Here is a 72,089-nt window from a genome sequence, read left to right as displayed (position 1 = left end):
ACCAGAGCACTGAGTTAACATTCTAAACTAATGGGGCTGGCACAAAGATTTCTTGATGCGTACTATATACCAATGCTTCCTTAGTTACAAGGTTACATACTTTCTAATAAACCTATCTTGAGTTGAAAATGTATTTTATTACACCTTTAGAACATCATCCTAGCCTAGCCTATTGAATTTCATACCAGAAAAGAAAAACAATGGCTGTATAGATACCCATTATTAATGTATACAGATGAAAGTGCACAGGGGTGAAGAATGTTTGAAGAATTAAAAATGACATTTTTTAGGTTATTTGTTTTTTCCTCACATAAAACCTGAGGTCTTTACATATGGCATTAACTTTCAACACAAGGTGGTTATTGGTAGAAGCTCTGCTATCCAGTGTACCACTTTACCTTTTGACCCAGGTAGCAGAATGAGGGGTGGCTAGAGGTAGGTCATTTATGTAAAGACCTCACGTTTGAATGTTTGGAAAAATACAATTTACTTTAAAAATTTGTCATTTGTTCCTAGTACACGTATAAAAACCCTCAGTCTTTACAAAAGGGACTTACTTCTAGGTGGGAGGATTCTAAGTAAATCTCTGAACTGACTGGTAGTTTGCATCACCTTGGGCCTCTCTTCCTGACCATGAAAGAGTAAAGGAAGGAGATCCATGCCTCTGATCTGTTGAACATGTGTGATGTTCAACTGCCAGACTTCTGGGCCTTTTGAATTATTGGGATGTAGCATCACTGATTCAAATAAAGGCTTGGATGAGATGAACCATATTGTCGGGGACAATAAAGCTGAAGAAAACCGGTGTTTGTTCACTGTCAGTCCCTCTCTTTCCTTACTAGAGGGAGAGTATGAATTGCATCTATTAATCTGAACTGAGTTATGTTATAGATAGGATACTCAATCATCTAGAATACCTGCAAAATGCCTATCCAGTACGTGATGACTTGCTAACCGTCCCTCTGCCCACTGAGAGAGGAACAGTATAAAGGTAGGGGGCCAGTCCCACATACATGACAAATTTTTCATCAATTTGTATTTTTCATAGCTAACAAACCTGAAGTCTTAATAACAGGATAATCTTGTGCCAGTTGGAAACCAGTTAAAAACAATCAAAGATTGTAAAGCAAGTAATCTGTGGCATCTGGCAACTGATACACATACGAGGTGGAAGCTGGTCACCTTTCCCCAACCCAGGAAAAGAGAGAGGGGCAGCTAGAGGTGGGCAGTAAACATTAAGACCTCAGGTTTGTTAGCTATGAAAAATACAAATTGATTAAAAATTTATTTGTTCATACAGAGAACAAACCTTCAGTCTAAACAATAAGATAGACTTATCTACTTGGAGGGAGGTACAAGTACCCTAAACCGGCTGGGAGTTTAACCCACCTGACCACCCTTCCTAGAAGGAGTTCTAAAGAAGGGGTCCAAGCCCATGAGAGAATAGCCAATCAGATATCTAAAAACTTGGCTGTCTGGTTTGAAACAATGATATATGACCAAATTCATTGAATTCCAGGAACAAAAGAAAACTGCCTGTTCAAGCAACAAACCATACAAGCCACAGGGGGTTGTCACAACTCCTCACTCACCTTGCTAGAGAGAGGAGCACTTGCTACTGAATAGCAAATTTTTCTATTGTATAGTAACAATACAAAACCACCACCCTACTCACCTGTATCAGACCAGTTCCAGCATATGACGTGTCTATTCTTTGATCGGCCCGTAGGAAGAAGAAAGGAAAAAAAAGAGAAAGAAAGAGGCCACCAACCATTCTATCTTCCAAACAGTCATCCTAGGTAAGATACAAACTGTCCTGCCAAGAGCACTGGATGAATTACAGAACACTGTTGTTCAGACACCACCGGATCCCAAGGAAAAAGTGTCCAAAGACCTGTGGGTAATGTCCTTTAGGTAAAAGGAAGTGAATGTAGATTGACATAGCCAAGAACCAGTGCTCAAACTTCTATGGACAGACAAGTTTTTCTAAAATGCCAGAGAGGAACTTATACCTCTGATGTCATGTGCTCTAGAATGCACAGACTCAGTGACACAACTAGCATGTGAGGAGTAAACCTGTTTAAATGTCTCACATACCCAGAATGAGATTGTGCTCTTGGACACTTCCCTTTTGGACTGGCCTGTGCTAACAAAACGTCTACAGCACCTAGGTCTTAGGTGACGAGTCATCTTTAAATAGAATTGCAGTGCTCTGATGGGGCAAAGGAAGAGCTCTTGCCATCCATTAGTTCAAAAAGTTCAGGAATCGCTCCTCCATTTGTATTATTTGCGTAAATCTGTCTCTTTCTGTTGGGTCCCTTCACATGTGGGGATTTGCGGAAATGAGATGGCAGATAGGGAAGCGAAAGCTGCTAGTGTCTCATTAGAAACAGCCTTTAGTAAAGTGCCTCATACAGATCTAAAAGGTCCTTTTAGGTCTTATATTTTAAGCAAATGGCAAGAAAAATGGACTTCTCATCTTGCCAATAATAGAAAGTATAGAAATATTAGAAATAATATATTGCCATGGCCTTCGCTTTCCAGTCTGATAGGTGAACAGAAATAGTTTTAAGCAGACTGAGGATTGGGCACACTTATTTGACCCATCAGTTTATTTTAGAAAGGGACAGCCTCCCAGAGTGTGCTTGCGGTGGCAAGATGCTAACAGTGGAGCACATTCTGGTTGCTAGCCCCAGATATTTTAACCAGAGAGAGAGATATCTTAGTGGTAAATCCCTTTGTGATATTTTGGGAGATGAAGCAGATATTTCTGCACTCATCTCCTTTTTTAAGTCTATATACATTTTTAATAACATTTAATTATTTTTTATCTATCACATCATAGATATATATATTTATTTATTAAGCATTTTCTTCATTCATTTCTTCACTAATTCATTCATTTGTCATATGGTAATTTATCTATAACCATTTTTTTCATACACTTATTAACTCATTTTTAATATAATTTATTTACTTTCCATTACGGCGCTGAATGGCTTCTTTGGCCCCAGTGCCTGGGCTTTTGCCCTAAAACTCATACATCCATCCATCCATCCAAGAGCTCTTGCAGATCATTATTCACAAGGTCATTCAATGAGCAAATGGAAAACAAGGCAAATCTTTCATTATGTACCAAGGGATTCTGGGTCTTAGTCACAAATTCGAAGGCCGCAGACCCCCAACCCCTAGTGTTTAGCATCATAACTTAGGCCAAGAAGCTCCCAACTCTTTTCGAAGAAGCCAAGGCCAACAGGTAAACTACCTTTAGAGTCAGATCCCTGTCTGATGACTGATGTAGGGGCTCGAATGGAGCTCAAGTGAGACTCCCCAGGTGAGAAAGATCCCACGCAGGAGGCTTGAGTTCTCTTGGAGAACAGGACAGTTCAAAACTCCTGAACAACAAGGAGATTTTCCAAGATGAAGAGATGTCCATGCCTTTCAGGTGCAAAACCAATCCTAAGACCGCTCTGTAGCCTCTGATAGCTGAAACAGAGACCTTTCTCAATCCTTGGGAAGATCAGAAAATCCATTATCTGCTGAACAGAGGCTCTGGCTGGAGAGAGATCCCGTCGATGACACTAATCACAGTGGACTGCCCATTTCCCTTAGTAAACTGTTGCTGAAGATTTCTTGAGATAGCCGGACATCTGGCTATCAGTCTTTCAAGAAAAACCTCTTGCTCAGAGGAGATACTTGATAGTCTCCAGCCATTGCGAGACAGGGACTCTACTGATTGGTGAAACCTTTCTACATGAGGTTGGCAAAGGAGCTGTTGTCATGGGGGAATTTCTCTTGGAACTTCTGACAGAAAAGACAGAAGTCCAGGAACCACTCTGCTTGAGGCCACAGAGGTGCCACCAAGGTCATCCTAAAATATCAAGAACTCGTTACTCTGTTCAGAACTTGACGGATCAGGCAAAACGGAGGGAAGGCGTACCCCTTGAGATTGTCACAAGGATGCTGCAAGGCGTCCTCTGCTAGAGCAAGAGGATCTGGGGCCACTGAACAGTAAACCTCCAGCTTCCTGTTGAAGCAAGTGGCGAAGGCAACTAACATAGGCCTTCCCCAAACGTGAAAAGGCCTGTCCACCATGTCCTGATGCAGAGACCATTCCTTACCCAGGATTTGGTTCCGATGACTCAGCTTGTCGGCCACACAAACGTGGTAGAGGGAAACGTTTTCTGAAGAGCGATTCATCCACTACAAAACCTTCACATGAACGCAGGGAAAAAACTCTCCTCAAAACTTCCCCGTGAGCATGGATGGGGGACCGGATCTAGACATGTCATGCCACAGCAACATTCCTGAGTGGGAATGTGCAGTGATGAAGAAACATCCACATAGTTGACACACTTGTCACTCACTTATACTAAAAACAATAGGCTCTAAGTCTGTCCATAAAGAGGGGAGAACGTAAGGAGATGAAATCAGCAAAAACAGAAGATAATTGTATCTCAGTTGTGCAACATTTGTAGAAGGAACACAGTCATACATCTACGCGGTCACGCTCATTCTTTCTTGGAGTGAATCTTTGGCTGAACATGATCCGCAAAGTGCAGCAAAGTCAAAATGTCATCGATATGCAACAGTGTGTCAAAGGCAAAGCTTCTTTTGCCTACCCAGGGCCTCTCTTTTTCCTCCTTGGTTGTACGTCATAAAGCAAAAACATGGGAGTGCAACATTACACAGCCATATATACTTCCTTCCTTGGAGAGCATGTCTTTAGTTTAGACATCCAGAAACTGCAGCAGCATTGCTGAAAATGACAATCAGGAACTGTTCTCAAAGGAAACTTGTAGGGAAGAGTAAACATAAGTATGCTAGGAACTCTTGTTCCGACACCAAAGATATGCTCGGCCGTGCCCAGAATGACAACGGAAGGAATGGGAAGAAGACAATTTGGGCAGGAGTGCACTAATGGCAGATAAACGGTTGGAGAAGAAAGCCTCGGGGAGATACGGCTGTAGCCTACTGCAAAAGGCAAAGAAAGGGAAAGGATCGACTTCTACAATTTCAACGTCAAATGCAGATGGGTGGAAGAAGTAACCCTTGAAACTATGACACTGCAACAAAGCAGATAAATTCAAACTGAAAGTGACCAGCTGAATATGACAATTTGTCGAAAATTGCATTTTTCCTAACTATACAAACCTGAGGTCCTTTAACAATAGGAAGTAGCTAGCGGCAGCTGGAACGGTCGTAAGCTTCGAACAAGGGGAGAACGGTAGTTAACTGCTGGTTCCGACAGTCGTAGCGGCCGGCTGCTGACTGGGAGGTAAACAAATCACTTTTGCTTTTGGCCCATGCAAAATACGCAGAGTGAGGGGTGGCATGAGGAGGGACTATATGTAAAGGACCTCAGGTTTGTATAGTTAGGAAAAATGCAATTTTCGACAAATTGTCATTTGTTCCGATACGTAATACAAACCATCGGTCCTTTAACAATAGGAAGACTCACTTCTTGGTGGGAGGAATCTGAGTCTTTTGATGAACAGACTGGTGTTCGTCCATCCCTGGAATGCCTCCCTGGTCGTAAGAGCGAGGAGGGATCCAAGGCCTCTGTCCGATTGATCGGGGTGTGCACCGCAGGATCAATGGTCAGACCTCTGGGCCGAGTACTAAGAGAGAGGCAAGCGCATCTCTTCGTACCAGCAAGCAAGAACTTGTTCCTGTTTGCAAGAGGCAACATAAAGTATGGGTTGTCTCAAGCTGGCATCCACTTCCTCCCCCTTGTTTGGAGGAAGTGGTGGATATACGCTCCCTATCCCTAGTGAAAGGGATAGGATGGGGCTCCTGTTGAGTAGCTCACCTGCATCTTGTCTTATCCAGCAGGGTGACGACCGTATCCCTCTAACCACAGGTAGAGGGGGAAGAAAAAGATGGGAAGAGGAGCCAGTCACACTCTCATTCACTCATCCATTCTTACGGTCACACCAGGACTCGATGCTGTTCAGCCTGCGAGGGTCTGGGTTCGCTACACAACGTGTTGAGCAGCCACCACGGGTCCCAAGGAAAAAGATCCAAGGACCTGTGGGCAATATCCCGAAAGGTAGAAGGAAGGGCATGTGGTCTGGTTGGACCAGACCCCTGCCTTCAGTAAACCTGCGCCACGGAGAAGTTCTTGCGGACAAGGCAGCATCTCCTTCGCATCGAAGGCGGGTGAAGTCCATTAGGGAGGGGATTGTGAACGACTCGAACCAATCGTCAGGGACCGAAGGGTTCTGAGTCTTCGCTACGAAGTTCGGTACGAAATCGAGCGTCACGGATCCCCATCCCCCTGGCTGGGGCTTGACTTCGCAGGAGAAGTCATGCAGTTCCTCAGAGGAAAAGAAGGAAATAGTCGCATGACCTATCCCTCTTCTCTACTTCGGTGATGTCCAGTACCCATACTGGTCTGTCCGTTTGCCACGAAGTCTCTCGCATCCTCTATCCCCATGCAGCGAAGTTCTCGGTAGTGGATAGGACACCGACACTCCATGGTGGGTGTCAATGGTATGGGTACTGTGACAAGCTATTAAAACGAAGTAATGATTGCTCTGTAACAACCGAACTAAGTCAACAGCGTAGTTCGTAACTGACTCGGGCGCTCTGACAGCTGCCGACTGACTGCGTTCGTAGGAGGCAAGTTGTCAAAGCATCCGAGTAAGTCACGTGACCTTCGCCTTTAAAGGGTTATGCCGAGAGACCAAACAAATAATGTATTTGTTTGTCACCAATGCGGACAGCGAGGTGATGATTCTCTTAAGGCATGTGCCCAACAGGCGAAAGTCAATTGCCTTCTAGAGACCGAGGTCCCTGAAGGTAAAACATCTCATGGTTGTTGAATCTCAGCTAAGGAGAAACAACACTATGTACCGTTGAAGACGAAGGTAGATATTGAATGCAACCTACGTCTTCACAGATGAATCGAGAGAAGGATTCTCAAGATTCATAACCTGTGCTTACAAATGACTGAAAACGCTAACCGCTATTTCATTTGCTGTCCGGTGAGAAGTCGTAGTTGCAATGAAAGCGGGGCGTTCTTCAGTAATGAAAACACAGGGGAAAGCCGCCTGAAGAACTGCTTCTCATGGGCTGAACATTTGGAAGTAGAGCTGTCAGGTCGGAGAGTAGGCGATGTCTTCTGACACATCTCGTAATTCGGGTTGAACAATGAACATTGTACACCTACGAATACGAGATATTTTGAAGACAAACTCAGATGTCTGCAAAATCATTCGCATTATCGCAGTGCGATGACGGCGGGAGACTTTAACAGACTTCTGTTACCGTGCGGTAAACAGAAAGATGAAAGAGTCAAGAGGTATCTCTGTTGAAAATTCTCGCAATGTCGAAGGCGATGGAATCTAGCGTCACAGCAGTAGATGGTCCTTCATTATTGCGAGAATCCCCATTAATCAGAGACCTAAGTCCATGATTGTTGGGCAGAGATATGGTTCGGTAGTCAATCAAACCAGGGAGAGAGAGACATAACTGACCGTGCATCTCGGAGGCCCAGCTGATACTAAGCTGCTGTCAGGCAGTTCAATACGCAGTAGTTGAGCCTGAAGCCTCTTCGCCGACGAACGTCGTTCATCCTGAGTTGCCATGTAATCCATTATTCCACGAAGGAATGCGTTCGGCTAGAACTACCGAGCATAAAAGATATGCTCGAGCAATTTATATTTAGGCGAAACGAATTTCGGTAAATATAAAAGTTGAAATGGTGTTGTCGTGACAAAACCATAAGTATATAAAATTGAAACTGAAAACTCCTGGGAGGTTGCAGGCAACCCCGAGTTGCAGTTCAATTAGAATACTTCTCTTCTAAGTCGCAATCCGTAGATAAACTAGGATATGCGCCTACCCCTCGGACAATTCAACTGCTTAGTATAATCATGTCGCGAGGTTAATATACGTAGTATATTTGTAGGATTCTGAACAACGATCTCCATCCTAAATTCTTTCCTTCAAGAAAACAAAATAAGGATTGGAGATCGACCACCTTCGATCTCTATCAAAGAGAGTGAAGGAGAAGTCTTCCTCGAAGGAAAGCTTCAATGGTGAAACAGAATACTAAGACGATAGTTCAAGCCAAACTGGATATTCCCGTCCGATCTTCTCTATTCCAGGTTGGTCGGCCACTGTGAGATAGTTTCTTTCAGCAGCAGTCTTCTTCCCAATGCTAGAAATTCCAGGAATTCGAGCATAGGCGAGGTTCCCGATTATCGTGTATATCGGGGATTCTCGTCTCGCTCACGTTGGACCGTGGTCTCGCGTAAGTGTTTGGAGATCGTAAAAAACTCGAACACTGAATGCGCTAGAAATTCCGTAGAATTCTAAGCAGTCTGCGAAACCCCCACCGAATTCGTCAAACGATATCTGCTGGTGGTCCTCTCGATTCCCGTAGAAATCGAGAATGGGGCAGGATTCCTCCTCAACGACCGGGGCTTACGTCAGGTAGGACCCGAAGGTCCCCCCGGTAGCGCAGTCCCGAACGTGGGATCCTACAGAGAAATCTCTGTAGGATCCCTCCCCTTTCCCTCGTAGCCGTAAGGAGAGAGGAATGGGGGAGGAATTGGATACTCGCTCGCCTTCCCAGTGGAACTAGCAGTAGGAGAAGGGTAGGAGCAGCCATCGCCTTGCGGCGATGGCCTCTCAGAGTCTGGGAAAACGTATCGTCAGGAGAAAACGTTTTCCCGCGGAGGGTTACGAACTCTCACTGTAGGTAAGGGTCTGCCGCCACTGTCGTCTGGGTGGGGCTGATCGACACCTGACAGGAGAGAGCCGATACCGTACTCCGACTCATTCCAGTCATCGTCGAGGGTCGAAACCTCTCAGGAGGACCAAGAGGAGTATTTAAATACGTGTCCGAAGACACGTAGAAACGCCGCTGTCGCAGTAGAGGAGGTGGAAGTTGCTTGATCGATCGGCCAGAACTGAGAGAGCCTTCTTGTCCGGAGACGAGAGACTCTGGTTCGAGACAGAATCGGCAAGCTCCGATCGCGGCAGACCCACCGTCGGTTTGGTTTCCCTCTCGGGCCCCAAAACGACTCGAGCAGAGACGTGGGCTCTGCTGGTGGGAGCGGCAATCCTTCCGCAAGGTCATTATACTGACGAATCAGCTTAATGACTTCTGCAAATTCCTCTGTATCTCGGGAGTAACCGCGTCTTGCGGAGTAGGACCGTCCAGTCCCTCCAACAAGAACAGATCCCGAGATACTCCTCCTTCAGAAGGAGGAACAGCGGCAGACCCCTGACGGTCGCCTCCAGCTACTTGCGCGTATGTCCTGGTCGGTTCCTAGAACCGTGCCTGGTCCATACGGCGTCATAGCGGGATCGCGCGAAACGGCGCACCTCTCGCGATCCCTCATAGGTACCTCGCTCCTCCCGGTGTAGCCCGAGGAGGTTGAAGGTACAGGAGAGGCAGACCCTGACGCTCCCCCCTAGCTCGCTGGCAGGACCAGCGTGCTTGGAGGGCTGCTGCTGATCGTCCACACGCGCTGGCGATCGAGCAGCAGGCCTAGCTTTGCCGCTCGCCTGGGGCGAGAGGCTCGGCTGAGAACGTCGACGCTGATCTCTAGCGTCAGGCGAGCAGTTGCTGGTTACCGTCTCCGCCCGGTCCCGATGGGAGCGGCGTCAGGTGACCTGCTAGGCTCGCTGTCGCGGAGAGACGGCGAGCGTCCCTCCTCGGCGCGTCGAGCGCTGGTACCAGCCGTGGCTGGTACCGACGGCCGCGGGGAACCCCTTCCTCGCCTCAACTCGTGGCTGGTCAGCGACCGTCAGTCAAACCCGAGCAGCCAGCTGGTCGCTGCGAGAGCGTCCACTGGCCTGGCCGAGAGTCGTCTGCACGACACTCGCCAGTCTTCTGCTCCGCGCTTCGGTCTTGACGGCGAGCGAGCTCAGTGTCAAGACTTTGGCTGGACGGTCTCCCGCGGGAGACCGTCCACTCGGTACTGCTCGCTAACGAGAAGCCGAGGCGGATCCTGGTTTAGCGGCAGAACCGCTAGAACCAGGCGAGGAAGTGCCAGCCGAAGCTGGTACTCCTCTGGTCCCCGTCTTCTTCTCCTTGGTAGAAGAAAAGACGGGCCCTGTTCCCGAGGGAGCAGGGGGACCAGCAGAAGAGCTCCCCGAATCGCCGGAGCGAGACGGGCCCTTAGAAGGTCCCGAAGGAGCCTTCTTAGGGGGGTGGGGAAAAACCCGGTTGCTTACCAGCTGGTCGCTGCAAGAGCGGCCGCTGGCCTGGCAAGAGTCACCTGAGCGTCTCTCACCAGCCTTCTGCTCCGTGCGCGTCTTGGCGCCGAGCGAACTCTGGCGCCGAAAACTTGGCTGCACGGTCTCCCGAGGGAGAATGTACACTCGGGATCTCTCGCGAACGAGAGACCGAGCCGGAACCTGACATAGCGGCATCGCCGCTAGCACCAGGCGAGGAAGTACCAGAGCTAACCGATACTCCTCTGGTCCCCGTCTATCTCTTCCTTACGGAAGGGGAGACGGGCCCCGCTCCCGAAGGAGCAGGAGGACCAGCAGAAGGACCCCCCGTCCCACCGGGGTGGGACGGGCCCTTAGAAGTTCCCGAAGGAGACTTCTTAGGGGGGGAAGGCAGCCTTCTTCTTCTTCGGCTTATGGGCCTTAGAAGTCGAAGGGAAGAGGCAGCAGCAGACGATGAAGACGAAGATGACAGCTTCCTCTTCTCCTCTTCCTCGTCAGCTCACGCAGGACAGTCGTCAGGTCCTCCATCCAGGCCGGAGCCGGGGCTATTGCCGAAGCAACACGGCCCGACTGCACCTGTCCGGAAGGACCTGGGACTGGGGAAGACACACCGTGGGCAGGACCAGCATGGACAGCTCAGGAACCAGGAGCGACAGGAACAGCAACCAGCTCAGGAGCGGCAGGAACAGCGGCAGCGGTAGACCCAGAAGGGACAGCCAAGCCAACAGCGGGAATCACATCAGCGGCAGGTACGGCAGGCCCAGCGATCGCCTCGTAGAATCATCGGCAGCCAGCGGAACCTGGGTCCTGGCGGCCGGTCCAGGGGCGAGCTGCTGGAACAGCGGAAGTCTGGGGCAGGCAACACGAAGAAAACAGGCGGCGGCGGCAACCCCACCTCGGTACGGCGGCGGCCCTAGTAGCGGCAGACGGCGTCATCGACACAGCATGGGGAGTGTAGACCAGGAGGGGGGGGAGCAGCATAAGCGGCCGTGGTAGTAGTGGAGACCGCCCCAGACCTCGCTAGACGCTGCAGCAGCCCGTGGATGCTAGGCACGCCCTGCCGCCGCGGTGGTCCATACCTGTCCAAGGTCGTCTCCCACGGATGTATCACCTGCGGTAACATAGATAGATTAGTAAGAGGGGTTCCCTCACGCACGGGGGAAGACATGCCCCATCCCGAACGCAAGGAAGACCCCAAATACAAAATACAACGAAGAAGCTGAGCGGGGGCAGGAAGGAAGACGAAGAATCGGATACCAAGGGAGTCGCGGGAGAATACTGCCCTTGCGATTCACTTCATAGAACTTAAAGGGGAAAAGATCAATTCCCGGGTAAGAACGGAAACTTGATCCAATAATATGATGCTATCATAAAATATATATGAAAATGAAACCGAATACTGCACTTGCGATTTCACTTTCACATAAAAAAATCGTAAGGATCAATTCCCGGGTAAGAACGAAAATTGATCCAAATTAAATTTCATGCAAATAAATAAATGAAAATGAAAAGAATTTTGCAATTGCGAATCCACTTTCATTGCATTCTATTATACAAAATTAAAAGGCTCGTGCCGAGCGCAATCACTTCTCGGTAACGAACGCCCACAGGGCAAAAATATAATGAAAAGAGTACTTACATTTTTCAATTACACACTTTCGCCCAAAATACATGACTCGGCGCAAGCGCGCCCGCCCTCGGCACCGAGACATAATTCAAGGGTTCAATTCATGAAAAGAGGAAATCGCCGCATCTACGGCGATAACTCCATGTTGGTTCATAATTAAGTAATGAAAATGAAAACAGTGTACTTACAGTTTCATTTTCAAGTCAAACAAACCATTAGTAGAAAACACAATATAAACAAAGCATACGACGATGAAGCGGGCAGAGAGCGATGACGACAGTCCTTCACACCCGCGGCCGAAGCAAAAGTGATTTGTTTACCTCCCAGTCGCGCGGCGCGCGACTGTCGGACAAGCAGTTAACTACCGTTCTCCCCTTGTTCGAAGCTTACGACCGTTCCAGCTGCCGCTAGCTACTTCCTATTGTTAAAGGACCGATGGTTTGTATTACGTATCGGAACAAGTGGCTTATTGGCCGATGTTAAGTCACCTTACAGTCACTGTGTATTCTTCCACCTAACATCTCTTGAAAGGAAAGAAGGAAGATGGAGAAATTGCAATAAAGTATACAGTGAAGAAGCATGCATAGGTGGCGATGAAAACCTACTCAAAGAAGCTTTGTTTATATGCGAACAAACCTTCGGTCTTAACAATAGGATAATTTCTAGCACCTAGCTGGATCCGGTTAAAAAGCAGATGAAAGCAAGGAATCTTGTGATATCTGGCAACGCATGCGTAGCTTGGGTGAGGAGTGGTCAAGGACCACACCGCTACACCAGTCTTTCTTTGACCGCCTGGGCGAGAGTTGTGTTAACCTACCTTGGCCTTTTCCCAGTTCATTGCCCGTTTCGCTAGTGTTTAGCGTGTGTGTGTGTTTGGCTGATATTATGGCTTCTGCTCCTTGGCGTCAACGTATGTGCCCCGGAGTTCCAGGTTTTCCATGTTCTCGTTTTTTGGCTTCGGCAGCGACTGACCCTCACATAACGTGCAGTAGGTGTCGTTCTAATTTTTGTACTATCACGAATCCTTGCACGGAATGCCGGGCATGGCCTAAAGAGCAGTGGAAGTCGTTTTAGGGCAAGAGAGAACATCGGAGGGTTTCGACTCTTCCTACTTGAGAGGGTTTTTCATCTCTTCCCGATGTTTCGTCTCCTGCTGTAGTCAACCCCCATAGTAGCATTATTCCTGTGTCTCCTTCCTTTTCTTCCATTGATTCGTCGCTGGAAGTATCGGGAGGCCACCAGGCTGATGTTTGTAATGTAGTCCCTTCTTCCTCGGGAGTTAATTTGATTCCCAAGAAGGGTGAGGCTTTTTCATCAATCTCTTTTATTTCAGAGTCGGAGGCGTCCAAAATGGCGGCGATTTGGAAGATGCTCGGGCTAGGGGGTCCCCCGTCCTTGGAGGGGTTGCTAGCGCATTTTGTGGAGGCTTGCAACCCCCCTCCCCAGACTGGCCAGGCCATCCCCCTCCTCCCAGACTCGTTTTTGTGGGTAGACAAGGTCGGCCATCTTGTATAGCTCCGCCAGTGTCTGCTGCTGCTTCTTCGATGACGTCTCCCCCAGTCATCTCCTCTGATCTGCCTCTCTCAGCCGTGACGTCATCCCTGGCACCCAGTTTGCTACATCTCCCTTCCTTGTCATCGGAGCCTTCTCTGGCACATCAGTCTAAGGTTATATGCCAGGCAGTGCTTCAGAGGACTCTGTTTTGGATGTCAAGTTGGCTGCCTTATCGGTTGGGAGGACTGGTGGGAAACGTGTTGCTTCGTCCCCGCCTCCTGAGAAGAGTTCACATAAGAAACCAGTGCTGTCTTCCTCTCCCTCTTCCCCCTCTACGCCCCGTTGGTGTATCAAGCGTTGGAAGGCTAAGGACTTTGCCCTTTCTTCACCTACGAGGGAGGAACAACGCGGACATGTTCCCGAGAGTGCTGGTGTTTCAGGCAGTGTTAGTGTTCCTTCCCATGTGCAATTTGCAGGGGATGCTTCATCCTCTGCTTCGAATCACTGGCGTGTTACACCCCTCACCCTCCCCGTCAGTGCACATCGCCAGCATGTTGCAACCTCCCCTGCCCATGCACATGATGTAAGTGCTCCTTCTTCTCCAAAGCCTATTCGTCGCCATAAGGATCTCAAGGCGCCTGTCAAGATGTCGAAGTTTGTGAGTGCGGAGTCAGTGCAGCAGGAGTGTTTGCCTGCCTCTCTCACTGGTCCTTCCAAGACTTTGACTCTAGGGGATTCTCCTTCGATTTTGAGTGTTTGGGTTTCCCCCCCATTTCATGTACGTATGTCCGCCACGCCTGTGACCCTTCATGGACATGTTAATGAGTCATCTGTTGAGTTAAGTGATGTTCCTAGTGTTATAGTGGGTTCGTCTCGGAAGCCGACGCACGGACCCAGCCCAGACAGGTCAGTTGGGGTTCGGGCTGTTTGGCTGCTAACCCTTCCATTAATTTTAGTGGGGAAGGTGCCTTAGAGGAGCCTGCACATCCTTCTCCTCGTCGGTCTCCATTGCCGGAGCAGGAGGAGGGAGACACGCAAGAGTTTTTGTCTTCCTTTTCAGAAGTTGTTGATCTCATTCATGGGTTTAACAATTTGGAAAGTAGGACTCAGGCTCGGTCATCTTACACTCCTTCTTACTTGGAAGCCTTGGTGGGAGCTACTCAGGACCCCAAATCATCTCCTCAGCTTCCTTTGTTAGGGCACGTTCAGTCAGTCTTGCAGAAGGTTAACGCCTCTGTTTCAGACCGGAACAGTTCGCTTCGCTCTAGGGGCTCTATCAAGCTACTACCCCTGCCTCTCACGAGACATAGGAGGTACTATGCTACGAGCTCTGCTTTTTTGTTGTCGCACCATCTTAACCCAGATGTCATTCGCCTGAAGCCTGGATTGACTTTGGAACAGGTGAGGTTGGTGGCTCTGTCCTTCTCTCTGCAAGATGCCTCGGCATTGGAATCTACGGCGGCCTCCATGTTGCAGACGGTTTCTTGGCTGGACTTCTGGTCTGTGGTTATTGCCAAGATAGCTTCCGACAGGTCCCCGGAAGGGTTGGTGAGTGCATCTTCGCTTGTCAGTCTGTTGCAGTCCAGTGGCAAGGAGTTTTCATATATGGCTCACCTCAGTGCTAATTTATGGGCTAACCTTCTTCTGATTAGAAGGGACGCGGCTTTGTCTAGGATGGAGAGATCGGTCGACACCGAGTCCTTGCTGGCATTGAGGAACGGAGATCGGTTGGAGTCCCAATTTTTGTTTCCTCGGACAGAGCTCGAGAATGTGATAGACCGGACTGGGCCGACACCAAAGACAGACTGGTGCACCAGGCCGTGTCTAAGTCGGAGTCTTGCCCTCTGAGACGTCTGGCTCCTCCTCCTCCTCCCCCTGTCCAGCAGCTGTCAAGGAGATCATCGCCTGGTAGGCCATCGAGGACCTCGAGTTCGGCAGGGCCTTCCTGTTCAACACAGCCTAAGTCAGAAGATCAACGCCCCTTTTACTCTTGTTCCTTTAAGCCAAGAAGGGGCCCAAGGGCAAGAGGTAAAGGGGGCCGTCAGTAGGTTAGGCGCCTCTCCCTCTCCTGCGCCACGGGTAGGGGGGGTGCCTGGCGGGCCATTGGGCCAAGTGGCAGAGTTATGGGGCAGAGAAGTGGGTGGTAGATGTCCTTCGGGTGGGATATCTACTGCCATTCAACCTCTCTCCTCCTCTGTCAGACAAGCCGCAGCTCAAGAAGGCATTTCCTCCAGGTTCTCTGAAGTTCTTGGCTCTTCGGGAGGAAATGCAGAAAAGGCTGGACGAGGATGCAATAGAGAAAGTGGTGCGTCCGTCCCCAGGGTTTACAGTCGTATCTTCTTGGAGCCCAAGGCGTCGGGAGGATGGAGGCCTGTGATCGACTTATCCACCTTGAATCACTTCATCAGGAAGACACAGTTCAAGATGGAGACCCCGGGCTCGGTGTTGGCAGCCGTGAGGGAAGGCGACTTCATGCTGTCGATAGACTTATGGAACGCATACTTCCAAATCCCTGTTCATCCCACGTCCAGGAAGTTCCTTTGCTTCTCTCTTGGGAACAAGGTCTTCGAGTTGAAAGTCTTGTGCTTCAGGTTGATGACAGCCCCTCAAGTGTTCACAAGGGTCTTCTCTCTCATGTCAAGTTGGGCCCATGCTCAGGGGATCTGTTTACCTAGGTACCTCAATGATTGATTAGTCTTGGCAGTTTCCCGGGAAAAGCTGCTGCAGGACAGGGATTGTCTACTTCGGTTCTGTCTGGAACTAGGCATATTAGTCAACCAGGAAAAGTCAAACCTCGTACCCAGTAAAAGGATTCTCTACCTGGGCATGGTCATCGATACAACAGTGGCAAAAGTTTTTTTGTCGGATCAGAGATTGGAGAAGTGGGTGGTGGCACGCAACTTCCTGTCAGAAAATCACATCAGTCAGCTCATCAGTAGCCGGTTCTTCTAGGAGTGTTGTCTTCCCTGGAGAAGCTGGTCCCTCATGGGCGTCTTCATCTTCGGTCTTTGCATTGGAGACTGGGAGAGTTCTGGTATCCGGTGGGGAACTCTCCCCTGTTAATGGTTCCTCTGTCTCTGGAAGTGAGAGAAGACCTTCGTTGGTGGTTGGAAGACCAGAATCTGTTGAAGGGTGTCCCTCTGCGTTCTCTTTCATCGGACTTCCTTCTGTTCTCGGATGCCTCCCTCGCAGGATGGGGGCCTCATTTAGGCGGCCTCATCGCTTCAGGCGTTTGGAGTTTGGAGGACAAGCAGCAACATATCAATGTCTTTGAGTTGAAGGCAGCCTTCCTGGGTCTGAAGGAGTTTTGGAGGAAGGTAGAAGGTCATTCTGTCGTTCTCATGTCGGAAAAAACCACGGTGGTAGCCTATGTGAACAAACAGGGAGGCATGGTTTCATGTCAACTTCACGCCTTGACCGTCGAGCTTCACCAGTGGGCGGTCAGCAATTCGGTAGAGCTCTCAGCCAGGTATATCCCATGAAAACGGAACGTGGTCGTTGACAAACTCAGTCGCCGGGATCAGATCCTAGGCACAGAGTAGTCCCTTCATCAAGTGGTGGCAGACAAGCTTTTCCAGATTTTGGGGAGACTCATGCTGGACCTTTTAGCAACTTGCTTCAACAGGAAGCTGGAGATGTTCTGTTCAGTGGTTCCAGATCCTTTAGCATTGGCAGAGGACGCATTCCAGCATCCCTGGGACAACCTGGGGGTGTATGCCTTCCCTCCGTTTTGTTTGATCCGTCAGGTTCTGAACAGGCTAATGAGTTCACAGGGTCTCAGGATGACTTTAGTAGCCCCTCTGTGGCCTCAGGCGGAATGGTTCCCAGATCTGCTGTTGTTGTTGTCAGAGGTTCCGAGGGAGATTCCCCCTTGGCGAGATCTGTGTTAGCCCCATGCAGAAAGGTTCCACCAGTCAGTAGAGTCACTGTCTCTTCACGGTTGGAGGCTATCAAGTACGTATCTCCTCCGAGCGAGAGGCTTTTCTCAGAGAACAGCTGGGCATATGTTCAGCAGTCTTAGAAAGTCGACCTCCGTGGTTTACCAAGGCAAATGGGCGATCTACTGTGATTAGTGTCGTAAACGGGGTTTTTCTCCACTCGTGACCTCTATTCAGCAAATAGCAGACTTTTTAACCTTCCTCAGAGACGAGAAACGTTTGTTCGTTTCTGCCATTAGAGTCTACAGGGCGGCCCTGAGTTTGGTGTTACGCCTTAAGGGTTTTGACATCTCCTCTTCCTGGGAACTTTCCCTGATAGTTAAGGGGTGTGAGCAGTTGAGTTCTCCTAAGAGCTCAAGCCTCTGACGTGGGATGTTTCCTTGGTTCTTAAGAGCTTCATTACGAGTCCATATGAGCCCTTGTGTCGCTCATCTGACAGGAACCTGACGCTCAAGACAGTTTTCCTTCTGGCTTTGGCATCTTCCAAGAGGGTAGGAGAGCTCCACAGTCTGAGCTATGACGTGAAGCACACCAGGGGTTGGGGGTCGATGTCCTTCGAATTTGTCCCGGAATTCGTGGCCAAGACCCAAAATCCCTCCGTGCATGATGACAGGTTCACTTCGTTTTCCATTCCATCACTTAATGACTTTGTGGGTGGTGATGCTCAAAAGCTTTTGTTGTGCCCTGTCTGGGCCCTGCGTTGCTATCTTAAAAGGACTCGGCGCCTTAGACCAGGCTACCACAGACTTTGTTAGCACAGGCCGTACAAAGAAAGAGGTGTCTAAGAATACTATATCTTTTTGGATACAGGAAGCCATCAGACAGGTTACTTGACTCTTGATGATTCCACCACCATATCTGTGCAGGCTAGAGCGCATGACATTAGAGGTATTGGTCCCTCTCTGGCTTTCAAAAAGAACTTGGCTGTACATAGAGTGCTGAGCGCTGGTACTTGGTTACGTCAGTCCACCTTCACCTACTTCTATCTTAAGGATGTTGCCCACAGATCTGCGGACATTTTCCCTGGGTCCTGTGGTGGCTGCCCAACAGGTTGTGTAGCTCATAGTTGCCCTTAACAGGGTACCATTTTATCTTACCTAAGATGATTGTATAGATGAGAGAATGAGTGAGTTGGCTGGTCTCCTTCTTTCACTTGTACCTTTCCTTCTTCCTTCGGGCGGTTTAAGGAACAGACACGTCATTCGCTGGACTGGTCTGATACAGGTGAGTAAGGTAGTCATACTTATAGTGTGGTCGTGTAATATACAAATATCTTACCCGCTATTTGGTAGCATATGCTCCACTCCTTGGCAAGGAGGGGTTGGGAGAAATACAAACCCTGGTGTCTTGGTTTGTTATTGGTCAGTCGAAGTTTCTCTTTGGTTCCCTATACAATGGTTATCCTATATACGTATCATTGTACGTCACTCAGGTTCTGAGTGGTTGGATATCAATTTATCTAGCTTCTCAATGGGCTTCAGTCCCTCTCCAGAAATCATTTCTTTTGAGAGCTGGACTGGTGGGTAGATCTAGGATGTCTTACACCTCCCTCCAAGTATGAGTCTATCCTATTGTTAAGACTGAAGGTTTGTTGGCGTATGAACAAATGACAAATTTTCTAAGACAATCATAGCTACAAACTGGAGGTCTTAACGTTATACTGCCCGCCTCTAGCCGCCCCTCTGTTTGTTAAGTCATCCTGAGTTGGGAAAAACTGGCGTAGCAGCGTGGTGCTTGACCACTCCTCACCCAAGCTAGCATGCGTTGGCAGATATCACAAGATTCCTTGCTTTCATCTGCTTTTTAACCGGATCCAGCTAGGTGCTAGAAATTATCCTATCGTAAAGACCTCAGGTTTGTAGCTATGAAAAATGCAAATTGTCTTAGAAAATTTGTCGTTTCACAACATATCCTCCAGAGCAGGAATGAGAGGAAGAGGAGGGAGCATAGGACCTCCCCTGTGCGATGGAGTAAGAACTGTAGAGAGGAACGGCTACAGGTTTTGGAGACTACTTGCAGTGTATTCTTCTACCCAACGTGTCTTAAAAGGAAGGGAAGAAGACAGAGACTGCAATACAGCATACAACGACAAAGAATGCCAAGGCAGTGATGAAAACTTCATTAAGGAAGCTTCCCTGGACTTATTCTCCTGAAGAGGAACAAGAGGAGGAGGAGGGAAGAGTGTAGGAGTGCCCAATCCTCCCCCCCAAAAAGTTAGGGAAGAACCATAGACAGGAACAGCTACTGGCCTTCAAGATGATTTGCAAAAATCAGTAAACTTTGTCTAAGGTCCTGCAACATCAACCTCCACTTCTTCCTCATGTAAAGGGAAAGGGGATTCTAAGCTTGAAGGCCAGCAGAGCTCTAATACAACGGGTTACAAAACCACCGCACAGTACCAAGAGAACCCTCCTCCGTCGTCAAGCTTCTCAATCTCTACAACATCTGAAAGACTAAAACATTAGAAAACTGCTTGTTTCAGAGGAAAACACTTAGAACAAACAGAAAATAGATGTAGAACAAGGATGTTCAATAAAATAAAGTTGAGTAGGCATCTAAAAATTGGTGGCCAGAGGCAGCCTCTCTCTCCTTGGATGCTTAATAGAAAAAAAAGACATAACAGAAAAAAAAGAGCGCACAACAAGTCAAGACAAGAGTTAGGTTTATGTATATCAAAAGCAAAACCAAGTTAGAGGGAATGAAAGAGAAAGCATCATAGGCTAAAACACTTTGATAACAACTACGCAGCAACTGAAGGAACAATTATGCAGCAAAAAATTGAAAATACCAAAAAGTAAACAGTGTAGTACATGTAAGATTGCATTATTTCTCAGACTGCAGCCAAAAGAAAAGTGGATGCGTAATAACTGGATTACAGAGCCTCTACCATACTGTCTGTGGCCAACTACCAATAATAACCACCTTGTTTTTAGTTAAACAGCCAGCTCTAGCTAGTGCGGAAAGTTAATCCCATATGTAAAGATTGAGGTTTGTATATGTATAGGAACATACAATTAATTGATGGATGAAACCTTGTGAAGTACTGGAGTTACCAACAACATTCTATGAACAGTTTCATACACAGTGATTTTTCCTTAGCTTGAATTGTTGATAGGCTAAGTGGTATACTCTTCTGTTTATGGTCTTCCATCCATTAACAAGTAATTTCTCCATGTCATCAGTCAGCCCAGCTCTTTTTCTTCATGACAGGCTTTTACCAGTGATAGATTTCACACCAATAATCTTATCCTTTTAGATTATCAGTTGCAAATGTTCAAGTTCCTGTGTGATGGCTATTACAGACATGGTGCCTTCATGCTTCCTAATATTTTGTTTTTCTAGAGTTATCATGTTCCTCTTCTCACCAGCAGCAGAAGACACATATGGGGATTTTGTAGATGCAATGGATACTTAAAGTAGATGAGGGAGGGTGCCCCCCAAAAATAGTGTTTGTACATAAAGTATTGACTGGGGGATTGACATTGCTGCTGCCCGGTAACTATGACATACTACATACAGAGTGATCAATCTGATGATGGTAGTACTTCAGCGCATCTTTCTCCTTGGAATGCAGAGCACCTTAATTCAACAAATTTTATACTTAGCTTTTACCCTGGAGGAACAAGGTGGTTAGTGCCATTTGATTTTATGGATCTCTATGGCTTCTACTCTATGCCATAATGATGGTGCTCTATCCACCTAACCAACAAACTGTAGTGAACGTTGACAAACTGGCCCATGATATTTGGAAATTACCTAAAGTTGGAATCTGTCCTCAGTTTATACTGTGAGACAAAACCTGCAAATTCCTGGGCTTTGGTGAAAAGAAAAGAATTTAATTTGCAGGGAGCAGAGCAGATGAAGGAAAGACATGACAGGATAACTTTTATCGTTCCAAAAACTTTATCATTGCTAACCATGAGTAGAAATTGTCTAAACTACCAAATATAACAATAATAATTTGCCTTACAGAAAACAAGTGATAAGTCATCTAATCAGTCAGGGCGAGTGGCCTAAAAGCACCGTCTTTGTGAAACTGTACAGCCTAGTGATCTGAAGAAGAGAAACCATAACCATTAGTATATGAAGAGAATTTGGCTTTTACAATAATATGAGTAGTTTAACAAGACCACAAAGTAACAGCTTTGACTCAAACAGCTCATCACAGGACTTGTACTTACATAAGAATGATTTTTAATAATGGGACAAGTTGAAGACTAGACAGCTAAGTCAGGTGAACCCAGGGGGAAGAAATTTAGTGTATGGCTATTAAAGCATCAATTATACTTTACCCAAATACACTTCCTTATCCACAAATAAGGAAATGCTATGAATAAATAATACAATTAAGCTATAGCTTCCTCTAAAAATCTGAATATTTTCCCAATGAGATTATCCCTGCCAAATAATCATACTTAAATTAGTTTAATGCTTTGAAAGTGGGATACGTGCCTTGGAGACTGACACAAACTTCTTTATGACAACTATGTACCAGCTTACAACATTTACAGGATATATTAGGTAAAATAGGTTTACTATTAATTTTGGTGGTTTTTGAGGATTCAAGCTTTTTACCCATCTCTAGAAAGTTTTCATTGGTGCATTTAATCCATCTCTCTAGAAAGTTCTTATAAGTTTCGAGCCTTGTAGAACACTATTTGTATACATGAAATTTCCTTTTGGCATCAGTCTCATTAGTTTTATTTGCTTCTTGTAGGCTTATTTAACTGAACCTTAAGAGATCAAATGTTGTAGATCCTGTCTCCTCAGCATTAAATATTCACTCTTACTCATACCTTTGCTACACAACACAAGACACTTTCAAGTACAAAATGTGTCATAGTTTACACTGCATGTAAAATATAGGTAACTCATGTTTCTCGTTCATGTAAATATTGGTATAAAATAAACCTGTCACTGGTAGTCTGAATTATAATACGTACAATTATACTGTACTCATTGCTTGAAAGACCACAGTGAATACAATAGCATAACCTATATCATACATCATCCAAATACAGGATGATTGCAAAGTTTCATTCTGTGCAAAATACCTGGAACTGTTTCTTGTTCACACATCAATATACTAATTATAAAAAAAAAAAATGTTTCATGTAAAGTTCAAAACTAACCAAACAGTGCTGATAATTGCCTTATTCAAAAAAGGTCTTGTTTAACCTTCCCTCACCAAGCTTCCTAAAGTAACTATGTTCTGGCCCCCTAAACTTTGCCACCATCAGAGTAATGATAATAGCATCATCTAATATAAGGCATTCAGTGGTTTATATACACTATCTTAAGGATTTGGCCACATGTTTATATCCATAGTGCTGGCTAAAAGAAAGTTATGCTTTTCCTCTGACCTTTTACCTCATCAATCACGATATTCTTTATCGTTCTCACAAATCACAACTCATTTTTGTTTTGGAACTATATCACAAAATGACATTTTTACGATAAAATAAAATTTTACACACACACAAACACACACATATATATAATATATATATATCTATATATATATAATTATATATATATATCTATATCTATACACCACCACACACACACCACACCACACCACAATATATATATATATTATTATATCTCTATATATATATATATATATATATATGTATATAATATACACACCCCACCACACATATATCACACATATACACACACCTATATATAATATACACACACACATATATATATATAATATTATTAATATATATATATATCATATATATATATATATATATATATATATATATATATATATATATATATACACACACACACATATATATATATATATATATATATATATATATATATATATATATATATATATACTTACCAAGTAATTACATAGCTAACAGTTTCTAGCACCAGCAGCTAAAATTCGGAATTTGCAGTAGCAATTCTTTTTTGTTTAGGCTATAGGTTACTAGTCCCGCCCACTTTCAGGATGAAGAGGAACATCTGAGCCAGGTATACTTCAATTTGTTTATGACTAACAATCATCCATGTGCAGGGAGGAGGGTGGGCTCCCATTCTGTAATTACTTACTAAGTATAGGTAAAATTTTATCTTACCATAAAAATATCCTTTTTACATAAGCAACTTACCAAGTAATTACATAGCTGATTACACATTGACAGGAGGTGGGTTACATGGAATACTCTACCCCAAACCATTATGTGATAATGAATTTGTGAATAGAAAAGGGGATCACATTCCTGAAATGCTTGTTGTTTCCTTTGTAAGAGAGCTGCTGCAAGAAAATACAGCCTCTGGTTGATGCTCATCTTACATGGTAGAGGCTGGGTAGTTTGACTAGGGTAGCCTACTACAGTAGTGGGAGCTTTGAAGCGAAGCCTATGGTCTAATCGCTTGCAAAGATTAAGCACATAATACCCCTTCCCAGGGTGCAGTACCAACAAAGACCAGAACAACAACATCACCTATACCATAAAAATAAATTCCAACCCTTCACCAAAACTTGAGGGTATCCTGGTACCACGTACCCCCAGACTCCCCAAAAGCTCACAACCTTAAACCAGGGGGAAAAGGTAGGAAGGAATGCTTCCAAGGTTCCCTTTCCCAACACCATGCCAGTCACTGATAAGGAGCCTAATGCACTGCATTCACTGTATACAGATTCTCTCTTTTAGATAGTGTGATGCATACACTGACTTGCATCTCCAGAAAGTCGTTTGAAGGATCTCTGTCAGGGAACGGTTCTTCTTAAATACCATAGAAGTGGAAATTGCTCTGCTTTCATGTGCTTTTACCTTGAGAATAGGTAATTCTTCACCTATTTGAGTGTGATTATCTAATCACCTCCCTTAAGAAGAATGACAGGGCAATCTTAGAAAGAGGATGTAAGTGATCCTTAGTGGACGTCCAAAAATTATTGGAAGGTCCTTTAGTCTTCTCCATACTTTTCAAGTAGAACTTCAGGGCTCTTACTAGGCAGAAGCCTCTCTCCTCTTCTTCAGGCCCTAATAATTCTGACAGAATTGATTACAAAAGAACGAGGCCAGAGTCTACTAGGATTCTCGTTTTTGGTAAGAAAATTCAGAGATAGTGAACAGATCGCGTCTCCTCCAGAGAACCTGACTCTCCTATCCATAGCCTGAAGTTTACTTACTGTTTTTGCTGTTGCTAAGGCTATTAAAGTGTCTTCATTGCCAGGTTTCTGAATGAGGCATCCTTCAATGGTTCAAAAGGAGGGCCGGAAAGCCACTTTAACACATCTAAATTCCAGGCCACTGACTCTTTTCTTCTTTTACTCATATTAAAAGATTTAATCAAGTCTGTGATGTCTCACTTTACCGACAAAACTAATCCTCTATGTCTGAAAACAAAGTTGAGCATAGTTCTATAACTCTTGATCATAGACGCAGATAAACCTCGGGAATCTCTGGGAAAAAGGAAAAGGTCTGCAACTTTTGTCACAATTGTCTTAGAAGATGAGATACCCTTTTGTTTGCACCATGTGCAGAAGATTGCCCACTTACTTTGGTAGACGGCTGCAGAGGATTTACGTCTACATTCTGAAATTGCTCTAGCAGCCTTTCCTGAAAATCCTTTTGCTCTAAGTAATCTGTTGACAGTTTGAATCCTGTCAGAGCAAGAGAGGATAGCCGTTGATGAAATCTCTTGAAGTGCAGTTGTCTGAGAAAATTTGTCTTCTGAGGGAGCAATCTTGGGAAGTTCACTATCAGTGCCAACGGATCGGGAAACCACTCTTTTAGTCGCCAGAACAGGGCTATCAAAATCATGGACACATTCTTGTGTGTTAGCAACTTGTTTAGTACTTCCCTTATTAATCTGAATGGAGGGAAGGCATAAAGGAATTTGTCCAACCAATCCTGTAGCATTGCATCCGTAGCCAGTGCTAGAGGATCTGGTACCAGGGAGAAGAATGTTGGAAGTCGAGAATTTCTGTGCGTCGCAAAAAAAACCGATCATAGGTTTTTCCCATAACTTCCAAAGAGACTCACATACATCCCAATCTAGAGTCCATTCCATGGGGATCACTTGATTCAGTCTGCTCAACTGATCCGCAAGAACGTTGAGTTTCCCTTGTACAAATCTTGTGACTATTGTTGTCCGATTCTCCTTGGATCACAGCAGGAGATTCCTTGCTACTTCTCACAGTGAAAAAGAGTGAGTTCTCCCTTGTCTGCTGATGTACGCTAGTGCCATTGTGTTGTCTGAGTGCACTGCGATTGTTCTGTTGTATACCTCTGATGCAAAGCTCCTGAGACATAAGTGAATAGCTTTTAACTCCTTCACATTCATGTGCATCTCCTTTTCCTCCTGAGCCCACACTCCCAACACTTCCTTGGTCTCTAGTAGAGCTCCCCAACCTACGTCCGACGCGTCGGCATAGAAGTTCAGGTCAGGGTTCCTTCCTGAAGTCTTCCTTCTGATTTCCATCACAGCAGATGACTTTTTATCTCATGTTATCGGAAACACAAATGAATCGGGTCAACTTTTTCTGTCCCAGCTGGCCTTGAGATAGAACTGAAAAACTCTTATGTGGAGTCTCCCTAATTACACGAACTGCTCTATCGAGGCCAAAGTCCCGATGAGGCTCATCCACTTGTTGGCCGAGCAATGTGGAAGTGTGAGAATCTCTTGTATTGTTTGAAGACAAGACTCCACTCTTTTGGGGGATGGAAAAGCCTGAAAAAGAAGTGAGGTTAGAGTCATCCCCAAATAAACTATCTCTTGAGAAGGAACCAGTTGAGACTTTTGGAATTTTATTAACAACCTTAACTCCTGAGTAAAATTTAGTGTCCTTTTTAAGTCCTCCAGAAACTGCTCCTTTGACTGAGAGCAAAGAAGCCAGTTGACCAGATACAGAGCTATCCTTATTCCTTCTAAATGCAGCCATCCTGCTAGAGGGACAAGAACCCACCTGTGGGGCCGTCAACAGGCAGAAGCAGAGCGCCCTAAACTGATACACTTGATCTTGGAATGCAAATCTGAGATATTTCCTTGATTTTGGATGCACTGGGATGTGGACATATGTATCCCTCATGTCTACAGACTATCCAATCTCCTTGGCGCATTGCTGATAAAATGGAGCGGTTTATCTCCATGTGAAATTTTTTCTTTTGAACGAAGACATTCAGGGCACTCACATCTAAAACTGGTCTCCAACCCCCTGTCGACTTTGGCACTAGAAACAGCCGATTGTAAAATCCCTCTGAATTCTTGTCTTTGACTAACTCTATTGCTCTCTTCTCGAGGAGGGAACGAACTTCTTTGCGAGGGCTGAAAACTTCTTTGAGCCTACTGAGTAGGCGGCCAAGACAATAGGCTTCTTGATTAAGGGGGGCTTTTCTAGAAATGGAATTGAATACCCTAATCTTAATACTTCCGTTACCCATGGCTCTGCAACTTTCCTGGTGTACGGAGATCGCTTTCACTTTCTGGGAGCTGATCTCATAGTTTTTCCTACTACCTCGAGAGCAAAAGCGGATGTTTGATCTCGTTCTGGGGTTTGATCTCATTCTGCCATGAAAAGGAAAGGACTGCAAAGGGGAAGCTACCTTCACGCTCGATGGAGTAGCTTCTTTCAGCCATCTCGTGGAATGGGCTAACGAATCTTGTGTTGACTTCTTCTCAAGACCTGACGCTACGTATATCACTAATCAAAGACAGATGAAAGAGGGAGTCCTTTACTAAAGGTGAGAATAGAAGAGCGACTTCTGAACCTTGGTGACTTTTAGTGGTAAAGGAACACCAAAGTTCCCTCTTTTTCCACACTCCCATTGCATAAAGGGAGGCTATTTCCCTTGAAGGGTCCCTTACTCCCTTGTCTGCACAAAACAGGAAATCAAGCAGATCCGATCCTATGTCTGAAGGGAAGTCATGGGTAATCTTGAATCTTCTTTGCCAGGGCTCCTACAAACCAGTCCAAAAAGCCAATAACCTCTAAAATCTTGAAGGTATTCTTAACAAAATTATCTAGTTCTGCTGAGAACATTATCTTGGCAACAGAAAATGCTGACCTTCGGGCCGAATCCAAGAGGCTAGAGAAGTCCCCTTGAGAGCAGGCAGAGACTCCCAAGGAAGGAGCTTCTCCATTCATGTAGTGTGTATACCTTCTAATTAGAAGGTGCGAAGGCGTATAGCTAAAGCAAGCCTTCCCTTTCTCTCTCTTGTCTGCAAGCCACAAGTCCACTTCATTATGGACTTCCTTCATAGAGGTTGACAAAACCATCTTTGGCAGCTTTGTTGCTTCCTGTACCACACTTACCTGAAGCATTGTAGTTGGAGAGGCAGGAGCTGTTGGAGAGAAGAAGGTAGGATAAGTACGCAACAAAAAGTTCAGTAGTGCTGCATAAGCTGAAGACAATGAAGCCTCTTCTGGTACATTGACTTCTTCCTCCTCTACTGATGACACTGGAAAAAGAAGAGGATCGCAAGTGGTTTTCGGCGCACAAGGCTTCTTTAAGTAGCCTAAAATGTCATTCAACTTCTGTTGGCCAGGATCTCTAGACTGTCCTGGTCTCACCAGATCTTGCTGAGGTTGAATTCGCTAAAAAATCCTCTTCTCGCGCCGAACTTGGTGAAGAAGCAAAAGATTGATTGGGATCCTTCTCTGTCTGTCGCCCGGGAACTGGCTATTCCACTAATACTGAGTGAATATCATTCACTGGGTGTTCCACTGGGCAATCAACTATTTCCGAGAGCCTGAAAGACGCTGGGCACTTGTTAGCGACTGAACGTTTGGGCATCAACTTGCGCGCGGGAGACATCTGGCACGTTTCTAGGCCAGCTCCACTTCTAGGCGCAGGTGCGCTCTCTCGGCTCTTAACTGACAATGAGCTCTCCAGAGAAAACCTCTCTGGGCTCTCCCAAAAGCTGCACGAAGGAACAGCTTCTCTAGACTTCTTACAAAGAACCGCTGTCGCTGCTGAAGCGTTAGCCACAGACCTTTCCAGTGGTCTGGAAGGATCACTATACCGCCATCAGCGCCTCAGAACTCGAGGAAAGACAGTGTACTTCAGCAAAGATGCCTTTCCAGTGGCTGTCTGCTGTCTTCACCAAGGATTCAGCGACAGGTGAGACTGAGGGGCCGACTGCCCGGGGGCAGACCCTACTGACTTCCCTTGGGTTTCTGGTATGACTTCTCCCTGGTGATTTTACAGGGGAGTATGTCAGTGACCTTTGCCTAGGAGAATCAGTGGGACGGGCAGCCAGCTCCTCCACTTGCACTTCACTTACAACACTTTTGCGCTCCATGAGAGCTTTCACTGAATGACTTGAGTCACTGTGTGAAATAGCATTTCAAACTTACTGTTAAATTTACTTTCTAATGCGGCAATGGTGTTGGGGTTAAGAACCTGGGAATTGGGATCAGGATTAGGAGGAATAGTAGAAAGGCTGGGCATGGGAGAAACAGCAGACAGAAACAATTGGAACATCAATAGATTATCTAACTCTAGAATAGCAGTCAACCTGTCTTGTCTAATACTAGCTTTTCTTTGTCTATCCTAACCAATTTAAATAGATGAGAAGTTAAAGTCTTCCAATGTTTTTCATCCCATCCTTCACACCCCAAGCAAGTATTGTCCATTGAGCAGTGTTGCCCTCTACAATTCACACAAATTGTATCACACAAATTGTATGAGTGTCATATTTTCCCGACGTTAATCTTGTCCTGCAGCCTTTGCTGCAATAATGAGTACTTGATACACTAATTTCAGACATTGTCGGTTACAAGTCAAGTCAACTTCAGTAACTGAGACTAAATATGTAACTTAACTGCATAATTATCTGATAAAAATACAATTCAAAATTCAAAACAAATGCCGAATGGCTATAAAAAAAAAAAATAATAAAATTCACCGATTACAGGAGAAAGGCAAGGAATTCAAATTCCAAACCAGCCGCTAACCCACAACCTTGTTGTCAGCTGGCAGAAACAAATTGAAGTACCTGACTCAGTTGTTGTTCTTCTTCCCAAAAGTGGGTGTGACTAGTTACCTATAGCCAAAACAAAGAAGAATTGCTACCACGAATTTTGAAATTTAGCTGCCAGTGCTAGAAACTGTTAGCTATGTAATTACTTGGTAAGTTACTCATGTAAAATTTTCTATTTGCACAACTAATTAAGCCATGATGTCTTCACTGCCCACCATCAATTTGTTTTGGGGTAATCATGACATGCAGTGTATTGCCCATGAAAGAGCACAGCTACATTATCTCTTTCATCTGAAAGAAACCTTAGACAAATACTACCACTATTTGCGCAAGACAAATACTACCACTATTTGCGCAGTCTTTTAAGGATGCATCTGCAAGAATCATCTCTACATAACTAGTCATGAATAGTAGAATAAATGCTTTATTTTATGAGTGTTGTGTCTCAGATACCAGGAAATGACTGTTAAGAAAATACTCTGAAAATCAAGGAAGCAGTCAGCCGTAAATTTCAATAACATTAAACTGTATCCTCTACCATCCACTTGCCTTTGCAGGAAATGATGGCAATACAGTCAAACAAACTTAATTAGCTGAAAACCTGTAGCTGACAATCAACTGACTACAGCTGCTATGCCATAATCAAGTACATTCACTAATAGTAATCAATTCACACACGCAACTAGCATCGGCAAATATACATATGGCAAATGTAGTAAAAGTCAGAGAGAACGGTTCAAAATCAGATGCTACAAAACTGCAAATATGTTGGAACAAGCAATCCCAAAACTAGCCACTGCCAGAGCAAGCCAGCCCAAATGAGTGCCTCTCCCAAGCCCAGATAAATAAGGAGGGAAGGCATCTGGAAGAGCATCTGTCCATAAAATATCTGCTAAACCAATTGCAACCTTCATTAAGGATTAAGCTACTAAAGAACATGCGATGCTGAAGGTAAACATTCATACAAAACTGAAAAAACCCACGCTTTATTACAATTTATCAGGCCCTACACAATAACACATCTACATCACTTAATAATACTGTACAAAGAATAGGGGCATACTTTTAAAAATAAATTTATGAGAATACATGGTTTATCTATACCAAGTCATTCAAGTCCACTGGTTCATCACTTTCAAATTGATCATCTGTCCTGTTCATTAATCATTTATATATACATATGAACCTTGTAGGTTCATGCCTTCATAACCAAATTAGGAAAGCAAGTTGTACAATAAATATGTGATGGTCAGAGCCATACTAGGATACATCATAGACAGAATATGAAATAAGTAATAAATTAGTCATCACTGTTTTCCAAATCTAGAATAAATTCAACCTAAATGCAGAAGTTATGTAAATATGTATGCTTTAACTCTGGAAAGTGGAAAAAGCCTCTATCCTGCTATAAGTTTTCAGCCATAACTAAAAGATGACAAAAGCAAGCCTCTTTTGTTTAAAAATACAATTACAGTATAGTACTTTTGTTCTGCTCTTAGGTGCACACACTGTTACTGCTAAAACTGAGTCTCACAGAATGACAAAACTTACTTTTAAATTCTGCATGACTTTATAATACCTTGTAAGGATGAAAAACAATACAGCAGTTTACTTGCCTTAAAATTGAATTAATTTTCAATGTATCCCTAAGCTGCTTTGAACATTATTATACTACAGCGAGGCACTGGGAAAAAATTCATTAAATCTCTTCATTTTCCCAAACCTCTTGGCTGTAAATACAGGTCAGTTTTGTGATATATCAGTATAGCAGTCATTCTTATTGCCTTTAATGTCTATATGGATCAGCCATATTTCAACATACATAATTATGAATGAATATTTAACCTTTTGTACTGTAGAATATTCAGGAGAATTTGGAACTTCATTGCTCTTCTGAGATTCAGACTTGCCATAAAAACTTTTGGTACTCCACAGACATAAACTGACCAACCATTGTTTGTTTTTTTTGTATCACTTTAAGCTCAACAGTGAAAACTTTTATTACAGACATTGGTTTTAATTTGGCTTTGAGATATCCTGTCTCTAACTTTTAGAAAAGTAGTCACAGGAAATGTGAAACAGAAACAGAAAAGCCTGGCTGCTAAGAAGAAAGTGAAAATGAAACCTCATTATTAAAGTTTATATGTTGCAAAGCATAGGTATAAAGACATCCCTTCCATCATTTGGCCTATTTCATATGGATCCATCAACTTTATATTCTAACCACAACAAAAGTTCACTCAAACAGCGAGAATAAATAAGAAACACTTGGCTAGTTTTTCCCGCGAGCAAAACAAACTAATTGTTTCATATCAAGCATAAGTTCAGGGACAAATGGAAACCACTCAACTTATCAGCTACACCGACTGTTTTTTGCCAGGGCACCTTTTCAAAAATGTTGCTAATAAATTGCTTACACAAAATAAGTGTGAGCTTATGGAAACCATATAAAATTATTGCTAGCATGGAAAATCTTGAAAATAGGTTATACTATAAGGTCTGTTTCTCATAGAAAGGCCAGACACCAGAAACATCTAAAAAGTTGAGGGGCTACAGTAACATTATTCCTAACTATGGGAAACTTTCATCAAAATAGATGAAAGTGCCTAAGAATCAAGAAACACAAAAACTCAAATAAAATGTACATATGTTGCCTTCCATGAACAATCTCTAACAAATTAATACAATTTACAAAAATGCTTTACCTATGTTTTTACTAACAAACTTTGTAAAGCATAAACACTACAAAATATCTCCAAAATGTAATATGGAACTTTCCTTTTAGCATCCTAACATTATCTCATAACGAATAACACTTCCCAATTAATATAATTTTGAACAGTCCATCTGTAGCTACAAATCTTGCTCTCCCAAACATGTGATACTTGTTTCAAATTTTACCTGTCACCAGCTAACAAAGATATGTATTGAAGTAATTATGCAAAAATGGGACTTAAATTCTGTTTTGGAAATGGTTAGGATTAAGTACAGTATATATAACATTTGAAGCTGGATCTTTCAACAACTACACACTATCTAATACAGAGGGAAAAAAGGCACCATCCTGTGATGACTCAACATAAACTGCTACAGACAGAAATCCAAACCAAGAAATAACTTATTATGACTCCAAACCTCAAAATGTGTGTGCAACCATCGAAGTAATCAAATTTATTCCTTATAGCAAAATCAAATCATGTCTTGCATCTTTCCATAATGGCTGGCACTAAATAAACAAGGCAAGGCATTACGGTTAAGTTTAATGGCTTTCCAACATCTCTTCTGATTATATATATTTATATACAAATATATATTACACAAAGAAGTACATTTTAGAAGACAATAAAAATATTCAAATTATGCTACACCCTTCACACCTCAAGTATTTTGTTTTTAACAAATAACAAGAGCTTATATGTGTAAAAAGAAAAGTACAGCATTTACATTTGAATGGCCTTTCTAAGTCAAACTTATTACATAATTCTAAAATGAATAAAATTTTCAAAGGTTAGAAGCTTTTACAAAGCCTTTAACCAAATCTTTCAAAACACTCTAGGTACAACTGACACTGTGGTGTACTGTACTTGCTGTGGTCACTTGTTCTAATTAGAATGGTGGTAGCTCTTCCTGGAGGTCCTTCATATTCCTGCATCACTTGACTAAACTATCACAGGCTAGAAAGACATGATGATACATCATAACTGATGTCTATCATACATAAGTATAATAGACTATATAAATAATTCTTAAATCACATTCACTCAAATTTCACTGTTCTTATAAAATTTTAATGCTCATGTTCTCAAACCTCGTGCACAACTACTCTAAAACTTGTGCTCATCAATTAAGTTGTTTATTCGTTTATCTAGAATTTCACTTGTCAACTGCATTCGTATTTCATTTTTAAGGTCTTCTAAAATCTTTGAAAGCACTATACTTATGGTTTTGTTTTCACTACAACTTTCACCATCAACAATTTCACTCTCTCCTCCTAAATGGATAGCATCATGGCCATGAATCCCATCATCTTCATCAGACGTGACCCTAGAGCCCTCTATACTACAATTGGCCAAATCACCTGACTCCAGGAAATCCTTATCACTACCATTTCCATGGAGTGGGCCTTCACAAGTTAATTCAAATTCAGTGTCCAAAGAATGCTGAACAACACGATCTTTAGGACCAGCAAGTTTATATGGATGTGGCCGATCACTGCTCTTGAGCACAGAGTCCATTTTAAGATGGGGTTCATTTAACGGTGCCTTTTCAATGTCTGAGTTACTGCTTGGGGGCGGGACAGTAGGAAGGATCTTTGGAAGTGGAAGAGTAGGACGTTGAAAAGGTTCCGTGACAGAACTGGGTTTATCTGAATGTTTATTTTTCTCACGTTTGATGTCTTTTATGCCTGAATGTGTTTTGGCATTTACAAAATCATTGCCGATTACTTTGGAAGACTTTCTCATTTTCAAAGTAACATTATGCCAATAATGATACATTTGCTTTGAACGAAAAGGTGAAGGTGGTGGAGAGAGAGGTCTGGATAATTCCTTAATGTCTCCCTTTGTGTCCTTAGCAATTTTAGCAGATGCTTTCTTTTTCCCCTTTTTAGGTAACTCTTTCTCAGATGCAGCACCAAACATGAGTTTCAGCCGAGCATCTAAACTGGGTCTTGCAGGAGATTCTTCACATTTTTTAACAGTATCCATTTTCTTTGGTTCTAGAGAATTCTTCACCACTTTTACATTTCTTACTGTTTTCTTTTCAATGTCAACATTTGCTTCTGACTGATTACTAGGCAGAACATTGTTACAAGAAGACGTTAACTTTTGAGCATGCCTTACATACTTATTAATGATAGATTCTCTTTGTTTCTCATTCATTTCAGGAGAGTCACTACTTGATGCTGGGGAAAATAATGCTTCAGCAGGATCATATGGTTCATCTTTGACTATGACAGAATCTTCTCCAGCTGGAGATAGTGGAGGGGGGGATGTAGGGGAGGGAGGACGAGGAGGTGGAGGCTGGGGTGAAGGGGGGCGAGGTGAAGGTGGACATGGCGAAGGAGGAGGTGGAGGACGCTGATCTGAAGGAGGTGTCTGAGGGAGAGGAGGATATGAAGGCTCTATACGGGGATAAGACAGAACACTGGATACTTGCATAGGAATAAAGGGAGGAGGAGGTACAGAAAGAGGTGGTGTATGATGCAGATGCATACCAGGATAAAGAGGTGAATGATGAGAATGACCTGAGGGATACTCATGAATGGGAGGATTGTTAGAAATATCGGGAACTTTTAAATTAGAAGCAATATCATGAGGTAGAGGCTCATGGCAAGTCTCAGGCCCCCTAGGAGAGAGACCAAGATGGGGGTCCAAGTTGTTGGGGCCATTTGGTCTGTGACAAATATCAGCTCTGTTTGGTCCATGGCAAATATCATTACCAGGTAGTCTATGATGATTATCATATCCTCCAGGTCTACAGTATCTCTCACCAATTGGGGGACCATTACATAAAACTGTCCCAGGAGGGCCATGGAAGTTATCTGAAAGTGGCCCACAATCCATATCAGAGACAGGGAGTCTATGGAAAACATCATCACGAGATTCACTGCCTATGTTACATCCTGGAGGTACAAAATGATTATCTGGCACTTGTGGCCTAAAATGCATCTCTGGTCCCTGTGTACCTTGCATACCAATGTCTGGAGATGCATGATATCTATCTGAGCCCATTGGTCCATTGTAAATTTCAGGTTTTCGCAACCCATGATGATAATCAGAGCATGACGGCCCAAGAAACCTATTGGAGTTAAGTGGCCCATCTTGAATATCTCGGTGAGGCGGACCATGATAAATATCAGGGCCAGGCACTGGTCCATTAGGCATATTAGGAATAGGAGGACCATTATGCACATTATGCATAAGAGGTCTATTATGCATATCAGGCATAAGTGGGCCATTATGTAGATCAGGCATAAGTGGGCCATTATGTAGATCAGGCATAGGAGGACCATTATGAATATCAGGCATAGGAGGACCATTATGCATATCAGGTATAGGAAGACCCTTGTGCATATCAGGCATTGGTAGAGGGGGTCCTCCATGCATACCAGGCAAAGGGGGTCCATTATTCATGCTGTACGCTGAATGGTGATGATACCTATCGGGCCCAAGTCGATCACCATACATCTCATGGGCTGGATGTCCACGATACATGTCATGGTCAGGAGGTCTTTGACAACTGTCTGGACCATGTGATATATAAAAATCTGATTCAGGTGGTCTGTGTGGGATATCATGACCTGGGGAATCATACCTGAAAGATGGCTGGTCATGAAGTTGACGTGGGCCATGAAAACCATGATTGTGATCAAAGCTTCTTAATTTTCTGTTCTTTGCATAGTGTCCATGTTTCCTCTTGTCAGAAAATTTACCCTTCCTTCTGCCATCCACAGAGTCCTCAAAACCTGGCATGGGCATTATTTCTTTATAAGCTGTTACTAGTAATGCACGTAAAAAGTCCCATTGGTGTCACAGTAGATGAAAAATCTGAAAAAAGATAAAGTACACTTTAGATTCAAGTTAGATACGAAGAAAATATAAAAAGGTTCTGAAGGAATTTTAATTATATACAAAACAATGCAAGGGTGACATACCAGTTCATCAAGAATTACATTAGTTATCAAAGACATACCCAATTATCAATGTCAAGCTAAACAGCCAATGTCAACACTAATGAACAATACTACTTCTGCTTGACTAGACGTCTTTTGTCTTTACTCCACGTAAAATTCTGGTTTGTATCACGTTTGAGTTACCTTGATAACACATTTATGTCCACTTTCAAAGTTATGATTTTAATTCATTTTCTCTACTGTAAACTCTTTTGTATACTTTAAGACTGAATTCTCATTTGGACTGAGTCTTCATCTGTTACTCCTACTTGCATTTTCTGACTAACTGCTCCCACCCCTCTTTACAATCTGATATCTGCTTTCCAGCCACTGGATATCTTTACAATCTAATCCATAATATAATCTTCCCATTACCATTACACTCCAGCTGTGATTCCATAGTACTTTATCTTCTTTGCAAGAGCCATGTCTTCTATGCATGGCTTTGCTTTATATACATAAATTTTGCTATTTAAAAATGTGATACTCTTATTCATCCAACCTGTTCCTATTGAGTTTTTTAACTGCCCTCTCGATACTTACTTCAAAGTCCAGTGAATACTTGATGTAACAGAGATGCTCATCAGCCATTCTGAAGCCAGGGTTCCCACAACGACTTGCTCATCAACCATTCTGAAGCCAGGCTTCCCACAATGACTTAACTACTCTGCCTATTCTTTTCCCCAATATTTTTTATTCACTTCTGGCATTGAAATCCCTTACGTACTTCATTCATATTTTACAGACCTGAGCATCTCTTGTGACATCATCAGTTAAATTTGATATGAGTAGCATTCACCCTAAAATCTCTCCTGCAAAATCCACACAGCCACTTTCCCAACTGATCTTTGTTCTCTGCTTCGTCTTCTGTCTCCATAAGCTTTGTTTTGCTTACAGAAATTGTCAATCCTCTCCACATTTCCATCTTTTAAACACAATCTCAAATTCTTGTGTTAACACTATATCATTTACATATACCCAATCCCTTTCCGTCTTCTATTTGGATTCTTTCATCAAAATACCAAAATTTCTAGTGACTTGTATTTTTCCTAGTACACAACCAGTCCTTTATATGTGTAAGTATCCTTCAGCATCAGCCAAGATGGTCATTAAACTCAAAAATAGGGTGGTTATGGTGGTGAGTGGGGGGAATACCCCTCACTCACTTGCTGTAACCTCCTACTCAGTCTGGCACTGGGATGACACTTTGTTTTAGGTACCTGGACATTCCAGTTTTTAGTTTTCTGTAAAAGATAATTATTGAGATGGCTTTGTCTGTCCATCCGCACTTTTTCTGTCCGCCCTCAGATCTTAAAAACCACCGAGGCTAGAGGGCTGCAAATTGGTATTATATCATCCACCCTCCTATCAACAAATATACCAAATTGTAGCCCTCTAGCCTCAGTAGTTTTTATTTCATTCAAGATTAAGGTTAGCCACGGATAGAGGTGCCAGCTACCGATGCATCTTCACTTGACTGCATCTGGAGAGCAACTGAGCGCTGCCAGGTCAAGGCTGAGAGTTTCATACAGCATTATAAGCTGTACAGAAAACTCAATTGCGACAAAAAAACTTTGGTGAATTTTTTACTTGTTTAGACTTTACTGCATTGCATGTTCAATCACATATTTCATAATTGTTCCAACGAAAATACAAGCCATCATCTTTTATACAGGAGTATCCTTCAATGTGAGCTTGAAATGGCCATTGTAACAGTGTAGGTAACTGGTGTCATGGGAAGTGGGTAGGATGCAAAGCCCTAAAGTACTATACGTAAATCTAATATTGTTCTCATGGGGTAAATAAATAATTATATATATATTGCCAAACGCAACATTATTATGATAAAATATGTCATTTGTATTTTCCATAGATATACAAGCATTTTATGATAAGAGTATTCCTCAATGCAACTGGAATTGGTCACTGAAATTTGGTAATGTGGTAGTTAATTGGTAGTAGAAGTGGGGAGGGGGGGGGGGGGGATAAACCCATTCAAATACAAATGCCTTCACAAAGCACTTTTTTTAACATCAGGGGCTAAGCAGATGAGTTAAGGTAGGATTATAATAAAAGGTTCTGGTTTGTATACATAGGAAAAATACAATTACCTAAAAAAGAATTGTGATCTATTTCTAAAGGAATACAAACCATTGCCTTTTATAAAAGAAACTCACTTCTTTGGTGGGAGTGGTCTCTCAACCAGAAGAGTTCTGACTCCTGTAACCTCTTATTAATTCTGGGATAGGGATCCAAGCCAATGGGGCTGTGAACAAAAGTTAGAAGTGTCTGGATTCCAGCTCATGTAAGGAAATCAAGAACCAAGTGCGACCCCTTATGAGGTGTGAAACAGGGAGAAGACAGTTAAAATAACAATAACAGTTGATTGGTCCCCATTGTAGAAAGGGAGAGCAGAGAAAGTTACATCTAACAAGCCAAAGCTCTACCCCTACATGCTAGACTGCATAGCTTACATGCATCTGTGGCTGTTTATGTGCATACTCAGCCTGAACTACTGCCTCACAGAGGGATGAAAAGATGAAAGAAGGAACAGAGGCAACAGTCACTCTTCCTTTTAATCCCAGATAACCACAACAGGTTGCAAGAAGGTATCCAAGGACTTGTGGGTTATTCCTTTAAATAGATTAAAGCAGCTGCTTTAATAAGTCTAACCTAACCAAACTAATAAATTCCAGTTTGCCTATCCTGACAGCCTAGCCTAACAAACTTTGGCAACTAAGCCTATACAGGCAGTCCCTGGGTTGCGACAGGGTTCCGTTCTTGAGACACGTAGTAAGCTGAAAATCATCGTAAGCCGCAATATCATCAAAGATCCTAAGAAAACATTACTTTTAATGCTTTGGGTGCATTAAAATGACAATTTGTCGAAAATTGCATTTTTCCTAACTATACAAACCTGAGGTCCTTTAACAATAGGAAGGTAACTAGCGGCAGCTGGGACGGTCGTAAGCTTCGAACAAGGGGAGAACGGTAGTTAACTGCTTGTCCGATCGTGCGCGCGCCCGCGCGCCCGAGAGGTGAAGAATCACTTTTGCTTAGGCCCATGCAAAAAGTTGCAGAGTGAGGGGTGGCATGAGGTGGGACTATATGTAAAGGACCTCAGGTTTGTATAGTTAGGAAAAATGCAATTTTCGACAAATTGTCATTTGTTCCGATACGTAATACAAACCCTCGGTCCTTTAACAATAGGAAGACTCACTTCTTGGTGGGAGGAATCTGAGTCTTTTTGGTGAACAGACTGGTGTTCGTCCAACCCTGGAGTGCCTCCCTGGTCGTAAGAGCAAGGGAGGGATCCAAACCTCTGTCCGATTGATCGGGGTGTGCACCGCAGGATCAATGGTCAGACCTCTGGGCCAAGTACTAAGAGAGAGGCAAGCGTATCTCTTCGTACCAGCAAGCAAGAACTTGTTCCTGTTTGCAAGAGACAATCATAAAATGATGGGTTTGTCTCAATTTGGCATCCACTTCCTCCCCCTTGTTGGAGGAAGTGGGTGGATAGTTTACTCCTATCCCTACTGAAAGGGGATAGGATGGTGCTCTATTGAGTAGCCTCACCTGATCTGTCCTTACCCAGCAGGTGACGACCGTGTCCCTCTACCCAAAGGTAGAGGGAAGAAAAAGATGGGAAGAGGAGCCAGTCACACTCTCATTCCTCATCCATTCTACGGTCACACCAGGACTCGATGCTGTTCAGCCTGCGAGGGTCTGGGTTAACTAACAACGTGTTGAGCAACCACCACGGTTCCCAAGGAAAAAGATCCAAGGAACTGTGGGCAATATCCTGAAGGTAGAAGGAGGTGCATGCGGTCCGGTTGGACCAGGCGCCTGCCTTCATTACCTGCGCCACGGAGAAGTTCTTGCGGAACGCGAGAGAATGATGAAGAGGCGTCCACACTCATCCTGGGTGTCGGAGTTTCTTCAGACAGCTCCGTCGCACCTTCACAGGACAAAGCAGCATAGCCTTCGTATCGGAGGCGGTGACGTCCATTAGGGAGGGTATTGTGAAGGACTCGAACCAATCGTCAGTTACCGAAGGGTTCTGAGTCTTCGCTACGAAGATCGGTACGAATCGAGCGTCACAAAATCCCATCCCTTTGTGCTTGACTTCTCAAGAGAAGTCATGCAGTTACCTAAGACGAAAAGAAGGGAATAGTCGTATGACCTATCCCTCTTCTCGACTTTGGTTATGTACAGTACTCATACTGACAAGCTATTAAGACGAAGTAATGATTGCTCTGGAACAACCGAACTAAGTCCACAGCATAGTTCGTAACTGACTCGGACGCTCTGACAGCTGCCGACTGACTGGTTCGGAATCAGTAGAGGCAAGTTGTCCAAGCATCCGGGTAAGTCACGTGACCTTCGCCCTTTAAAGAGTTATGCTGAGAGACCAAACAAATAAAATATTTGTTAGTCACCGATGCCGGACGGCGCGGCGATGATTCTCTTAATGCATAAGCTCAAAAGGCGAAAGTCAATTGCCTTCAAAGACCGAGGTCCCTGATGGCAAGAAAATCTCATAGACGTTGAATCTCAGGCTTAAGGAGAAACAACACTATGTGACGTTGAAGACGAAGGTAGGCAATGAATGCAACCTACGTCTTCCAGCTGAATCGAGAGAAGGAATCTCAAGATTCTAAACCTGTGCTTACAAATGACTGAAAACGCTAACCGCCATTTCATTGCTGTCCGTTGTGCAATGAAAGCAGGGCGTTCTTCAGTAATGAAACACAGGGGAGAGCCGCTTGAAGAACTGCTTCTCATGGGCTGAACGTTTGGAAGTAGAGCTGGCAGGTGTGGGAGTAGGCGATGTCTTTCAATACATCTGCTAATCCGGGGTGAACAATGAACAATTGTACACCTCCGAATACAAGATATTTTGAGGACAAACTCAGATTCCGCAAAAATCATTCGCATTATCGGGATACGATGCAGCAAGAGACTATTACAGAATTCTGTTACCGTGCGGTAAACAGAAAGATGAGAGTCGAATAGATATCTCTGTTTAAAATTCTCGCAATACCGAAGACGAATATACTAGCGTTTCTCAGCAGTAGATGGTCATTCATGTATGCGAGAATCCCCGTTAATCAGAGACTTAAGTCCGTGATTGTTGGGCAGAGATACGGTTGTTATTCAATCAAAGCAGGTGAGAAAGACATAAACCAACCGTCTATCTCAAAAGCGGCAGCTGATACTGAAATGCCTCGGGCAATTCAATACGCAGTAGCTGTCGCTGACTCGTCATCCTGAGTTGCCAAGTAATCCTTTCCACGAAGGAATGCGTTCGGCTAGAACCACCGAGCATAAAAAGATATGCTCGAGCAATTATATTTAAGCGAAACGAATTTCGGTAAATATAAAAGCTAAAATGGTGTTGTTGTGACAACACCATAAGTATATAAAATTGAAACTGGAAACTCCTGGGAGGTTGCAGGCAACCCGGGTTTGCAGTTCAATTAGAATACTTTTCGTCTAAGTCGCAATCCGTTAGAATAACCAGGATATGCGCCTACCCCTCGGACCATTCAACTGCTTAGCAGAATCATGTCGCGAGGTTAATATACGTAGTATATTTGTAGGATTCTGAACAACGATTCTCCATCCTAAATTCTTTCCTTCAAGAAAACAAAATAAGGATTGGAGATCGACCACCTTCGTTCTCTATTAAAGAGAGTGAAGGAGAAGTCTTCCTCGAAGGAAAGCTTCAATGGTGAACAGAATACTAAGACGATAGTTCCAGCCAAACTGGATATTCCCGTCGTTCTTCTCTATTCCAGGTTGGTCGCCTACTGTGAGATAGTCTTCTTTCAGCAGCAGTCTTCTTCCTAATGCTAGAAATTCCAGGAATTCGAGCATAGGCGAGGTTCCCGATTATCGTGTAACATATCGGGGATTCTCGTCTCGCTCACTTTGGACCGTGGTCTCGCCTAAGTGTTTGGAGATCGTAAGAAACTCTAAAACACTCTGAATGCGCTAGAAATTCCGTAGAATTCTAAGCAGTCTGCGAAACCCCCACCGAATTCGTCAAACGATATCGGCTGGTGGTCCTCTCGATTCCCGTAGAAATCGAGAATGGGGCAGGATCCCTCCTCAACGACCGGGGCTTACGTCAGGTAGGACCCGAAGGTCCCCCCTGGTAGCGCAGTCCCCAAACGTGGGATCCTACAGAGAAATCTCTGTTATAGGATCCTATTACCCCTTTACCCTCGTTAGCCCAGTAAAGGAGAGGGGAATGGGCTGGGGGAGGCAAATTCGGATACTCGCTCGCCTTCCCAGTGGAACTAGCAGTTGGAGAAGAGTAGGGAGCAGCCATCGCCTTGCGGCGATGGCCTCCTCACAGAGTCTGGGAAAACGTATCTTCAGGAGAAAACGTTTATCCCGAGGAGGGTTACGAACTCTCACTGTAGGTAAGGGTCTGCCGCCACTGTGAACGTCGTCTGGGTGGGGCTGATCGACACCTGACAGGAGAGAGCCGATACCGTCCTCCGACTCATTCCAGTCCTCGTCGAGGTCGAAACCTCTCAGGAGGACCGAAGGAGTATTTAAATACGGTGTCCGAAGACACGTAGAAACGCCGCTGTCGCAGTAGAGGAGGTGGAAGTAGCTTGATCGACCGGCCAGAACTGAGAGAGCCTTCTTGTCCGGAGACGAGAGACTCTGGTTCAAGACAGAATCAGTAAGCTCCGATCGCGGCATACCACCGTCGGTTTGGGTTCCCTTCTCGGGCCCAAAACGACTCGAGCAGAGACATGGGCTCTGCTGGTGGGAGCGGCGATCCTTCCCCCCGGTCGTTGTGCTGACGAATCAGTGCAATAACCTGGGTAAAGTTACTCTGAATCTCGGAAGTTACAGCGTCTTGAGGAGTAGGACCGTCCAGTCCCTCCAACAAGAGCAGCTCCCAGGACCCTCCTCCTTCAGAAGAAGGACCAGCAACAGATCCCTGACGGTTGCCTCCAATCACTTGCGCGTACGTCCTGGTTGGTCCTAAGACCAACCTGGCACGTGCGGCGTCGTGACGGGATCGTGAGCGGCGCATCTCTCACGATCACTCCTATATACCTAGCTCTTCCTGGCGTATGCCGAGGAAGTTGAAGGTATCGGAGAGACAGAACTGACGCTACCCCCTCTCCCCCTGACGGTCGCCTCCAATCACTTGCGCGTACGTCCTGGTTGGTCCTAAGACCATACGTGGCACGTGCGGCGTCGTGACGGGATCGTGAGCGGCGCACCTCTCACGATCACTCCTAGCTACCTCGCTCTTCCCGGTGTAGCCGAGGAAGTTGAAGGTAGTGGAGAGACAGACCTGACGCTCCCCCCCCCGCTCGCTGGCAGGACCAGCGTACGTGGGGGGCTGCAGCGATCACCAACCCGCGGTGGGGATCGATCTGCAGGCCTGGCCGTGCCGCTCACCTGTGGCGAGCGGCTCGACTGAGCACGTCGACCCGGCCACGTGCGTCAGACGAGCTGCTGCTGGTCACCGTATCCGCCCGGTCCCTGTGGGAGCGGCGGTCAGGTGACCTGCAGAGCTCGCTTTCGCCGTGAGACCGGTGTAGCGTCCTCGCGGCACGTCAAACCGCTGGTACCAGCCGAGGCTGGTACCGTCGGTCGAGGGGACCTGGGGGACCTCTTCCCAGCCTCAACCCGTGGCCGGTCAGAGACCGTCACGTCCACCCGAGGTACCGGCTGGTCGCTGCGAGAGCGGCCGCTGGCCTGGCGAGAGTCACCTGAGCGGCTCTCGACAGTCTTCTGCTCCGTGCCTCGGTCATGACGCTGAGCGAACTCAGGCGTCTTAACTTTGGCTGCACGGTCACCCGAAGGAGATCGTACACTCGGAACTTCTCTTCGGTACGAGAAAAAACCGAGCCGGTACCTGGCTTAGCAGCAGAGCTGCCAAGACCAGGCGAGGGTGTACCAGCGGTAGCCAGCACACCCTTGGTCCCCGTCTTCTTCTTCTTCTCAGAAGGGGAGACGGGCCCCGTTCCCGAAGGAACAGGAGGACCAGCAGAAGAACCCCCCCGTCACACCGGAATGTGACGAGCCCTTCGAAGTTCCCGAAGGAGTCTTCTTAGGGGGAAACAAAACCCGGTTACCAGCTGTCGCTGCGAGAGCGGCCGCTGGCCTGGCGAGAGTCACTGAGCGGTTCTCGCCAGCCTTCTGCTCCGTGCCGTGGTCTTGGCGCCGAGCGAACTCTGGCGCCGAAACTTTGGCTGCACGGTCTCCCGAGGGAGAGCGTACACTCGGGATCTCCCGCGAACGAGAGACCGAGCCGGAACCTGGCGTAGCGGCATCGCCGCTAGCACCAGGCGAGGAAGTACCAGAGCTAACCGATACTCCTCTGGTCCCCGTCTATCTCTTCCTTACGGAAGGGGAGACGGGCCCCGCTCCCGAAGGAGCAGGAGGACCAGCAGAAGGACCAGCAGAAGGACCCCCCGTCCCACCGAGGTGGGACGGGCCCTTAGAAGTTCCCGAAGGAGACTTCTTAGGGGGGGGAGGCAGCCTTCTTCTTCTTCGGCTTATGGGCCTTAGAAGTCGAAGGGGAAGAGGCAGCAACAGACGAAGATGACACCTTCCTCTTCTTCGTCAGCTCACGCAGGACAGTCGTCAGGTCCTCCATCCAGGCCGGAGTCGGGGCCTATTGCCGAAGCAACACGGACACCCGACTGCACCTGTCCGGAAGGACCTGGGACTGGGGAAGACACACCATGGGCAGGACCAGCATGGACAGGCCAGGAACCGGAGCAGACAGGAAAACAGCAAACCAGCTCAGGAGCGGCAGGAACAGCGGCAGCGGTAAACACAGAAGGGACAGCCAAGCCAGTAGCGGGAACCACATCAGCGACAGGTACGGCAGGCCCAGCCATCGCCTCGTAGAATCATCGGCAGCCAGCGTGGTACTGGCGGCCGGTCCAGGGGCGAGCTGCTGGAAACAGCGGAAGTCTGGGGCAGGCAACACGAAGAAAACACAGGGCGCGGCGGCATAACCCTCCTCGGTACGGCGGCGACCGGCCCTAGAAGCGGCAGACGGCGTCACCGACACAGCATGGGGAGTGTAGACCGCGGGGGGAAAGCAGCATACGCGGCCGTGAAGGTTGTAGTGGAGACCACTCCAAGGTCACCGCCCCAGACCTCGCTAGACTCTGCAGCAGATCGTGGATGCTAGGCACGCCCTGCAGCCGCAGTGGTCCATACCTGTCCAAGGTCGTCTCCCACGGCTGTAGCACCTGCGGTAGCACAGACAGATTAGTAAGAGGGGTTCCCTCACGCACGGGGGGGGGAGACATGCCCCCACCCGAACGGAAGGAAGACCCCAAAAACAAAATACGAGGAAGCTGAGCGGGGGGGCAGGAAAGAAGACGAAGAATCGGATACCAAGGGAGTCGCGGGAGAGCTTTCCGACGACTTCCTGGCAGACCTCGCTTCCCCTACCCCCGCACAGCAGTGAAAAGTAATATGAAAATGAAACAGAATACTGCACTTGCGATTCACTTCATAGAACTTAAAGAGGGAAAAATCAATTCCGGTAAGAGCGGAAACTTGATCCATAATAATATGATGCTATCATAAATATATATGAAAATGAACAATACTGCACTTGCTATTTTCACTTTCACAGCAATAAATCGTAAGGATTAATTCCCGGGTAAGAGCGGAAATTGATCCAAAATTAAATTTGATGCAATTAATAAATGAAATGAAAAGAAAACTGCATTGCGAATCCACTTTCATTGCATTCTATTCATACAAAATAAGAGGCTCTTGCCGAGCGCAATCAAGCTCTCGGCAACGAACGCACAGGGCAAAAATATAATGAAAAAGAGTACTTACATCTTTCAATTACACACTTTCGCCCAAAATACATGACTCGGCGTGAGTGCGCCCGCCCTCGGCACCGAGACATAATTCAAGGGTTCAATTCATGAAAAGAGCGGAAATCGCCGTCTCTACGGCGATAGCTCCATGTTGATTCATAATTAAGTAATGAAAATGAAAACAGTGTACTTACAGTTTCATTTTCAAGTCAAACCAAACCATTAGTAGAAAACACAATATAAACAAAGCATACGACGATGAAGCGGGCAGAGAGCGATGACGAACACGTCCTTCACACCCGCGGCCGAAAGCAAAAGAGATTCTTCACCTCTCGGGCGCGCGGGCGCGCGCACGATCGGACAAGCAGTTAACTACCGTTCTCCCCTTGTTCGAAGCTTACGACCGTCCCAGCTGCCGCTAGTTACCTTCCTATTGTTAAAGGACCGAGGGTTTGTATTACGTATCGGAACAAATCTGTCAACTGCATTCTTATTGCATTTTTCATAAAAAAAAACTTTCAAATATTGATTATTTTGCATTTTTGGTGTCCTATCTCTTTTGCCAGATCAGCGTTGTAGACGCCGTAACCCTGGAACATCCATCATAACTCTGAAAATAATTTCTGATGAATATAATTGAGAAGCGCCTTAACCTTGAAATGTCGTACACCGAACCTGTCGTAACCCGGGGACTGCCTGTACTTGGTAAGAATACTTCATCTTTTAAAGAAGAATTCTTGAACTATTTCCTTAACATATGCTTAATAATAACATGTTAACAATGAAGACTTAAGCCTCTAAAGTTGCCTACCTGAGAAACACTAGTCTCCAAGACAAATTTTCAGGTTATTTTGTGAATTAACTTTGGTTGGTTGAATGAAAACCTTGTTGATGACAAGGTTTTCATTCAACCAATGCTTAAGAAGAAGATTACAGGAAGATTATCAGTGGGAGTGACCTAAATTGGCTTACCTGTGGATGGATCTCTTGGTATATATACCACCTTTTCTGTAACTTTCCTATATACCACCTTTTCTGTAACTTTCCTCATTCATCTACCTGAAGAGGGAGACAGCAGTCTCTGAATTATAGTATTTTTCTCTCTATATTTTGGTGTTTTTATGGGCTCCTTTCATTAGATGGAATTCTGTTGTAACAGAACATTTTTATCAGTCATATACATATAATACCTTGTAGGTATACATATACATATATAACATAAATATGATATTGTTAGTATACAATAAAGTTTTGTACATACTTACCTGGCAGATATATACTTAGCTTAGGTCTCTGACGTCACGACAGAAAATTCAAAACTCGCGGCACACGCTACAGGTAGGTCAGGTGATCTACCTTACCCGCCGCTGGGAGGCGGGTGTAAGAACCAGTCCCCCTTTCTTGTCAGGTTATTTTCTTCCACCTGTCTCCTGAGGGGAGGCTGGGCGGTCCCCACCCCCCCCGGACCCCCATCAATCGTATATATCTGCCAGGTAAGTATGTACAAAACTTTATTGTATACTAACAATATCATTTTTGTACATGAACTTCCCTGCCAGATATATACTTAGCTGATTGACACCCTTGGTGGAGGGAAAGAGACACATACTTACTTAGAAAGTGGGGACAACACATGTTAAAGGAATACATAATATAAACCTCTGGTTCTTACCTGATTTAGGCAGAAGACTTGATAGTTACTGTCTATTAGTCTGCGTTGCCTAAAGAGTCTCAGCGAGGGCGTGACCTATGGCTGAAGAACTCTTTGGGTCTACCAATGGGAACTGAGTCCACTTACTTGGCAGAATCCAAGCAGGATCTGGGTCAATGGGGATCAACCCGCTTACATGCCAGCCCCGCCTATCATACATTGCAAGGAGCCTCAAGCACAACCGATCACCTAACCAAATACTAACATTAGTATACGAAAGAAGGAGCTGCCTCCTGCAACCTCCTTCGTACAAACCAAAAAACTCAAAACTTAAAACAACTAACAGGGAAAAAGGATTAAAAAGGATGTGTTTCAGCTCCCTTGCCCCAGCACTGAATCCGCCGATACGTAAGGGGCCTAGCCCAAAACACTTATCATACGTAATCGATACGTCCTTAGGTAGTGATTAGAGAAGACTGATTCACACCTCCAAAAAGTGGCCTTCATAAGGTTTTGTAATGACAAATTCTTCTTGAAAGCCAAAGACGTCGCGATGGCCCGTACTTCGTGCGCCTTGACTTTCAGAAGGTTAAACTGTTGCTGATTGCAAGAAGTGTGTGCTTCTCTAATAATATTCCTGATAAAGAATGAGAGTGCATTTTTAGATAAGGGCCTACTGGGGTCCCTTACAGAGCACCAGAGATTGCTCTCATTAGCGGCAAGTCTTTTCTTCCTCTGAAGATAATATTCAGGCTTCTCACCGGGCAAAGAGATCTCTCCTCTTCTGTCCCAACTAAGGGAGGATAAGCTTTTGATTTCGAAGCTCCTGGGCCACGGCGAAGAAGGGTTTTCATTCTTGGCTAGGAAAGCCGGAAGAAAAGAGCAACCGCGGAGCCTCCTTGGAAACCTACCTCACCTTCTAGAGCCTGCAGCTCGCTGACCCTCTTCGCTGACGCTAACGCACAGAGAAAAAGTCTTTTCATCGAAAGGTCTCTGAACGAAGCAGTATGGGGAGGTTCGAACCTTGAGGACCTCAGGAAGAGCAGCACGACATCCAGATTCCAGCTAGGCACTAAGGAGGAGGTTCTTTTAACCGTTTCAAACGATCTGATTAAATCATGGAGGTCCTTGTCCTCAGATATGTTTAATCCTCTATGACGAAAAACTGAGGAAAGCATGCTCCTGTATTCCCTGATGGTGGAGACAACCAACCCGCATTTTTCCCTCAGGAAGATAAGGAAATCTGCAATCTGAGTCACAGAGGTACTGGAGGAGGAAACTTTATGAGTCCTGCACCAGCGTCGAAAAACATCCCACTTCGACTGGTAGACTCTAGATGTGGAAGGTCTACGTGCATTGGCAATAGCCCTTGCAGACTTTGCCGAAAAGCCCTTAGCTCTGACGAGACTCTTGATAGTCTGAATCCAGTCAGACTGAGAGCGGGGAGGTTTTTGTGAAACCTGTCGAAGTGGGGCTGTTTGAGCAGATCGACTCTTAGAGGTAGGGATCTTGGGACATCCACCAGCCATTCCAGTACTCTGTGAACCAGTCGTGGGCGGGCCAGAACGGAGCTATCAACGTCATCCTTGTTCCCTCTGACGCTGCGAATTTCCTTAACGTTTCCCCTATAATCTTGAAGGGCGGGAACGCGTAAAGATCCAGATTCCTCCAATCCATCAGGAATGCATCTATTGCCACTGCTCTTGGGTCTGCAATAGGGGAGCAGTATAGATCTATCCGCGCATTCCTGGAGGGGTCGCAAATAGATCGTGATGGGGCCTGCCCCACGTCCTCCACAGCTCCTGGCATACGTCCGCGTGCAGAGTCCACTCTGAGGGAAGGACTTGATTCCTTCTGCTTAGCAGATCCGCTCTGACATTTCTTTCTCCCTGTACGAACCTGGTGAGAAGCCTTATGTTCCCTTTCCTCTGACCACAAGAGGAGCGATCTCGCTGTCTCGTACAGGGAGAAAGAGTGAGTCCCCCCTTGTTTCCGAATGTAAGCCAGGGCTGTAGTGTTGTCGGAGTTGATCTGAACATATTTCCCTTTTACGAGGGGTTCGAAGTTCTTGAGAGCTAACCAAATCGCTGTAGCTCCTTCTTGTTGATGTGCCAGGACACCTGATCCCCCATCCAGGTGCCTGACACTTCTCGACCCGAGAGTAGCTCCCCAACCTTTGGTTACCGAAAAGCCGTCTGCATACAACACTAGGTTGGAGTTCCGAACCTGCAAGGAAAGGCCTTCCTTGAACAATAGAGGGTCTAGCCACCAACGTAGATCCTCCTTTATCTCTTGCGAAATCTTGAACGCAAAGTCCAGACCTTGAGATTTCCGATCCCAGTTCCTCGTCAGGAAGAACTGTAGGGGTCTGAGGTGCAACCTTCCTAGAGAAACGAATTGCTCCAGCGAGGAGAGTGTCCCCAACAGACTCATCCACTCCCTCGCTGTGCATACATCTTTCTCTAGAAAGATTGCTACCTTCTCCAAACCTCGGGTTATCCTCTCTGGGGACGGATACGCCCGAAAAACCTGAGAAGCCATCAGAATCCCCAGATAGATACGCTCTTTTGACTGGGGATTAGCTGACTTATCGAAATTCACTAGCAAACCCAGAGAAGCTGCTAGATCCAACGTCACTCGTAAGTCCTCCAGACATTTCTCTGGATTTGGCCCTGATAAGCCAATCGTCCAAGTAGAGGGAAATCCTCACTCCCTCGAGATGAAGCCACTGGGCAACGTTCTTCATCAGTCCTGTGAATACTTGGGGGGCCGTGGAAAGGCCGAAGCATAGGGCCCTGAACTGAAAAACGTTTCCTCCCCACATGAATCTGAGATATTTGCGAGAAGAAGGATGGATCGGCACATGGAAATAAGCGTCCTGAAGGTCCAGCGACACCATCCAGTCCCCGGGACGAAGAGCTGCTAAGACTGATGACGTCGTCTCCATAGCGAACTTCCTCTTCTTCACAAAGACATTCAGGGCGCTTACGTCCAGAACCGGTCTCCATCCTCCTGAGTTCTTGGGAACTAGGAACAGACGGTTGTAGAACCCCGCTGAAAGAGGGTCCTGAACCATCTCTATTGCCTCTTTCTCTAACATCAGCTCTACCGCTAGAGCGAGGGCTTGATTCATTAGTGGGTCTTTGTATTTGGCCACCAGTGCCCTTGGAGTGGTGGTCAAGGGTGGTCTCGAAATAAAGGGAATGAGGTATCCTCTTGATGATCGCGAGGGGACCAGTTGTCCGACCCCCTTTCGTGCCCAGACATCTGCAAAGTTCAGAAGTCTGGCACCCACAGTTGTCTGGAGGACACCCGAACTACTTCTTGGCCCTAATAGACCGGGAGAAGGTCCTTCCTCTTCTAGGTGGTCTCGAACCTCTGGAGGAAGAAGAGCGAGACGAAGGTCCTCCTCGAAAGGGTTCTTGCCTACTTTGAGCCTCTTTCTTCGTCTTCTGCTGAAACGAAGGTTTCGGAATTCTAGCCGAGCGAGCTAACATATCCTGCGTCGCTTTTGCTGATAACGAGGGCTGGAGATATCGTTAATAGTCTTCTTGGGGAAGAGTTGCGGGGAAAGCTGTGAATACAGCAAGGAAGCTCTCTGTGCGTGAGAAACCGCCTTGGTAAGAAAGAGCAGAAAACGGCCCTCTTCTTTACCACTCCTGCACCAAAAGTGAAGCAATTTCCCCGGAACCGTCTCTCACTGTCTTGTCCATGCAAGACAGAACTGCGTGGAGGTCTTCAGGCGAAAGAGTGTCTTGTTCTTGAGTCCTCTTAGCCAACACTCCCAGGGTCCAGTCAAGAAAGTTAAAAACTTTCTAAGACTCGGAACATTCCCTTCAGAAGGTGATCCAACTCGCTCATACCCACGTCGTCTTCGCAGAATTCAGCGCCGAGCGACGTGCGGAATCGACCAACGAAGAGAAGTCCGAGTCTGCAGAAGAGGGAAGAGTTAGACCCAAGGGCTCTCCTGACTCGTTACCAGAACCCCACCATCTTACCCGTCGCTTGGACGGGGGAAAAGAAAAAACTGTCTTGCCCTTCTCTTCTTTTGAAAGCAAACAGTCGTCAAAGTTCTTCATAGCCTTCTTCATAGACACTGTAGGCTTCATCCTTAACGACTGAAGATTCTTTTAGCCGTATTGGTCGTTGAAAATAAGGACGGAGGAGACGGAGGAGCAACGGCCGAAAGAGACTCCCCAAAATCTTGCAAGAGGAGGTCTGTAAGTCTCTTATACGAAGAAACCGAAGCATCCTTGGGCAAATCTTCCTCCGAATCAGCAACAAATTCTTCCGAAGAATGACGTCTAGAAGCTCTACTGCCCGGAGGAGAGCTAATCCTAGGGAGAGCGCCTGTTCGGAGAGCGCCATACTGGAAGAAAAACCACCGGGAGAGCGCTTACACGGGGAGCGCCTACCAGGAGAGCGCCTACTTTGAGAGCGCCTCCCAGGAGAGAGCCACTAGGGAGAGCGCCTAGGAGAGAGCCTAGTGGAGAGCGCCTACTAGGAGAGCGCCTACTTTGAGAGCGCCTCCCAGGAGAGAGCCTACATGGTGAGCGCCTGCTAGGAGAGCGCCTACTTGGGGAGCGCCTACTAGGAGAGCGCCTACAAGTGGAGGCCCGTCTGTCGGAAACAGATTCTAACTCCACAGAAGAGCGTCTGGATAAGGGTAGAGCGCCTATCAGGCTCTCTGCGCCTGCTAGGCTCTTGGCGCCTGCCATCCTCAATACTCCTGCCAGGCTCTTGACGCCTGCCACGGGAGAGAAACATCCACAGATGAAATCCCTGTCAGAAGCGCGGCGCTTACAAGGCTCTGAGCGCCTATCCAATCGGGAGAGATCTAACGGAGGAGAAAACTTCCGTTGCCGCCTACCAGGCTCTTGGCGCTATAGGCTTGGCGCCTACTAGGCTCGAGCGTCCGTCAAAAGGAGAGTGGCCACCAGGCGAAGAACTATTCCTTCGCTCCTGACGAAAACGAGGCTCTTGACGTCTGTCAAGCTCTTGACGCCTAACTGAAGAGGAGCGGAAATCCTGAGGAGAGAGCCTGTCTGGCTCCTTACGCCTTACATGCTCACAACTCTTGCTGGGAAGAGAGGAGAGCCTACTCGGAGAAAGATCCCAAGCTCCAGCCTGCACTTCTGACCTCCTACTAACAGGCTCAAAAGCTCTTCTAGCCAAAGGAGATTTAGCCGAAGGAACGTTCTTAGACTTCTTCACCGGAAGTGAGGCGTCCTTCCGACGATGAGAAGTCCCGGCAATAGACTCCGCTAAAGCCGCAATCTGCGCCTGCAGACCCGCCAGGATCGCGCAGGAGATCTCTTAAACTCCTCTACAGGGGACGAAGTCCGAGAGCGAACAGGAGAAGCGTAACCGGACGAAATCTTGGTTCTCTTGCGTTCCACTTCTGACTCTTCCGCGAAGGATTCGGGGCTGGAAGGAAGGGCGCAAGGATCCTTCCAGGGCCTCTTGAGAGGGCGAGACGACTCCGATGCGCTCCATCTACGCTGAGGAGAAGGCGACGAAGATGACGAGAAGCACTGGCGCAATAACTCCTTCTTGGTTCGATCCAAGGCAGCCTGGGAACGAGCAACAGGAACTGCCGAGGGGACGCCTGACCGGTGGGGGTTCTCCCTAACCTTCCTGCGGCTTTCGACTTTCCTCCTCCGCTGGGTCTGGGAGTCTGGAAGAGGTCTAGGCCTGGAAGCGTTAGTGAGCCGGTCAGACGCACCCTCCACTGCACTAGGGGCACTGCACTGATCACTTGCACTATCATCACTCTTACCTTGTCGAGAGCGAGCGAGGCTCTCCTTACTCCTGATCGAGGCTCTCCCAGAAGCAACTTCCGAAAACGAATCTTCGGGTTCAAAGCTGGGCGCAGGGGCTGAAACTGGAGAAGGAACTACTTCTACTACAGGATTCTCAGCGTCAACTTCACTCACCCTCGATCTACTAGAACTCTTTGAAGAAGCCTTGCGCACCCTATCCTTCTCTAACTTTCTCACATAAGAAGAGAGAGCCTTCCAACCATCCTCATCCAAATTCTCACACTCTTTGCAAGGGTTAATAAAAGAGCATTCATTCCCTCTACAGACTCACATACCGACGTGGAGGATCTAATGCAGCTTTAGGAAGCCTAACTTTACATTCCTTCTCTGAACAAACCCTAAATAAACTAGGTTTCTTAACTTCAGAATCATCCATGATTATAGATATGTAAGAGAAATCCAAAAGAAAAATCCAAAAAACAGTCCAAAAAGCGTATGCCAAGCCAACAAACAAAGGGTACTTCACCAAAATCCAAATCGTCGGCAACGAGAACGAATTTTAACTATCGTAAGGACTGAACAACAGGTGTTGTCCAGCCGGCGACAGAAAATAATCTGACAAGAAAGGGGGACTGGTTCTTACACCCGCCTCCCAGCGGCGGGTAAGGTAGATCACCTGACCTACCTGTAGCGTGTGCCGCGAGTTTTGAATTTTCTGTCGTGACGTCAGAGACCTAAGCTAAGTATATATCTGGCAGGGAAGTTCATGTACAAAAATGATATTGTTATGATACAATAAAGTTTCATACATACTTACCTGGCAGATATATACATAGCTATCGACTCCGTCGTCCCCGACAGAAATTCGAATTTCGCGGCACACGCTACAGGTAGGTCAGGTGATCTACCTGCCTGCCGCTGGGTGGCAGGACTAGGAACTATTCCCGTTTTCTAATCAGATTCTCTCTTCCACCTGTCTCCTGCGGGTGGAGGCTGGGTGGGTCTTTAATTGTATATATCTGCCAGGTAAGTATGTATGAAACTTTATTGTATCATAACAATATCATTTTCATACATTCAACTTACCTGTCAGATATATACATAGCTGATTGACACCCTTTGGTGGAGGGCAAGAGACAGCTAGTTACTGACTAGACAGGTAAACAACATATGTTGTAGGTATTTATAGACCTTAGTTCCTCTGTGTTTCTAGACGAAGGATTGACTTCCTAGCTATTGCATAGGAGTCTGCTTCATCTCAAGAGCCTTAGCGAGATAGTGATCTGTGGCCAAGAGTTCTTGTGGATCTGTCGATGGGGTCTCTTCCACTTACTCGACAGAATCCTAACTGGCGTTTGTCAATGGGAGCACATCCGCTTATATGACAACACGCACTTATTTAAGGAGCGCAACACCGATCCCGATCACCTGTTCCTAACATGAGGGTTCGCGCTAAATTGAAAGAGAGTTATCCCCCAAACTCCTTTCAAACCTCCAATAAAAATCATTGAGTTAAAATAAATTCAACTCATTATTAAAGGATCAGTGTCGGCTCCTTATCCCAGCAACGTATCCGCTGATACGTATAAACCAAGAGAGAAGAATCTCTCGTAGGTTAACTTGAAGTCCTTCGTGTAATGAGTAGTCAACCCATAGTTGCATCTCCTATATGTTAAAGCTAATATGTCTTCCTGACATATTGTTACGAAAAGAACAAGAATTTGCAAAAGCTCGCACTTCATGAGCTTTTTAAATTCTCAGCTGTTTGAAGGTATCATCAAGTCACTTATGAAGTGCTTTAGAGATCACCATTGTTTCAAAGAAGACTAGGACTTTCTTTGAACTGGATCTCCTCTGGATGAAGCCTAACGCCTGGCTTGCGCCTGGCTGGCGCGAGGAGTATCCTGTTTAGAATACTCCTGGCGCCTGACAGTCGTAAAACTCTTCGAATACTCCTGCCGTCTGGAAGGCGCATCTTGCTCCAAATACTCCTGGCGCCTGTTAGGAGTATTAAGCTCAGCATACTCCTGGCGCCTGGCAGGAGTATCGCGCTTCGAATACTCCTGGCGCCTGGCAGGAGTATCGCGCTTCGAATACTCCTGGCGCTTGGCAGGAGTATCGCGCTTCGAATACTCCTGGCACCTGGCAGGAGTATCGCGCTTCGAATACTCCTGGCGCCTGTAGGAGTATTAAGCTCAGAATACTCCTGGCGCCTGGCAGGAGTATCGCGCTCCGAATACTACCTGGCGCCGTGGGAGGAGTATCGCGATCGGAATACTCTCGTCCTCTGAATACTCCTGGCGCCTGCAGGAGTATCGCTCTCGAATAACTCCTGGCGCCTGGCAGGAGTATCGTGCTCGGAATACTCCTGGCGCCTGGCAGAAGTATCGCTTTCCTAGGAGGAGCATCGTGATCGGAATACTCCTGGCGCCTGGTAGGAGTATCACGTTCCGAATACTCCTGGCGCCTGGGAGGAGTATCGTGCTCATCGGAATACTCCTGGTGCTTGACAGGAGTATCGCGTTCCGAATACTCCTGGCGTCTGTTAGGAGTATTAAGCTCAGAATACTCTGGCGCTTGGTAGCACATCGCGCTTCGAATACTCCTGGCGCCTGGTAGGAGTAAAAAGTCTAGAATACTCCTGGCTCCTGGGAGGAGTATCGAGGTCAGAGTACTCCAGGCGCCTGGCAGGAGTATCTCTTCCCGAATACTCCTGACCTATGGAAGGCGCATCTAGTTCCGAATACTCCTGTGGCTGGTAGGAGTATCGCTCATGAATGGCCTTTCGAATGGCAAGTATATTGCGCTTAGCGGGCGCTATACTCCTATCAGGAGTTCTCTCTTCTCCAGTTGGCTCTTGTTGCTTGGATGAAGATCTTGGCCTGGAACGATCTACAGTAAAGTCAGGCTCTTTGCGCCTACTTGGCGCCTGGCTCCTAGTTGGCGCCAGACGCTTGGCAGGAGTTACTTCCTTTCCCACGTCTCGCCTGCCTAACGCATCGCTCCCCAGAGATGGCCGCTTGTGCGACAACTCCCCTGTAGGGTTCGTCGCGCCCGACAGGAGATCGGTATTTGGATCTCTTAATCAGAAGTCTATCATCCTTTTTACGAGTAGGATCTTTAGAAAGTACTCCTACAAAGACGCTAATTACTCCTGCACATTCATCACAATTTAGTCCGCTCCATCCAGTAGACAATAGGAAATCTCAAAATTCCAAGAGACAAGTCTTCCTCCGAGGAGGATCATTATTGCATACTTCCGTTGCTAACGAGTTCTCCTCCTACATGTTGATGAGTTTTCTCGTTGCAGAAGCTTCCCTATCCTTGCCCGAAGGAAGGGAAGGAGCTTGGACTTTAAAGAGATTCTGAGCTGAAATTGGTTGATTTCTAGCTCTTGAATGTATCTCTCTGAACCTTTTGGGAAGTAGTTTGAGCCCTTCTCGCGTTCCAAAGACTCTGTCAGTAAACGTTTAAACCTTTTCTTCTTCTGTAGATGACAATGTCACTACATTACCCGGACAACGAAACCTCTATCTAAAAGCGTTGATCCAGAATAAAAGGCTTTAGTTCTCTTGCCAAACATACTATGCTGGCCAGAACCCATTGCCGAGTCGTCATAGAATTTGATTCCAGATTCTAAAGCCCAAAATTTCACTTGTCCTCTTGATCGTTTAGGACCAAGAGAAACATTTGATTAGGAGCAGTTCCATCTTGTCGGAACACGGAATCTGAGGCCCAAATTAGGATCCCATTCTAAGTATAAGATCTCTTAATCTTATCGTATAGAGGTATTGTATAGATCCGAAGATCTTAATTCTCTACTATCTCTAATATTCTTTGTCTAGACAGATATCTTTTCACTGTGTTCATTGATAGCATAAATTACCAAGGTGATTCTTCCCTCTGAAAGGGAAGAAAATCATTATGTAGTTCACAGAGGTATCGGAAGAGGACAGTTTCCCCTTTCTATCTAGCACGATCTGCAGCAACTCTATGTCTTTAACATATTTAAAGGAATTATCAAGCTTCCCTTGAAAAATCCTCTCATTCATATTTACTTCTGTTCAGTCTGCACGCAGACAGACTCAGAGTGAATAGGTTTTTCAGGTCCAATATTTATAATAGATTCCGATCAAATCTCTTAGAAAAACCTTCCGACCACATGCTGAAAGAAGAACGTGACTTCTGTGAATCCAACTTTTATTGCCAAAATGATGCATTCATCTTCTTCCTTAGACGCCCATTTATTTTAATATGTGTTAAGAATATATACAACTAGGGGAAAAAAAACTAAAGTTTATTCCCCTCTTTAATTTAAAGATGGCGTATCTTGCTACCTCTCTTGTTTCGAGGAAAAGGAAGCAATCTATAAGAAGGTCGTTCATCTTCTGCCTTGCGAAGATATCTGTGAATATTTTCCGCAGGGTCTGACAACTCTTTCCAATGAATGTTAAATCGTGCTCTGCCGAATTAAAATTCTTTATAATCCTATCACATTGTGGTAACAGCATTCATCTAGGAAACTCTTGTAAGGATAGTAGGAGCGCTGTAATTAACCACGGTGTGTGCATAAGGCTTAAGCGTATCGTTATCTTAAGGTGAATTTTCTACTACATTCTTTCCTCGCCGAGGCAGAGAGATATCCTTAGCAAAACGAATACGATGTTATTCATGTTTGCCTAAAAAATTCCCTCAATTCGTGGTTAAGTCCCTGATTGTATGGGGAATATACGGTGAAGCATTCGATCCTTTAGGAGAGAAAGATGTAACCAACCGTTCACGACCGAGAACCGGATGGTACTAGATTGGCTCACAATTACAGCCGTGTCGTTCACTGCCTGGCTGCCTTCATTCTGAGTTGCCAGTTACTCCCTTCAATGAATGGATATAATAAAATTATTCTCGAGTCTAAGAAAGCTCTCAATAATGCAAATTTTAGGCAAACAACCTTTGTTAAATACCGAGGCTGAATAGGTATTGTCGTAACAAACCTTTTAAGCGAAGTCTTTACTAGTAAAATCCTTTAAGGATATAGACAATTCCGTAGCGAACCAGAAAGGCAACTATGGTATGCGTATTATGACTTGTCATTCAGTAGTCATATACCGCAAGCCTTCTACGACACTCTTTCCTTTCTGACATGCAGAGAAAGAATAGAAATCTTACTCTCTTCGTTCATTTCGTCAATAATCCCGAATGAGTATTAGTCGAAAGATATTGCAAATGACAACCGAGGATCGAAGAGAATCTCTCCAGCTTTTATTATCTTGGAGATAAGTCCGTATTTTACGCCTTTCTTATCTGGAAGAGCCTCTAATCAATGAATGAGAGCTCGTACGAATCTTGTTCAACTTCCAAACGATTGCCCCTCTTTCTGTAAATGGTTGGTTGCAATCTATTTTAGAAGGAGGATGATTTTAATATCCTCTTACTAATACTGAACTAATTCTCACAATTCTGCTCTATCTTCCATTCCTCAATTTGGGGCAAGATTGAGCAACCGAAGGAGAGCGCTTCCTTCGAAAGGTGAAGGACTATTCGCAGTACCGACTCTAACCTGACAAGGGCTACGGCAGCCTGTGCTACATCTTGAGTCCCTGCCTGGAAAAAACCGAACTTGCTCTAGCCTTTATTGCATTAAGACGATCCTGACAAGGGCAACGGCCGCCTGCGCGACAACTCCCGTCCCTATCAGGAAAAGCTTGAATGTCTTTCACCCTTCGCCTGGAGGACTCTCGGCGGTGGTCAGGCTCTTCTTGTAGGAGAAAAAGTGTTTGGCGCTAAGCAGGAGTATCTTGCCTAGAATACTCCTGGCGCCTGGTAGGAGTATCACGTACCGAATACTCCTGGCGCCTGGGAGGAGTATCGTGCTCGTCGGAATACTCCTGGTGCTTGGCAGGAGTATCGCGTTCCGAATACTCTGGCGCCTGGGAGGAGTATCGTGATCAGAATACTCCTGGATCTAGAAGACGTATCGCCCTTGGAAAGTTTCTTGTTGGAAACGAGTTCCGAGCATCTGAAAGGCGATCCTCGCCTGGAAAGTTCTGTACGTCTGGAAGGTTATTTGAATCTGGAATCTCCGCCTTCTGGAAGGTTCCGCTTGTGCGGAAGGTTTTGTGTGCGGAAGGTTCCGATCTCTTGTACATTTGTTCTTGCTTAGAGAATTCGACAATACTTCCATTTTCGACATAGCCCTCCCTTTCTTCTGAATGAGAAGGGACTTCCATTTCCGATGAAGATCCTGGTTCATCGTGCTTCAGGCGCTTTGCGCCTATATTCAGGCCCTTCAGGTGCTTTGCGCCTCGTTTCAGACGCTTTGCGCCTTGTTTCAGACGCTTTAGGCGCATTGAGCCTCGTTACCGGAGCTTCATGCCCAAGGAGCTAGAAGCTTAAAAGTTATATATATGTGTGTAATCACTAAACGAGATCCATATAATTCTTATTCGATCAACAAATATTCTTTAATATCTAATTCGATCTTCTCAGAATAGATATATTTTCATATACATGTACCGATGAGGAATTTATTGAAATAACTATTTCAAACCCCCATGGGATAGAGCCCCCCCCGTCCAACTGTACGGGGGGACGAACCCGGATAGGGCAATGCCTCTACCGCAACCTTTCTCCGTCTCTTCTGAGGTTCCGATAGCCAGACGAGATTATCTTGCATCTTCATTTAATCTACGCCGTTGAATGTTTTACTCCTTACGATAATAAAAAGGGGAACACATTGAATTAGGATGCCTTTCCAATGGCTATCCCTGGCAGTCTGGGACGTTCTACAGAACCTGCCGAGGGGGGACGCCTGAACGGTGGGGGTTCTCCATAACCTCCGTACGGCTTTCGACATTCCTTCTCCTCCGGGCCAGGGAGCTTGGAAGAGGTCTAGGCCTGGGAGCGAGACAGAGCCGATCAGACGCACCCTCTAATGCAATGGGGAACACTATAATCACTTCTTACCTTATAATAGCTCGTATCTTGAGCTACATTCCTTTATCTTCAAATTGCAAATGAATTTGTAGTTTCTGTGAAGTAAGAAGGTGATGAGGAAACAACACTACTAGTACTGTTAATATTCTAACTGCTTGTCAGAACGAGGGCTATTAAAGCTTCTAAAGAAAGCATATCTAGTTCTATGTTTTCTGACTTCCTCAAATAGGAAGTTACCTTATTTTCCTCAATCAAATTCTAACATTTATTACACTTCATCAATGAATAAATATTTATATTTCCCTTTCTTGCAAACTATGTAATTGTCTACCGAAAACTTCGGTAGTTACACATACTCTATTCTTCGAAAATTTCGAAGTTAATTCATTAAAAGTTATTAAAAAGTTATTAAAAAGTTATTAAAAACGTATGCCAAACCACCGATCCAGTACTTCCCTGTAAAAGTCGGCCCAGAAGATCGATGGCGATGAAACACGAAAATCAAATCAGGAGGGAAAGCAAACATATGTTTACCTTCCCAGCAACAGAGAGAATCTGATTAGAAAACGGGAATAGTTCCTAGTCCTGCCACCCAGCGGCAGGCAGGTAGATCACCTGACCTACCTGTAGCGTGTGCCGCGAAATTCGAATTTCTGTCGGGGACGACGGAGTCGATAGCTATGTATATATCTGACAGGTAAGTTGAATGTATGAAAATATATATGTATGTATGTATATAAGCATACACATTATTTAGAAATGAAGCCACTTGTAAGAAAAACAAACAGCTCAAAAGTATGCTGGAATATGTCCATTCTCAGGATTAACCTAAACCTTGAGATTAAGTCTGAAAGAGTACCTTTTTGGATTAGCATTAAATAACTTATTTGGCATGATGGGAAACATGTCAATACCATGAATCAAAATTTGCTGTCAAAAAACCATCCCATTTATAAAAACAACCAGATTACATGTACTCAGTTTACACAGCAAGTGGTTTAGACTGCCTTGTTTATGTTTATAAAATTTTACAAAAAATAACTGATATCGCCTAAATAAACTAGGCTTTGTCTGATTCTTCTACGCAAGCTGTGGGACCACTGCATAATAATTTGAAAGTATTCTGACAACCAAATTCAATTTGATGGCAGATTTATTACCAGTACCAAACAAACAAAGGGACTACAGGTACCAAAAAACCTATTATCCCTCAGGGAGTTGCTCCCTAATTGTTAAATATAGAGCAAGGGAAATGCAAAAATGACAAGTCTGCACCTACAACACATTAAAAACACAAGATACGAAGTCATAAAAAGTACAAAACATTAAAAACACAAGATACGTAGTCATAAAAAGTAAGTTTCAAGAATAATGCGAGAATGATTAGGGGGAAAAACCAGTGACTATCAACCCTTATCACGGTGGACAGGTCTTATTCACTCGATATTTAAATGGTGAAACAAGAATACAATTACAACTCCAAGCATACCATTCAAAAGATTGAAGTTTCGTCAACATAATGTGATATATGAAAGCCCCATACGAACTAAAATAAGCATGTGACGCTCTTCGTAAAATATGTTTTCAAGGCAGTTTTGAAATCCAATATGGCAGCTACCGTGGGATGTACAGGTTCTGATCAGTGACGAAAATCATCTTTCCCAGCAATCATTTGGACAATGTTAGCGTATGTATGTAACGTTTATTGATCTTACTCAAGTTTGCAGTTGTAATCAGCACAATAAAACAACATTTTGTTGCCTATATTCATGGTTTGAACTGAACTCATTCTTACCTTGTAATCGGTGGTTTTTATCCTTACTGCCATCACAACTGAAACTCCACAGTGCTTATTTGATTGTTATTATACACATTTTGGTCTCCATTCACTCCACATTGCACTTTAAACAAGTTGCTGTTCCTGGTTCCTAAGCGCGCGCCACATACACAGTTACGAACAGCAGACGACGAAACTGCAAAGTTTTATTCCCTAAATTGTTTACTTTACTCGTTATTTAGTTCAAATTTACTTTGTTATTTAAAAATTTTAATTTAATTCATGTATATTATCCCTTTTTTGCAAACAAATTACCCCGAAAAATTACAGATATTTCTAAAGTAGATACAATCAAATGTTTCTAACGTTTTCATACATCTGGCTGCCGAAAACCATAGAGGAACGACTATGGATAAGTGGATTATATACATATTTTTTTTTTGCTTTTTTGTTTTTGCTAGCACTTTTCATTGATTTCAGTCTATATTAGTATTTTGTATTTCTTTAATAACCGTATGCCAGAAATAAATGTAACCTTTAATGTTTGCATGCTAAGAATGGCAAAATCATCATTGCCACATTAGTGGAGGCTTCACACATACGCCGATTCATTATTATAAACTGTTTCCATGAATTCTAGTTGTCATAGTAATGCAATAATGATAAAATTGCTTTAATATTTATGTATATATACTTCCAATACATAGCCTAATTTCACCAATTTCAACGTTTTGTGTGTAGTCTTATACCCAGTTTGGAGGGTCAACACATACCGATTGGCAACAGAGAGAGAGAGAGAGAGAGAAAGGAAGGCGAAGGAACGAAGAAGGAAAGGGGTGGCGGTGGAGGGGGGGGGGGGGAGAGGGTAGGTGGAGCTTTTTACACGTGTTCGTATCCATTTCTGGATAATGGAGTTTTTGTCTCTTGGTACAAGGTCAAGTGTCGTTATTCTTTACGATTAGTGATCCACAATACCCTTATAAATTACGGCACTGGGTGTAATGCACTATAGTAAAATCTCGTTCTGATACGAGTGTTCGTTACAGAAATAGGTATTGCCCAAAAACGTGCTTGCACTGTCTCTGAAACCCATAGTAGGTATGCTGCTTAGTTGTCAATCAAGTTTTTTGTAATCAAGTATTTTACAAGCTAGCTATTGAATAAATTTGTATTTTTCTCAATCAAAACATATGCCCCTCAATGCTAACTTTCCTCTTTTAACGACTTTCTGGTCATTGCAAATTCGGCCCCATAATTTCTTATGGTGCGAAAACAGAGGCCCAGGGACCGAAAACGATTGCATCACACTACGGCGATAATCCGGCAGTAAAACATCTTCATATATCCAAAAAGTAAATAATAAAGATATATATGCGCATTACGATTATACCAATTACATGAAGAGCTGATAATCTGCATGAATAACTGGTAAACTGTTCTGCAAGAAAGATGTCGTGACGTCATAATACAGGACTTAAAAGAACGTTCTAATTCCAAAAAATAATTACTTAAATTTGAGTCAGAATAGAGTTACTTTTTCAATAACAAATATTTTCAAATTAATCATTATAAATATGTAAAATATTGATGTTTTACTATTTATTTAAAAAATTATCGAAGTGCACTCTTTGTCGCCTTCTTCTACCAAAACAGTTGTTTACTCGGTGAGGGAAAGTTTTCCAATTGTTGTGATGAAAGTGCCCCAGCGTCTGTGGGTACAAGTGGTATGCGGATTTATCACAGGAAATGGTTAGTTTATTGACACAAGCGACTCCGTAAACATCGAGATGGCGTCAATTTTCTAAATATTTCGAGTTGTAAGTAAAAATTTTGAACGCGTTTTGGTGAGATTTGCACTGCGTTTGACACCCTTTTCACTACCCTCTGTTTAAATCTTAAAATTTGGCCTTAATTTCTAACTTTGGAGAAAATACTTACTTTGAAAGGAGAGTAGAGGTCTTTAGCTCAGTTTCTCACCAACAACAAGTCGCGACTGATGCCCATCTCCGATGTCAGGACGCGTTATAATGTACTTTTTTTGGGATTGTTCACGCTGATCGTACATAATCCACTCTGTACCCTGCGGTTTTTTACCCCATACAACTATCCTGCTGGCTACCCCTTCTAGATGACATTACTTAAAAATAAGTATAGGACCTAGGCTAACCTATTCAGCTCTATGACATCTGACATTAAAGATTTTTTTGCATCTGAAAACTTTAAAATACTACTAGTTTGCAATAAAAATAATAAAAAAGCACAACACATGACAACTGAGAATTAGGTATGTGGCATCAATATGATAATGTGTTATTACACCATATGCCTATCAATCAGTCTTCCATAGCTACCCTACATTAACATTATTTGGCTAAATTTGATGTCTAATTTCACCGAAATTCTCAAGCATTCCTAACGTTCGTTTCATTAGCAAATGAGTTGTTTCAGAGACAACGGCCCCCATCCTTATATCTGACAATTTAAGGAACCACAGCATGAAAGTAGGGTATTTGAGTGAGGGGAAAACATAAAATAGGTGAAATACCTACAAGAATGTTAATGACACTTGAAGTAGGCTAGTTATCATTCAGGATAGAGTACGTTTATGGAACGTTTGGTAAAACCTTACCTTAGTTGCACAGCCCGATTCCCGCCAGTCATCAACCAGGACAGGTTCCTCATACATGAATGGACATAACCTTTCCTATAATGCCAGGTCCTTACCTAACCCGATCTTACCTACTTAACCTAACTTAGGGAGACGTGCCCTGGCCTAGTCGTCTCCCCCAAAAATCAGTAACCTGTCCTGGCCACCAACTGGCAGGAATCAGGATGCACAACTAAAGAAAAGTTTTACCAAATGTTTTCAATGGGGTGAGGACCTCATATCCTTGGCTAGATTAGGTTAGGTTAGATGTGGGCGGTTAGATAGTAGGTTTTCAAGTAGACGATAATGGTTTAATGTCCAATTTTACCTCTCTAGCAACAGGCAATAAATAAACTAAATTTGGAACAAAAATCATGGGGGTGAGTGGCCTAGACATTGGCTACCTAGCTACCGCCGTGGCCGTACATCTTGAGCAATGCGATGCTTGGGCTACGCTCCAGAGGTCCACACTTGGAATCGGGTGCCGGTAAAATGCAATGAAATCACCCCTGGGAAAGGGTTTCAAAAATGTTCAGTAGGCCGATATCGGACGTCAAAAGCACAAAAACACCAAACAGATACTATACAAGGACAAAAGCTTACTTGCAGTGGACTTCCGGGGAGTACTTACGCTTTCATCATCAACACGTTATAAGAGCACGAGCACAACTTGTTTCCCTTCACATGATACAAAAATCTTTTATAAATCTTCGAGATTCACTCGAAACTGGTAAACCCTTGATTTACAGAAGCTCTCACCTGTTCTTAGCAAGAGGCGCGTATTGCTACTCAGCATGTAAACAAAGATCACGGAATGGGGAAACGTGCCTAATATTTCAAGGCTTAAAATGCAAAATATTCTAGTACATCTATAAAATAACCCATGTAATAATCGTTACCACAATAAATAAATAAATTCGACTCCAATATAATTTGAATATGTTAAAACCACTCTTTAATAAAGCTTTCTCTATGATTTTCTCATTTTCTTTTACCGAAGGTGTCGATGTGCGTCCCAGAGCTCGGAAATGTCATATCTATTGTACGGCTCCCCGTAAATGAGTTTTTTTTTTAACACAGTAAACTATATATTGAGTTGCTGTATTTTGTAGTTCAGCATGCAGTTTAGATTAAATTTTCTTTTGTTTATTCATTTAAAAATGTAGTTAGTTTCTTTACATAATCACAATAGTCTAGACGGACGTAAAAAAGAAATAATAGATATCGGAGACTACGGAATCTCAATCTTGCATTTCATCATCATTAACATCATCATAGTCATCTGCGTTTACTTTTATTTTCAGTCCGCAGTCGTCCATACCTCTTATTGTCACACAAATTACATTCTCCTTGAATAATTGGTTCTTCGAAGTTATGGTTACCCTTGAAGTAAAGCTTACGGAATAACTTAAATCCGTGTGGTCAAAGGTTAATTTCCACAAATCTTTGTTTCATCTTGCCTCCACTAATCCTAAGAGTAGCTATGCTTCCAGTGATGTATTGTCCCTTGATGTCTCTTAACATATCAGTGCTACATTCTTTATTGCAATGTCCGTCATGATGTTTTACGTATGATTCTTGCTGTAACAGGCAGGCAATGAAACTCACTACGGATATACGTACCTTAACCAGTGTAGATTCAAACTATTCATTATTAGTTTATCAGTTTGGCTACCTTATCAAATGATCCCCCATCTATTTCAGAAAATAATTTAGTATGCCACGACACTTTCAAAGTGGTCTACTCGTGTGATTACGTTTTTTTATGTACAAGCATTTGTGACGTACCCGACATTGTCCATAGGTCTCTAGAAGTATCCCTGCAGGACGAAAGACTCCACTAATATACATTTTTTTTTTTATCTCGCGTCAAAAAGTGATTAAACGACGTAAGGGGGCGACTAGTGCGCTGTTATCATATCTATGTTAAGAGTAAAAGTCACACTTGATCCTCACCTAGTTAATCTTTTATGAAGAAATAGACGAGTACAAAACACTGCTGTCAAGACAGCAATATATGCCATGGCCATCTCTATCGTGCGGAAACTCTATCATTTTAATGCAGGGATGGGAATATGTAACCATTATGAATTGTTACTAATACCCAGGGTTTAAAGATAAAACAACAGAACTTGTCGTGGCTAGTAAACAGCGACTGCAAATATTAAAATGGTAGAGATTCCGACAAAGAGTGACTGCCAGTGACATGCAAGTGAAGCATATAAGCAATTTGAAACTAGAAAAAAAATTGTAAGTAGGCGAGAGAGCATTTGAACACTGTGTACCACGACTAACAACAAAATACCGCCTGAAGTGAGGATCATACAAGAAGAAAGCCACGTACTGACGAGAAAACACTAAAAGACAATTACAAAATATAAGAAGCAACTCATTTTGAAAACATACAAGGGCCCGCCAGAGAGGGAAATAATTATCCCCGTGGATGGGCTTTACATAAAACCTAACAAAGTGAAACTGAGACTGACTATTTTCCACCTACTACCACGCCAGCCCAGGGCACTGAAAATGTATATAAGAACGATCAGCTACAACAGCAGACCCCTCTCAAATTTTCTTCATACCATAATTGTCACCATGGGATGGCATTCCCCACCCATAATAATAATAATAATAATAATAATAATAATAATAATAATAATAATAATAATAATAATAATAATAATAATAATAATAATAATAATAATAATAATAATAATCCTTTTGAAGACAGATTATCTGAAACAGGATAGTGTGTAGCAGTAATTATATCACACTTCCATTTATTTACCATAAGATGCAAACTGCCGCCTTAGCTCCCCGAGATCCTTGATATCAGATCGAAGATTTTTGTTTGTTTGGTTTTCAGTACAGGGTGTTCATATATTTTCAGATATCTTCAGTGCCGTCTTGTGGTAACCACATGATATATCTTACGGTAATATGTGCCACTATAAATTTTAAGGTTTCCTTCAATGGAAAATTCAGTAGCATGTATTTCATCATTCTTTTATCCTTATCTGCCAGTGTTTGTAATAAGGTTTATTGACACTGTTTTCTTCTTTTGGATCAATTTCTTGGCATGAATGAATCAGATGAAAGTCGCCTTATCTTCTGCCTTCATCTTACAGCCAGACACAGTTTCAGCCAGATCTTGTTGTTTCTCTCTTTTCTACACATACTCTCCTGGTCATTGCTTTGTTAGGTAGGCCTATGCCAGTCTTAACAGCCATGGCCATGACAGATCGATTAAAATTCTGGATTTTGTTTAATCTGTCAGGAATTTTTTTAAAGGAATTGGATGGGAATTTCGCTCGACTGCAATGATTAATTTTTATAGGCTCCCTGGCGCAGCAAATACGTTGCCTTCTTCTCTTATAGATTTTCCAGTGGCTAGTAATTTTGTTAACATATTCGAACTGCAAATTGAAGTAAAATTGTGGCGGGTTTTTAGAAATAAAAGCAATGAATTTTCGAAATTTGATTTTGTTTACAGGGAAAAGTACCAATAAATGCCTGAAAGCTTTTATTTGGAACTGATTAGTTTTTTTTTTTTGGGGGGGGAGAGGCCGAAGGGGGCGGAGAGCGGGGTTAGGGGGCCGGCCTGAGTGGAGGGGTTATCTATGTACCATGCATAAACTGTTCTCTGGTGAGGCAATGGTCAAAATATACCTTTAACGCCTTTCTACCTGGAGAATTAAACCTATGTCTGATTCCCCTGCGGGGTGTGTACTAAACACCAGCTGCAGGGTGTTTATAGGCAGTAGTGTACTAACCAGATAGTCGGGCGCTGTGATTAGCAAGGCACAGCTATTCAGAGGCCGGTTGCTGAAAATTTTTTTTCAAGATTTTTCAACCACTGCCCTGAGAAAAGCCATTTATATTTTTAATTTATTGTATATCACATTCACTGGCATTACTCTTGGTGTTCATTTAAAGTAAAAATGACACGTTTATGTTAAATAAAGTTTGTCCAAATTTTCCTTGAATTAATTTCAGCGTGACAAGTGTATGAAGGTCATGGAAGTAGAGACAAATTTAGTTCAGATTCGCCAATACTTGCCTGGCAAGATTTTAAGACCAATTTCAACGAAGATCAGGTGCTGCATAGTTTCGGTGATATTAAATCTACCAATGGGAAAAAATTCCCAGGACAAAGGTTTTTGGAAGGTCACTGTCTAGGAAAGATCTCATATACTTCATGAGGGACGTAGGGCTGGTATACTCTGTATCTGGAGGGGCGTATACCCCCTTTAACTCCTGGGATGATGCAGTTAAATGGTTTATGGTAAGGCTAGTATGCAAATCAGCAATTACTTGGAGATGGGGAGTGGCGTTGTCAAGGTAAATGTATAGTCGCAGGGAAATAAGATAAGATAGAATACTAGTTTCCTCAGAGGCAATAGTGAAAGTACGGTGAAATCTGGTTTTGCATTTGTGAGGTGAGCAACGGTCAACCACACGTAGGTTTTACTAGTGAGTCATAAGTCAACGTCAGACATGCAGCCCACACACATCTCATGCGTGAATAGAATAGTTTTATCATAATATCTGTATTTTGCTCACGTTTGTGTACATGAGTCAGTGCACAATGTCGTTTTAGGTGGTTGGTGTAACCAAACCATGTTGAATAAATACTAACTTCCTGCTGACCATTAACCAGCATATTATAAAAAGGCTGAATTTTGTACACGTGTCCTTGTGTGCTCTTTTTGTGATCTTAATTTTGTTATTTGGTTTGAATAATTCCTTTTCAATGCTTGAAAAGTTCTGCTGATTTTCATTATACTTCCTTTGCTTGAGTCACTACTGAGACAGGTTAAGAAAACGGGGCCATATATGAGCCAACGAAGTCAAGAGTGTTTGTTCGTTCGCTCGTTTGTTTTTACTTGCGCAAGAGTCAGCCATTCTTACGTTATGTCAAGTCATTTTTTTCGTTAGCTAGCCTCATACCAGAGCCTATATTTGGCTTTGCTCTCACACCACCAATCCTGGCATGTAAATTTACTTTATATATATATATATATATATATATATATATATATATATATATATATATATATATATATATATAAACATTTGACTTCCACACTTCACTTGCTTAAAAGAGTTGGCTCAACAGTAGTTTCATTATAGTATATATATATATATATATATATATATATATATATATATATGTGTGTGTGTGTGTGTGTGTGTGTGTGTGTGTGTGTGTGTGTGTGTGCGTGTTTGTGGTGTGTGTGTGTGTGTGTGTGTGAAACTACTGTTGAGCCAACTCTCTTTTATGCAAGTGAAGTGTGGAAGTCAAATGTGAAAGATAGAAAAAATGTTGAAGCTACTTAAGTAAATTGTCTGCATAATGCATATACTATATAGTTAGTATAAGAATAAGTGAAAGACTGGGAACATGGAAATATAGAAGTGGAAAATTGGATTGCAAAATGAAAGGGTGGATCAGTGTTTTAAAATGGTTTAGTCACGTGGAAAGAATGAATAAAAGTATAATAGTCAGACGTAATTAGTGTAGGCATCGGAGGCGTTAGGAATGAGGGGCCGATAGACTCAATAAGTACTGGATAAACAGAGAAGTGAAGATCGTAGCTGATCGTATAAAGGGTTCGACAAGGTTATTGTCACATTCATACTTTACCAGGTAATTCGTGAATGAACCCCCCGTGAAGAGAACTTCCACGACTTTAGCCACTTACATAGAAGACTCGTTAGCAGTGTGTCGAACTCTTTATAGGCTCAGTTGCGATCTTCACTTCTCTGTTGTACGCATTCTCATGCTTCCTGGATTTTCCTACCGAAACTTCTAGGTCTCTGTTTATCAGGCACTTATTAAAGTTTCACTGGCCCCTCATTCCTAACGTCTCCGATGATACACTAATTTCACCTAACTACTTTTATCCATTCTTTCTACATAACTAAACCATTTTAAAACACTGATCCAGCCTTTCATTCTGCTATCCAATTTTCCACTTCTGGGGAACAATGGATTGACCAATACTCGTGGGAATTTCCGACGCAGAGGATGATTCACATTCAGACATTGTCCCTAACTCCATCTCAAGACGAAGGGCGACCACTTCCACCGTTGTTGGGAATTCCGGAAATAAACGACATCGACTGGAACGAACCGATTCAAGATATCCATGTTCCGAGAGCAAAGCAGGCACCACAATTACCGACGTTGTACACGGGACTCCCAAGCGACAGAAACACGTGGACGGAAGGCGACTGGGAGAGGATACGTATGATCAACAAATGGAGGAGGAACCACCCTGCTGGACGTTCGTCATCCGGCAACGACCAAAACCAAAATCAGGAAAACCACCAGGATTCACCTGTACGAATCGGGGTGATCACTGGCACATCACGGTATCCTCTGCAGCAATTCAGGGTCTGAGTGTTTCACGAGAGAAAGGTTTTTAAGGTGCCCATGGCAAGCTGGAAATGTCAGAACACCCGAGTCTTACGACAGGGGTGCTGGTTCAGATGATGGTCAATGTCATGGCATTAAGTTTAATTCCATTTTTAATGACCTTACATATTACCATGTATGTCAGCCAGGATTACATCCTTGTCTTGGCCATGATTTATTCGAAGGTGTAGTTAGTTATGACCTGTCACTTTACCTAAATCGTATGGTAAAAATAAAGAAATGGTTTTCTTATGAGCTACTGAACTCTCGCATCACTAATTTCCAGTTACATGGTACAGATGTTGCTAATAAACCATGTAAAGTCAACATGAATTCACAAACACTTGGAGGCCATGCTGTTCAGAACTGGTATTTGTTACGCTTCTTGCCATTTTTTGTGGGTGATCTTATTCAGAACTATGAAGACGAGTTGTGGAAACTTTGCCTGCAACTCCGAGAAATTTAGAACTATATTTGTGCACCAACAATATCTCAGGCACAAGTAGCATATTTACAGATACTCTTAAATCTTGAAAACCGTTTTACACTGTTTCCAGATGAAGTTCTGAAGCCAAAACACCATTATCTTGTTCATTACCCTGAGCTTATTTTAAAGTTTGGACCACTTATAAGGTTGTGGGCGATGCGCTTTGAAGCAAAACATTCATATTTCAATATTTCAAAAGATGCATTCGTGCTGCACAAAATTATATAAATGTACCCTTGACAATGGCAGAGAAGCACCAGATGCTGCAAGCAATGTATTCATCCGGTACTCGGTTCCCTGGAGTTTATGAGATGGTCAAAGGTCTCCCCTTTCACTGTGACTCTTAATGTGACAGTATACAGAGAGCAGTCGAGTCATCAAACTTCAGTGGCAGAAGTACCTCTGTGTCTGACACAATCACTGTTAAGGGTATTGCATATAAAAGAGGTGATTATGTAGTTGTGGACACCTCAGATTTTGGTTATTCATGTTTTGCAATAATCACCATGATTCTGTTAGACAAAGGCAATTTAGTTTATTTTCTTGTGCAGTTGGTAGACACTTTTTATGAATACAGTTTTGGACTGTATGAAGTGAAAGAAATTATTAGTCAAATCAAATGTATTAACATTAATGATCTTAAAGATCTTTGGCCATTGCATGCATATAATATAGGCCGAAAGAAATACATTGCAATTAA

The 72,089-nt window shown here is 44.2% G+C and overlaps 1 protein-coding gene across 5 annotated transcripts; it reads right to left on the bottom strand.

Annotated features, from left to right (window-relative positions):
* Positions 1 to 30,175: 30,175 nt before the first annotated feature.
* LOC135207235 (nascent polypeptide-associated complex subunit alpha, muscle-specific form-like) lies at positions 30,176 to 65,514 on the bottom strand. Of its 5 annotated transcripts, none has more exons than XM_064238897.1 (2): positions 65,477 to 65,514; positions 30,176 to 35,753 (listed from the first exon to the last, which is right to left on the bottom strand). In XM_064238897.1, the coding sequence occupies exon 2, from the start codon at positions 35,682 to 35,684 to the stop codon at positions 33,030 to 33,032; it is 2,655 nt and encodes an 884-aa protein (XP_064094967.1). In that variant the 5' UTR covers positions 35,685 to 35,753; positions 65,477 to 65,514; the 3' UTR covers positions 30,176 to 33,029. The 5 variants fall into 5 exon arrangements, with proteins under 5 accessions (XP_064094967.1, XP_064094972.1, XP_064094948.1 ...); XM_064238902.1 differs by having other exon boundaries at positions 65,381 to 65,481; XM_064238878.1 differs by lacking the exon at positions 65,477 to 65,514 and adding an exon at positions 65,241 to 65,378.
* Positions 65,515 to 72,089: the final 6,575 nt, after the last annotated feature.

The sequence above is a fragment of the Macrobrachium nipponense genome, chromosome 11 (assembly GCF_015104395.2).
Source record: "Macrobrachium nipponense isolate FS-2020 chromosome 11, ASM1510439v2, whole genome shotgun sequence".
Lineage (NCBI taxonomy): Eukaryota > Metazoa > Arthropoda > Malacostraca > Decapoda > Palaemonidae > Macrobrachium > Macrobrachium nipponense.
This window is presented reverse-complemented; position numbering and strand designations above follow the sequence as displayed.

Coding starts and splice junctions, on each gene's coding strand:
- LOC135207235 (XM_064238897.1), bottom strand. CDS start 35,684: ATGCCCATGCCAGGTTTTGAGGACTCTGTGGATGGCAGAAGGAAGGGT.